Here is a 72,089-nt window from a genome sequence, read left to right on the forward strand (position 1 = left end):
ATAATATATATCCTATTGCTATGAAACTTTGTAAGCAGTCTTGTAATATATTAAGCTTTAGTCATACCAAGTTTTATTAAGATTGGTCAACTTTTTCTATCCTATTAGGTCCGAGTACACAGTTATCGTCCTTTGATTTTCGTTGTCCACGAATATAGTCCTTAGTGTGGACAGTGTGTTACTTGCCAATTTTTGTTATACCCCTTCCAAATTTATTTCTCCATGTTTTATGCCTCATATAGCAAGTTGGGGGGTGAAATGACACTGTAAAAAAAGTTGGGTCATAAATATTAATGCAAAGTAGTGATTAGGTCCAGCTGAAAAAGGTCAAAAATTAGCACTTCGGAAGCTGTCAAAAGATTTCAAGACCCCCTTAACATAAGATTGTTCATATTTTGAGTTAGAGCTGATGAAGTTTTCTATAATTTTGATATAATTTGTCCCAAAAGTAGTACAACACACTGTAAAAATATTATTGAGAAAGCGCAGGTGGGATTTTTTTAATTTTCATTTATTGTCTAAAAGAAATGCACTACGAAATAACTGTGTACTCGGACCAACTGTCTGCAGAAAGACATGAAGCTCTACCCAAACACATTGTTCTGATCTGAGAAGACGAGCTTGACAATGTTCTTGCATCGATTACTTAGATATGTGCATGTCCAGGGTCATATTATCATTGTATAAGTTCAAGGTCATTACAGTACTGCAATGATGTTTTTTGACAATGCATTAGTTTACCTTGTAAGGCATTTGGATACATTGTTGTGCATTTGTTTTTGCTGAATATGAAAATGTTTTTAACACAAGAACATTTATTTCAAAGTTTATTTACATGAACAAATTATCTTTTAAAAAATCAGTGCAACTGAAGCACTTTACTGGATTTACCTTTATCAGGAATTCTTTGCGTAGTCCTAGTAGAAGCTCTTGAGCATTAGTTGATCATCAGAAACTATTTGCAACTTCAACAATGGCCGCTCATCAATATCAAATAATATAATTCATCAATATTTAAGAAAAGAATATATTTTTTGAATACTGTTTATCTCTACAATAGTTTATAATATTAGTTAAAATATAATCATTTATAGGAAATAAGTCATAAAATGACCGAAAGACAATTTTACCTATGTGACTTAATTGTACATCTTGTCGTTCCGATCTTTTTTTTCTGTTTGAACTCTTACTTTTGCTGTACTTAGTTTCTGCAGCAACAAAAAAAAAAAACAAGAGTGCACATGTTGAAATGTCTCACCTTCTTTACTATAATCATTGAAATTATGTTGATAGCCCTAAATATAAAGCTTTATTACAACTGTCACATAAACATAACCAAGAAAACTACACATTGACCAATTAACCATGAAAATGAGGTCAAGGTAAGATGAACCATGCCAGGCAGGCATGTACAGCTAACAATTCTCCCATACAACAATATAGTTGACCTATATAGCTATTGCTTATAGTTTAAGAAAAACAGACCAAAACACAAAAACTTAACACTGAGCAATGAACCTTGAAAATGAGTTCAAGGTCAAATAAAACCTGCACGACTGACAAATAAATCATAAAATATTTCCATACACCAAATATAGTTGACCTATTGCAATAAGAATTAGAAAAAAAGACAAAAACTTGACTATGACCACTGAACCATGAAAATGAGGTCAAGGTCAAATGACACCTGCCAGCTAGACATGTACACCTTACAGTTCCTCCATACACCGAATATACTAGACCTATTGCGTATAGTATCTGAGATATGGACTTGACCACCAAAACTTAACCTTGTTCACTAATCCATAAAAAGAGGTCGAGGTCAAGTGAAAACTGTCTGACGGTAATGAGTACCTTGCAAGGTACGCACATACCAAATATAGTAATCCTATTACTCAGAAATTAACATTGCAAAAAAAAAATGTTCTAAAATTATAAAACAATAAATCAAAATTTTAAGGGAGAAAATACCCAGTATTAATGACCCTATAATAAAAAGGCATGAACACTTTCATTTTCATACATTTCAACGACTTTTCATGACAGTGTTGTCTTTTATTTAATCCTTGATAAAGTTAAGACACGGAATTTATACGTGCATAAATCCGAAACCGATCTAATTTAGTCATTCCTCCTAAACTTCCGGTAAGTTGGAAACTTGTTTGGATAGTTTAGGAACTATACAAATTTTATACTTTAAGGCAACTTTACTTCGTCATCAACCCCCGGTAACTAATTTAAAATAAATAGATCATTGTTTGAATATGCACAACCGTAAATCTACAGTCAGTACTGAGTACTAAACAATGTTACGCATTTTTAAAATAATTTAAAAATCCCTCTTTTTTAATTAAGTTTATCTCTAACTTGTTTTTTGTCCGAATTGAGTAACATTCTACCATTAGTTACAGAAAAAAGTCTGCAAATTCTTACGAAAATTATGAAATGTTTAAAGAGATCACTGCTTAAAAAAAATGAATTTCTGCACATAAACATGGTCATGTAGGCCTCAGAACACAATTATTCTTCCCCTTTGCTACAATGCATTTTTTAGTTAAAGTTAAATTGAATTAAAAAATTTGCACCGCTACAAACATGAAATAAATTTAACTGCTTATAGACCATTATTATTCTAATAAAATATGCTTGTCCCAGGACAATCCATCAGTGCTTTTTCTTTTGAGGGCCCTATTAGCATGCCAATGGTAGGATTTGAATCTTGAATAAATGACGAAGGCTGATTTCTACCCTACTTTCATTTTGGCCAAATCACTACTTTCACTTTCAACAATAATTTTTTTCCACATGTTTTACTTATTTCAATATATATGCAACTGATAGGACCACTTACATAGTAAACATTTCAAAGAAAACAGTAGACAGATTTCTTGGGAAGAAATACCCCATATAATAATTGGGAACTATATTCCTAGACCACGAACAAAGGGAATTAATTGTGATCTGAGGCCTATTAGACCTCAAAAAATTGAAGTATCCATATGAAACTTAACAGTTACTTAGCATTATATCTTAGTAGTATAAATGCCAAATTTTATTACATTCTGACAAATAATAAAAAAGTTTGGAATGTTTTTATATTAGTATATATGTCTGCGGAACATGCTATTTGCAAAGTTTTAAGAATTCAGTCAAAATTTTATTCAGAAAATATTTTTTTGGTATTGTTTTCCCAAAATAAGCCTTGATCCAGTTAACATAACTTGTATTTAGTTGAAATGAGACAACTGCTAAAGCAAACTGCCACTTACTTGTATATGCCATTATTTTTCATATCTATATCTCTATGTGTATTAAATCAGAATTGGTCAGTATGATAAAGGCACAGACATAAAAAGCATAATTGTGGATGAATAAACACTAAAAAATTGATTTATTCCCTTCAATCTATCCCACCTATTGGTTATTTACTTCTAAACAACTAAAAGTAATTTAGACTTGACACTTTTAAATTTTTTAAAACATTTTATTTTTCATTATTTTTAAATGTCTTTGTATGTCATGTTATGTCCCAGGATCAACTCAGTTTTGTAAAACCTTATTAAATTGCATTTATAAGGTACCCTTATGATTTAATGAAGTAATGTGGTACATTCTCACAATTTTATTCCTTTAATTTTCATTAGAAATCATGTAAACTTTAAAAAATGCCAATATCTGCCTCATATGCCCAAATATGGTAAAAATGTCTTATTTTGATAGACTTTGTGTAATTTCTGTTTTCTTTCTGGAAAAGTAATCAGACAAAGATCATGTTGTTACCTGTTAGACCCTTTATTTACAATAATTGTGTTTTGTCCAAACTCATCTCCTAGGCCTCAGAACACAATTATTCTTCCCCTTTGCTACAATGCATTTTTTAGTTAAAGTTAAATTGAATTAAAAAATTTGCACCGCTACAAACATGAAATAAATTTAACTGCTTATAGACCATTATTATTCTAATAAAATATGCTTGTCCTAGGACAATCCATCAGTGCTTTTTCTTTTGAGGGCCCTATTAGCATGCCAATGATAGGATTTGAATCTTGAATAAATGACGAAGGCTGATTTCTACCCTACTTTCATTTTGGCCAAATCACTACTTTCACTTTCAACAATAATTTTTACCACATGTTTTACTTATTTCAATATATATGCAACTGATAGGACCACTTAAATAGTAAACATTTCAAAGAAAACAGTAGACAGATTTCTTGGGAAGAAATACCACATATAATAATTGGGAACTATATTCCTAGACCACGAACAAAGGGAATTAATTGTGATCTGAGGCCTGTAAGTAGGAAATGACACATACATGACATAAATGATATATTGACCTAATTTCAAATTTGACTTATTTGTATAAAATGATGAGTTTACATTAATGCCATTTTATAAAATCAATTCTTAAGGACTATAAAATTCCACAAACATTAAAGAGTTTAACATTTTACACAGACATTAAAAGTTTTCAACAATATTTGAACATAATATTTCATAAAAAAGATTTTATATACACAAATTGACAAATACAACAAAAGTTGTAAACACATAACTATGAAAACTTGTCCTTCAGTTGGACACTTTCATATATTTTGCAATAATATTTTGTCCACCTGAAGGACAACATTTCATGGCAATTGAGATTGTTTACTTTAATACCAATATTCCATGAAAAACTGTCAGGTTGACACAGGACACTATTATGTCTTGAATATCCAAATATAACATAGTTGTAAACACATTATTACCTCTGACTGTACAAACTAGACAAATTATAGTTCATATAGACTCTTATTTCGGTTTCAATAAATGATCCTCCTTAATACACCTTATCGCTAATCCGGGCTGACCCGGCCGCTTGAACTTTTGACGCATACAACAATCACTTTTCCATTGTGGCGTCAGATATTTTGTATTGTGACGTCAAAATTTTACGGGAACCTGTGTGATATCCAGTAATGGCGGACAAATAGCGATAAGGTGTATTTTAACAAGGAGATATAAATTTTAGTGTTGAAAGATACAATTTTGAATTCAAATAAAGAAACATGAATATGATGTATAGTCAATACTTGCATAGAAAATGGCAATATTATTCCATTCCCAGTTTACTTTACTCTTTATACCATTGTAAAATAGTACCACTCATTTTGTTATACTTTTTAATCTGTTAATGATTAATCTTTTTATTGTCAGATACAATAATAATAATATAATAATAATATAATAAGAAGAAGAAATTCTTTATTTAAAGAGGGAGACTTAATTAGAACTAGTCTAATTTTCATAGAGGCACTCAAACAAAATACATGTATACAGTTAACATTCATACATTCATACCAGTTTATACACAATTCAATTATTCAAATATACAAATGGCAATAAATGGCAATATTTGATAGTTTTGTTAAAGGAAAACAAATTATTTGACCTGCATATAATTTTCAAGAAAATGATTATAACAATGTTTCTTGAATAATTCCACATTACAACATTTTTTATTTCGAGTGGTAAATTATTCCATACTTTGGTCATGTTGGTTGCAGAATAATGAAAAGATTTTTTTATAAAAATTGGTGTTTGGCCTTGGAACAAAAAGAGACAGATCGTAAGTTGTGGTGTTGCACATCATCAATATTTAGCATTGCTAAGTAATCAGGTGTTAGTCCATTTACAATTTTATACATTAGAATTGATTGTTGGTAATTTATTCTTTTGGTAAAAGATACATGATGTAGCCATTTTAAAGATGAAAACATGAAATTATATGGAATAGAAATATCGCATTTCAGTATAATTCTTGCTACTCTTTTTTGAAGTTTTATGATTCTATCTGAATCTTTTTGGAATAAATTTCCCCAACTGAACTAAAATAGTCTATATATGGTAGAATATATGCATTATAAAATTATAAAATAGTTGCCTTATGTGTATTGGCAAATATACTTTAATTTTATATAAAAGTGATATTTTAGATGTAGCACTTATTTAAGAGGAAAGAAAATTTATAATTAAGGGACTCAATTTAAATTAAAAATCAATTGTTCAGAGAAAAATTGAAGGTCTTTCCACCCATAAAGATCAATTTTGATATAGAACTATGAAAATTCAAATGATAGCTTCTTGTACACTGATGCCAAAAATTTAAGGTTTCTATTAACCCTATTAATCCAGTCGGTATATTCCGACTCACTATCGATCCTCTCTAGAGGACACTGACCGATAGAGGGCTCTAAATCATTTCAGTTAGGTTTCTAAATAAGGGAGATAAATTTTTACTTCCGGTTTTATTTGATAGTTTACCTGATACTGATTCCAAAATTTATTATTTAATATACTTTTACATTAAATAAGTACAAAAAATAGCTACATCCGGTTTAAACTAGGTCACTTCCGGTTGGCTTTTCCATGGTCAAGCGGCTTGCAACATTATGCAAAAAGTCCCATGGCTTTATCATGTATATGTTGTGTACAAGTTGCGATTTTGTACAGGTTATAACATGTACAAAAATATTGTACATGTTATAACTTGTATAATGCAAAAATACAAGTTATAACATGTACAAAAGTACCTCATACATGTTATAACCTGTACAAAATATTGCTTAAAAATGGTTTTAACTTGTGCAAAATTTAAAATAAATCTTAATGAAGTAAAATATAGATTTAAATTCACCAATGCATAAAGAACAACAATAAATAGGCCAGAACGTGTCTTTTTCTGTAGAGGACAATGCTCACAAAGTTTCAGAAATATATGTTTGCAAAATGTGTTTTCATGTAATTGTATGTTTTATGCAGTCCATCATGGCTTAAATAAGTGTGAAACTGTTTACTAAAAGCTTGCATTCCTCAATGACAATTACATTAGATACTAGTAACTAAATTCTTCAAAAAAAATTAAGAACGATTCCTAATAATTTTGGGAAATACTCCTCCCTCTTGTTTTTATAACATGCAAAGACTAAAACAATATCTTATATGCTTACTCTGTAAAAGCAAGAGAGAGCTGAAATAGTTTTCATTGCACCACGGTTCATTGTTCATTATCAATATCTTTTGATCTACTCTTCAACATTTTTGGCCTTCACCATGACTTATGTAAATTTATAACTCAATTTTTGTTTATAAACTATAAGATCATTGCATGAGGCGAATGTCGTTTTGATGTTTTAAATATATCCTCTTCTTTGAAAACATGTATTTGTGGCCTTTGAATGTTGTCTGCTCCATGGGCGGGTTGTTGTCTTTTAGACACATACCCCATTTCAATTCCCAATTTTATTTGTAGACACATCTATCCTGGCTATCCTCTTATGTCTTTTAGTGTCAACTAGAAAGAAAGTAGTTTACTATTGCCTTTAAAGTGGACACTCACAATTATAATTCATCAAATAAATATATGTCCATAGATAGTCATTTAAGAGGATCATAAGACATGTCCTAAGATATATATCTTATGACAGGTCTTAGGAATGCTTCGTAATACCGACCCCTGGACATTTACTGTATCAAAAAAGGACAAAACACACTAACATGAAGACATAATACAAAATATATGAAAATGTTATTGAGGTCAATATCATCTGCATGCTGCGATAATAGAAAAATATCCTTATTTTTCGATTTTGTACAAGTTAAAACCATTTTTATGCAATATTTTGTACAGGTTATAACATGTATGAGGTACTTTTGTACATGTTATAACTTGTATTTTTGCATTATACAAGTTATACATGTACAATATTTTTGTACATGTTATAACCTGTACAAAATCGCAACTTGTACACGACATATACATATGAGGTAAAAGCAAAGGTCAAAATCTAGAGCCAATTTTACCTTTGATCTTGAGTTCAATTTCAAGGTCATAAACCAAGGGCTTCAAATCAAAAGACCATAGGTCTTTATTATATATGGTTAATGAGTTATATCCCTTATGCCTAATTTTTAATATAAGAGGGGAGAAAACTCAAATTTAATTTTAGCATACCCTTTCAACCAAAACTTATGTGTTACATGTCACAACTTCCATTTTAGTAAAAATATGTAGTCGATATCTTTTACGGTTTTTAAAAGAATTGAAAATAAGCCAAAATCAAAATTTGAAATATGACCTTGACCTCTGACCCTGACCTTGACCTCTGACCTTGACCTAATTTTCTTATTTTTGATCCAGAACCTCAAATCAAAAGATCCTAAGTCTCTATCACTCATGGTTTACAAAATAGAAATGCATATCACTAATATCACATGCATAAGGGGAAATAACTCTCATATGGAGTTTTCATATCGCCTCGGTCAAAAAAGAACATATCATTGGAAGGATATAATGAGCAATTTTATAAAATAAATTTGTCGCTTTCTTTTACGGTTATGGAGATGTAGTCACAAGGAAAAGTGTTTGGGAATATAACTCTTACAAAGAAAATTGTTTGTCTTATTAGGGTGAAATTTAAAAGCATATGAACTATACAATACAATATACAATGTATGAGAAATATTTAAAAAAAAAACTTTCTTTGAAAAAATGAGAATAGTCGCAAAAAAAATTAGGAGCCTGTAATTTGTGGTTGTGGTTTGTTGCTGTGTTATATAAATTTGTTTTTCGTTCATTTTTTTTCTATTTTGTACATACATCATTACATGTATATTGAGCTTTTTATTATTCTTGTTTGTTAGTAAGTTAGTAATTTTGATTTAATTTAACATAATAATTAATTAGTCTTAGTATACAGTCATATTTTTCCTTTGTACACCCAGATAATGTAGGAACATGAGGTCTCTAGTGCTCTTTAGTCATGTTAGTCTACTGAGATATATAAGACACTGTAACAACAAAATCAATCATACAATACAACACATACAAGCAATACAGGGCTGCCTAGCCTCACACAATTAGAGTGAGGCTCGCACATTTTCATGCTTATTTGGCAGCATTTTCTTTGATCTATTATGTTTTTTCTCTTTGATTTTTTCCCAATTTTGGCCAAATCTCACATATTTGCTTCGTGATGGCAAAACAAAGAAGCACATATCGACTTGTTTTACAAACATGATAAAGCACATACACAATCAATATAAAAAAATTGTAAGGGTTCCGCAGAACCCAGTGTCTCGCCTACTTTTTCTGTTAATGGCAGGCTGAACAAAATGAGGAAAAAAATTAATAAAAATATTCCTCTCGATACTATCTTTTGATTGTAAGAAGCTTCTGTTCAAGTTTGGTAAAAATCAAGATTGTTTATAAATCTAATAAATGTTAACTGCAGACTGAATTTAATGTTAACAGGAAGAAAAACTAAGTCCATTTATAAGTAAAATACAGATAAACAGGTACAAAGTTTTAACAAAATTTCCATCTAGATACTAGCTTTTGATCATAAACAAGCTTCTTTCCAAGTTTGGTACAAATCCAGGATAGTTTAAGAAAGTTAAGGGTATTAAAATTTAAAAAACTTTAACCACAGAGTGAATGTTTGTGGACGCCTACAACTACGATGCTGACAAAGGATGGTATGATCGCTATGTCTCGCTTTGTCAACAAAAGTTGAAGGCTCGACAAAATCAAAGCAACATAAAATATTTAAAGCAAAAGATATCAGTACAGACAAAGCACATGCAATATGAGAGGCAAGCAACATTTACAAATAAAACATATACAAACAATAGAAGCAGAAGCTATCAATCACAATAAGGGAAGAGACTGGGTAAGTAGGTAGGCATTTTCCTTCTCTTTTTTTGGCAAGGGGGAAATTGAATTGTCAGATATTTTTTTGATTTCCTGCCTATCTGGTTAAAAAAAACACTTTTTTATATCAGGGCAAGAAAATTTTTTGAGTAGGCAGATATTTTTTAGGTAGGTAGGGTTAGGCAAACTTGCTTTTTTCTTTTTTTTAATATGGCCTGAGTGCAAGCATTTGCAGCACATTTTAAACATTTATAAGTAAAAGGAATAGAGATTATTCCGTAAAATTTTATATAAAAGTTATAGAATTAAAAGTATAAATAAAGCTCAACAATTAACAACAGATTCTTCAGTTTAGAACTTGAACAGCATCAAATGCCAATAATTTCCCTGATAATGTGTTTATTATATATCAATTTAAAATACTCGAAATATTGATTTTTATTGTTAATACACAATTTTTTCTTCTTTTTTTTTCAGAATAACTAAATGGATTTCATGTGAAGGCTTGTGGAGATTTACATAACCATAGATAAAAGTTTTATAAATTAAACTGCTTGATAAAATCATTATACATAAAAATCGTGTCATTTTAAAAATTGGTACATTATATACAAAACAAGCGTAACATCTGTAGAAACATCTGTTCTGTTGTGGTGTATATAGTGATGAGAAAACGGTTGTTGAATGAAGACGATGACAGTGATGATGAAAATAAACCCATAAAGAGAAGAGCAATGAAAGTTATACAACTTAATCCCAAAACCAAAACTGTGCTTGTTATAGTTCTCTTTTTTGCAGCTATCATTTATTTGATGAACTTTCCAATTTTTTCTTCTAATAAAGTAGAAGAATTTGACATTCCTAATGACAATGTTCATGATGTTATCAAAGCTGAAGATGCTTATGTTAGTCCTGGAAGTTTAAAGTTTAAAAAACGACAGTTTTATCTTGATGGGCAGCCATTACGTATTTTGAGTGGTGCTGTACATTACTTTCGTATACCAGAGGACTACTGGGATGATATTTTAAAGAAAGCTAAAGCAGCTGGTCTGAATACAATCGATACGTAAGTTAACTTTTTAATTTTATTTGACAATCCATTTTTAAAGAATTGATGTTATGAAATAAAGGGGAATGAAGGATTATGTCTTAGAAACAGCAGCCCAAATACAAATAGTCAAAGACATCCAAAGGTGAACATATGTAACATCTACATGTATAACTATTGCAGTATACAGGGGGTCTCATTTGGGAGTTCTGATCCCGGATCCCACTTGCTGTTTTGTCAGATTCCCGTATCCTGCTTACACTATGTACGTAAGCGATTCTCATTTTTTGTAAATTCCTGTGTCCCGCTAGACTTCATTTCCTGTTTTCCACTGCACAATAATTTGATTTTCACGTGTCACGCTTACAAAAAGTCGGCAATCCTGCGTCACACTTAGACCCCAATGAGACCCACTATACATGAATGATTGTGGTTTAAAGTTCAGTTGTCATTTTAAATTATTTGCTGCTAAAATTAGCTTTCAACTGTTTGTATTTTTTGGCAAATTTCATTATCATTTCTGTTAAGGTCAAGATTGAAATGTTTATTAATGTGAGACCTAAGCATTAACACTGATTCATAAACTTGCAGTGGGTTATAAGAGATAAACTTCTGCAAATTCTATGTGGTTATCTGTTAAGACTGTAAATCTAAATAAATAATTGACAGCTGTAAATCTCAATAACTTGTGGTAAGTTGTGTATAGATCTTATGGTTAGCTGTTAAGTTGAGTAACGTTATTGAAATCAGACACTTCAGTACCCAGACAAAGCTGCACAGTGGGGGATCCAAGGGGAGGATTCCAGGGTTTTGAAACCCCCCCTTTTTTGGACAATCAATGCATTTGAATGGGAGTATTTAGTTCCCCCCCCCCCTTTACTCTGGTTTGGTTGGGACCCCCATCCCCTCACCCCCTTTTTTTAAATGGCTGGATCTGCCCCTGCTGCATGAGGACATTTTGGTACCTGTTAAAGATACATATATTTTGGCAAATCAAAACAAATGGGCACCTCATACAATGTAATGACAAAAAACTATGGCATTTATTTTCTCTGTTTAATTTTAAAACCTTTATAGTTGTTGCTTATCCCATCTGTGTTTGTGGCCTTTCATTGAAGTTTCTGTATACTGAATATAGAAAACTTGCACATAGTGCATATAGTTAACATGCACATAGCGCAAATAGTTGACTTGCACATAGTGCATATAGTTGACTTGCACATAGTGCATATAGAAAACTTGCACATATTGCATATAGAAAACTTGCACATAGTGCATATAGTTAATTTGCACATAGTGCATATAGTAAACAATTGGAATGTTAATAACGATAAAATCTATTTAAATTACTTTTTAGAATTTTACACGTTAAACCATCACCATTTAAAAACACAAGCTATGCACGCTGGATCTTCATTTCAAAATACTTATTATGATTTCATTAAATATTGATAATCCATAATCCAATATTTTTATAATAAATTATATTATAACTTACATTGGTTTTTTATGCCCTATTTATTGGCATTATGTTTTCTGGTCTGTGCGTCCGCCCCTGAATTTGTCCGTCCGTCCTGCTTCAGGTTAAAGTTTTTGGTTGAGGTAGTTTTTAATGACTTTGAAGTCCTAATATATCTACTTGAGACTTAGTACACAAGTTCCCTATGATATGATCTTTCTAATTTTAATGCCAAATAAGAGTTTTTACCCCATTTTCACAGTTCACTGAACATAGAAAATGATAGTGCAGATGGGGCATCCATGTACTATGGACGCGTTCTTGATTTTAGTAATTTTACATACTTTTGGTATAGTTATAAACATTTTGAATTCCTTCCATACAGTTTATATTAACTTTTGCTTTTTTATTACATTGTAGATATGTACCTTGGAATTTACACGAGGACAGACCTGGAAATTATTACTTTGCACAACATCTTGACATCGAGTAAGTTTTATTGCAAACATATCCAACAAGTTATCGTGGCTATACTTATCATATTTAAAACTAAAAACTAATATATTGAAGATCATTCACCAAAAATTGATTTGTTTGCACTTTTCAGATAAAACCTGTGGTCAGTTTAAACAATATGATAATTTTATAACTTTCTATACTATTACAAGTTGTATCAAACTAATGCATTTTTCAAACATAATTTTCTTTCTTTCAGAAAATTTTTGCGGAAGGCAAATGACCTAGGATTATATGTGATATTTCGTCCTGGACCATATATATGCTCAGAATGGGAATTTGGAGGCTTACCAGGGTTTGTTAAAAAAAAAAAACAAGTTTCTAATAACATGAATAAATTATATTTAATATATTTCAAATTAAGATATTCAGTTTGGGGAAATAATTCAAGTTAAAAAGGATTTCAGTGTTTACCTTTAATCTTGTAAGTTATACGAAATTATCCTATATTATATAGTATTTGGTGAAAAAGGGGGTGGGGGTATTTATAGGGGAGATAACTGCAGGAAATAGTATTATTGTTAAATTAAATGATGGAATTAATTTCAATACTAATCTTAATAACGTATATATAGGGAAATATTATGTCTTTTATTTTGCTATTTTTACAGTTGACATTTTACACCAAAATTTATTGTATTTGAACATCTTATTGATAATTTGATTAAATTCATTGTTCATAACCAAAACACAGGAAAAATGATCACGGAGAAGATTTAAGTGTCCTATCTTAGTCCAAAATCGTGATAATAACCTGATATACTGTATCCAATTACTTTGTGAAGCATTTCTTATGTATGAGATAATTACCACTATCAAGGTATATGTAGAATTTAGCTGAAAATATTGTCATTTATTGTCTTATTATAATCATGTTGTATTTTCCGTTAGCAAACAGACAAATCATCTACCGGTATTTTGTGATAAATGTTAAGACTGTTTGTAATTGAATAAAAAGATATTCCAATATTTTAGATGGCTGTTGAAAGATCCAGACATGGTGATAAGATCTAACTATAAACCATATCAAGATGCAGTGGACAGATGGTTTGGTGCACTTATTCCTAAAATTAAAGATTTTCAGGTAAAATACCAAATCACATGGACCTTTAAGTGACTTTACAGAATATCGGTAAGTTTGGGCATAAAAAATAATGTTGGTCAGCCATAATTAAGTAACAAGATAACAGGATATGTTTGGTTCAGGGATTATTTCGACGATCTACTCTAAAAATTATCAAGTAGCATCACATTTAATATTCTTTTAAATGTTAAGAAATAATAGATTTTGTTTTTATAATAATAAAAGAGGTGTCTGGAATATGTTAGTGAGACAAAAGTCAATAAAATTAAGAATGGAAATGGGGAATGTGTCAAAGAGACAACAACCAGACCAAAGAGCAGACAACAGCAGAAGGTCACCATTGGGTCTACAATGCATCTAGAAAATCCTGTAATTAGATGTGTGCCTAACAAAAATGTATACTAGTTCAGTGATGGACATCATACTAAACTCTGAAATATACACAAGAAACTAAAGGTTTTCAATTGTTAACAAGTCTTTACAATATATGCCAACTTGCCAAGTATAAGTTGATGAAAAATAACTTTTTGAGTGACACAATTATACTTAACGTTATTGGGGCACACATAAATGTTTAGAGTAAAAACTGAGACACATAAATGTTTAGAGTAAAAACTGAGACACATAAATGTTTAGAGTAAAAACTGAGACACATAAATGTTTAGAGTAAAAACTACGACACATAAATGTTTAGAGTAAAAACTGAGACACATAAATGTTTAGAGTAAAAACTGAGACACATGAATGTTTAGAGTAAAAACTGAGACACATAAATGTTTAGAGTAAAAACTGAGACACATGAATGTTTAGAGTAAAAACTGAGACACATAAATGTTTAGAGTAAAAACTACGACACATAAATGTTTAGAGTAAAAACTGAGACACATAAATGTTTAGAGTAAAAACTACGACACATAAATGTTTAGAGTAAAAACTGAGACACATAAATGTTTAGAGTAAAAACTACGACACATAAATGTTTAGAGTAAAAACTGAGACACATAAATGTTTAGAGTAAAAACTGAGACACATAAATGTTTAGAGTAAAAACTGAGACACATAAATGTTTAGAGTAAAAACTACGACACATAAATGTTTAGAGTAAAAACTGAGACACATAAATGTTTAGAGTAAAAACTACGACACATAAATGTTTAGAGTAAAAACTGAGACACATAAATGTTTAGAGTAAAAACTGAGACACATAAATGTTTAGAGTAAAAACTACGACACATAAATGTTTAGAGTAAAAACTGAGACACATAAATGTTTAGAGTAAAAACTGAGACACATAAATGTTTAGAGTAAAAACTGAGACACATAAATGTTTAGAGTAAAAACTGAGACACATAAATGTTTAGAGTAAAAACTGAGACACATAAATGTTTAGAGTAAAAACTGAGACACATAAATGTTTAGAGTAAAAACTGAGACACATAAATGTTTAGAGTAAAAACTACGACACATAAATGTTTAGAGTAAAAACTGAGACACATAAATGTTTAGAGTAAAAACTACGACACATAAATGTTTAGAGTAAAAACTACGACACATAAATGTTTAGAGTAAAAACTGAGACACATAAATGTTTAGAGTAAAAACTGAGACACATAAATGTTTAGAGTAAAAACTGAGACACATAAATGTTTAGAGTAAAAACTACGACACATAAATGTTTAGAGTAAAAACTGAGACACATAAATGTTTAGAGTAAAAACTACGACACATAAATGTTTAGAGTAAAAACTGAGACACATAAATGTTCAGAGTAAAAACTACGACACATAAATGTTTAGAGTAAAAACTGAGACACATAAATGTTTAGAGTAAAAACTGAGACACATAAATGTTTAGAGTAAAAACTGAGACAAATAAATGTTCAGAGTAAAAACTACGACACATAAATGTTTAGAGTAAAAACTGAGACACATAAATGTTTAGAGTAAAAACTGAGACACATTTATTTTGTAAGGAAACTTGGACACAAACTAAAGAACATTTTATTTTTCCCTGAGAAACAAAGGATGATACAATAAGCCACGTTTAATTTCTTTAAAATTCCCTTTTTACAAACACTGAGCCCCACAATTATATATAACATTTATAATGTAACTTATTTTTCCAGAGATCCAAAGGTGGACCTATCATTGCAGTTCAAGTTGAGAATGAGTTTGGTCACTATAGTGATGAAATAGAACATCTTTTGTTTATCAAAAAAGTAAGTTTATTTTACTATGAAGCTGTTTATGGTCCACGACTAAGTTGTAGGGGCATAGAGTTTACTGTAACCAGATTGTTTTGGTCCTATATTAAGGATTGATTGATTGATTGTTGGTTGCTTAACGTCCAGTGGCAAATATTTCATGCATATTCAGGACGAGAACAAGTTCACAATAAATACAATAGGTAGGTTGATACGATAGAGGCCATCTGGGATGATGGTCGGGGAAATTTTGACTGCCACTGGAAAATGAGGGTATCTTGGATAGGGACAGAAATTTTGCCTTGCAACAGGCCACCTACGGACCCCTTAAAAGAGTTGTTGCAAAGGTTCCTAACGTGCAAAGAGCGTGGCACTCTCTTTACATGAGGCATCGGATTTAACTTCCCCTTCTGACTGGACGTGACTGCGAACTTGATACATCCCGCACAGCCAAACGGACGCCCCACTTCGGCAAGCGTTTTACTGCCGGTTGGGAGAAGAGCAAGTGACCATATTTCTATACCCCAGTCACCCTTGGGAGCCTATATTAAGGAAGCTGGCTTGTCATGTTTTGGAATTTTGGTCAGATTTTCGTAATCCTCTGGTTTTATCCATTTTAATGCCTTAACAAATTTTGCCCGGTGACCCCCATTTTTTTATTTATAATTCTCTTACATGTATAATGATAAGCTGTCTGTTAATTTCTTATAGATTTTTAATTATTTTTTAATAGTTTTGGGGGACTTAAACTTGTCAGTGATAAACCTATGAAAAGTCAAGAGAGAACATTTTCCCGCCAAAATTTCAATGGCTAATATATAAAAAACAAGCAGGGTGACCTTTATATTTTTTTTGCTCTTTGGATTCCTTTATTAATCCCCATTTAATATAAACTAGTGTTTTGAAAAGTTAATTTCTTTGAAACTGAGAAGCGAACTCCCTTAAAATAAACACCTGAAGATCAATGTACAATGGATTCTTTTTAGTGTGAAGTAATATATAATATATAAAAACTGTAATCACAGAGATATGTCTCGCTTTTTTGTAATTTCGATAATGCAAATGTTGAAATTAAAATAACAACACTTTAACATGTAAGTTTTGCAAATGTTCAAAGTCAATAAACCATGACTTAAGGTACATGGCTAAACAATGTCCATGAAAATGAGATGTACGAATGCTATTACAACTGCATACCAAATACCATTAACTTATCATAAGTAGTTCCCTATAAACACAAGAGTGCACACGCTGAAATGTCTCGCCTTCTATACTAATCATTGATATTATGTTGATAGTCCTAAGTATAAAGCTTTATTACAACTGTCTCATAAACTTAACATTAACCAAGATAACTAAACAAAGACCAATGAACCATGAAAATGAGGTCAAGGTCAGATGAACCATGCCAGGCAGACATGTACAGCTAACAATGCTTATATACAACATATATAGTTGACCTATTACTTATAGTTTAAGAAAAATAGACCAAAACACAAAAACTTAACACTGTGCAATGAACCATGAAAATGAGGTCAGGGTCAAAAGAAACCTGCGCTACTGACATAAAGATCATAAAATATTTCCATACACTAAATAAAGTTGACCTATGGCATATAGTATTAGATAAAAAGACCAAAACTCAAAAACTTAACTTTGACCACTGAACATGAAAATGAGGTCAAGGTCACATGACATCTGCCCACTAGACATGTACACCTTACAATCATTCCATACAACAAATACAGTAGACCTATTGCATATAGTATGAAAAAAACAGACCAAAACACAAAAATTTAACTATAACCACTGAACCATGAAAATGAGGTCAAGGTCACATGACATCTGCCCGCTAGACATGTACACCTTACAATCATTCCATACAACAAATATAGTAGACCTATTGCATATAGTTTGAAAAAAACAGACCAAAACACAAAAATTAAACTATAACCACTGAACCATGAAAATGAGGTCAAGGTCAGATGACACCTGCCAGTTGGACATGTACACCTTACAGTCCTTCCATACACCAAATGTACTAGCCCTATTGCTTATAGTATCTGAGATATGGACTTGACCACCAAAACTTAACCTTGTTCACTGATCCATGAAATGAGGTCGAGGTCAAGTGAAAACTGTCTGACAGACATGAGGACACATATCAAATATAGTTATCCTATTACTTATAATAAGAGAGAATTCAACATTAAAAAAAATTTGAACTTTTTTTTCAAGTGGTCACTGAACCATGAAAATGAGGTCAAGGACATTGGACATGTGACTGACGGAAACTTCGTAACATGAGGCATCTATATACAAAGTATGAAGCATCCAGGTCTTCCGCCTTCTAAAATATAAAGCTTTTAAGAAGTTAGCTAACACCGCCGCCGCCGCCGCCGGATCACTATCCCTATGTCGAGCTTTCTGCAACAAAAGTTGCAGGCTCGACAAAAACTAAACACAAACTGATACATGTAAACTAAGCAAATATTTCAAAGTCAAACGACCGTAAATGAGGGAGTGGGGCCAAATAATCTCCATGATAATGAGATGTGCCAATACTAATACAACTGCATACCAAATACCATTGACCTATCATAAGTAGTTCCCTTTAAACAAACCTAAACACAAAAGAATACATATAAACTAAGCAAAAGATCAATTCAATAAACCATAACTGAGGGGGCTGGGTAAAATAATCTCCATGGAAATGAGATATTCCAATGCTTATACAACTGCATACCAATTATTATTAACTTACCACTAGTGGTTCCCCATAAACTCACCTAATCACAAACTAATACATGAAAACTAAGCAAATATTTCAAAGTCAATAGACCATAACTGAAGGGGTGGGGCCAAATAATCTCCATGGAAATGAGATATGCCAATGCTTATACAACTGCATACCAATTATCATTAACTTACCACTAGTGGTTCCCCATAAACTCACCTAATCACAAACTAATACATGAAAGCTAAGCAAATATTTCAAAGTCAATAGACCATAACTGAAGGGGTGGGGCCAAATAATCTCCATGGAAATGAGATATGCCAATGCTTATACAACTGCATACCAATTATCATTAACTTACCACTAGTGGTTCCCCATAAACTAACCTAATCACAAACTAATACATGATAACTATGCAAAAGTTTCAAAGTCAATAGACAACAAGCGTTAGCCTTTCAAAAAGGGCTAGTCGACTCTTAGCTGATGAAAATGGAAAGTGCTCTCGCTTTGTAGATTAATTCATTTACTAGAATAGCCACGTGCATCAATCAACAAATTTCACCACACACGTGAGGTCACATGTTATGTAGTAGTATATATCATTTAACGTAGTTGTTTACGAAACTCCAGAAGATTCAACTATTTATAGATAAAAGTTACCTGTGTACCAATATCATGAATATGCATGATTAATGACCAGGCAAAATCTAATTGCTAAAATAGAGAGGACAAATCCAATACTCTACGGGATTGAAGGACATTACTAGGTTTGGATTGTCCTAACCAATCAATAAACTTTGATTATTCACGTCTCGTAATATCTTCCAATCAGGTAGCAAGAAAAATTCACGCACTAACGGTCCATCGTTCAATTCTTAATCTCGACTCCTAGGAGTCGATAATAATTGAGGGGGCAGGGCCAAATAATCTCCATGGTAATCAGATATGCCAATACTAATACAACTACATACCAAATATCTTTGACTTACCACTAGTGGTTCACCATAAACTAGACCTAATCTCAAACTAATACATTGCTGATGCCGACACCGAAAAACAGTATACCTATGTCTTGCTTTTTGATTCCGTCAAGGGAGACAAAAATGACCCTGCAATAAGAATACAAATAATCAGTACAAAGAAAGATAACTCTATTCATTCTGGGTGACAATACCTAAAATACAATACTCAAATATTTCCTACTGGACAACTTTGGTTTTCCATGTAACTGACTTACAACTCTATTAACAGAGAATGTAAACTATGAAAAATATTGTTCTTATCATATATTACACATCTTTAAACCACTTAACATATTGAATTCTACCAAATATTCTTTTGATAGTCATTTACTGGTCATTCCATTCTAATTAATAACAACATCCTTTATTAGTACACAGAAAGCAAAGTGACAGTAACATAACACAATAAGCTATTTAAAACTAATATTATAGCCATGCTCAAGACACACATTCAGCACAAAAACACTCATGTAAACAAAATACAAAACCTACAAGGGTTCTGTATATACAATATGGAATCTTCTACATGATAAACGAACAGAACAGTATGGTTCAAATACCTGTAATAAATATCTTAACTATTTGTGTTTATATTTTACTTATTAAATTTTCAAATCATTCAATAGTTTAAAATATGTCTTAATGTACAAATTACTTATAGTATAACTAATCGCCGTATTTGAATATCAAAAATAAGACAACTCGTGACCGAACGACGCATGGATTAAACGAGTGCGCAGCACGAGTTTAATCCATAGCGGCGTTCGGTCACAAGTTGTCTTATTTTTGATATTCAAATACGGCGATTAGTTATTCTTTTTATTACATTGGCAAATGGCTTTTTTTTTTTATGAAATTAATGTAGAAAATGTAAGGAACTATATCTTTTTCCTACGCATTGACAATTTGTTTTGATCCGACGTTATCGACGTCTTGACAACACCTATTGTTGTATGACGTCAGAGAGTGAAATAACCACGTTTATTTCACATGTGAAATTATCGGTTTTTATCTAACTAGGAAATCAATGTAATTCATTGCAACCAATGTAATAATATTTTATCTCTTTACTTTTACTTCTTTTCACTAAACTGAGTTATTCATATAATTCTTAAATTTTTACAAAATGATTTTATTGACTGTGTCAATTTAGTTTTATCGGCTTTAAACAATATTTGATGAAAACTTTCATATGTTTCAAACTATTTATACATCTTTTACTCTGAAATCATTCATTGTGACCATTCATACAAAATCATCTATACAATCAATTCAATATTAGTATTTTAGCATGAATGTGAAATATTAAGTAGAGAAAACTGACCTGATAAAACAATCAAAGATCCACAAATATGAATATAAATATACCAAAGAAACAGCTCACAACTATTCTATTCAAAGTATAAGTAAATTCTGATCTTGCAATAGAATTTCCCTCCAAAATGACCATATGACTAAATTAGCCAATTATCACAAGGAAGAGAAAGTGTCACAATACAAACTAGTAAAACCCAGAGAGTAAACAAATAACCAATAGATCAAAACTCACTGAGCCATGAAAAGATCATACAATGAACATAACCACTGAAGCATGACTTGAAACTACTCAATAAGTACTTAGAATTAAAAATAATACACTCATCACAATATCAAAGTAAAGTTCAAAATTAAAAATATCCAATTTAACACACTACCACATTCACCATAAACATCATTCCTGTCATGATTTAGAAATTCAAAGGCTGTTTGGGCATACTTGTAGGTATTAAGCATAAACTGTATAATCATGAAATACAGACCAACTGTTTGTTGTTCTATCTAGTCATGTTGCACATTTGTTTGTATATTAGTAGATATTTTGATAAAAGTGTAGACTACTGTAAATTGAGGAATTATTGCGATGTTTTTATTATTGCAGAAAATGCAACAGGATAATAATTGCAATAATTTAAACTTGCATTTTGAAATTTTTTATATGAATTAAACTGGATTTTTCTCAATTTTGCATAAATAAAAATCGGATTTTAGTCTAAAATGACAAAATCGCAATAATGAACGCACACAATAATTTTTCGAATTTACAGTATATAAATGAGTTGCAGATCCAGTTATTTTCTTTTGCAGGTTAACCATTCATTGCAAAATTATTGTCATATTTAGACCAATTTCGTAAAGATTTCATGTTGATGTTAATTTTTGTTCTCTTGATTTTGAGCTTATCTAGTAAAATTATCAATTATATATCAATTTTCAGTAGAATGTATGGGCTGTTGCTTATTTCTCATATACACAGTTTGGGGAAATTTCTACAAATTATTTTAATATAATTTAATTGACAATCCTGACATTGGGGAGAGGATATTAGTTTTACACTTGTCTCTCTGTGTGTCCATACAAACATTCATTTGTGCTTACCTCTCAAAATTATTTTCTGGACTCTTAACTTTAGTTTGCTTCAACCAAATGTTAAACTTATACACATTGCTTATATTAAACTATTGAAAACAGATTAGATTGGAATATGAGTGGCATCATTTTAACTGTTCTTGAGTTATGTCCCTTATAAATAGAAAATATTGAATTTGTCAAATGTTACAAGCCGGGCCTTATTTTACCATGGACACATCCTTACTTTGATTTTGCATAGTCTTAAAAAAATGGATTTAAGGGATTTTACATAAATTGGTGGAAAGATTTGTTTTTTATGGTAATTGTTAGTCCTTTTCAATTAATACTTGGCACATACATACATACATGACATAGCTAGTACATAGCTAGTATACCAACCGGTATCTGTATCATTTTAGTAAAGTGATCTTAACTTACTTTTTCAGGTTCTACTAAAATATGGTATACAGGAGATGTTACTTACCTCAGACAATGGAAGACGTCAATCTTTATTTTACAACCGTAGGTTTTTGTCTTATATGTGTACATATCTTCGTTTGAACATGAGTAATTATCATCGATTTGTTATGGTCAACATGGTAAACCCAATTTATAACTACCAAATTGCAATTGTAATGCATTGTGGGATATGCTGTCAACTAGAGCCTTTTTATACACTGCAAAAATATTTTGCGGTCTTATATTGGTATCACAGCGTTGTTGTGATCTGCGTTGTCTGAATACATTTGGTTTCTGGACAATAACTTTAATTTAAGTGAATGGATCTCTATGAAATTGTACCAAAATGTTCAATACAACTAAAGGAAGGTTTGGGATTGTTTTTGGGGGTGATGGTCCCAACCGTTTAGGAAAAAGGGGCCAAAAAGAATCATTTTTCTAGTTTCAGGACATTAAATTGTGTATTAAAGTATCTTGATTGCTCTGAAATTGTGTCACAAGCTTCAATATCTCAAGTAGAAGATTGAAATTTATGCCAGGGTTTAATTGCCTTAACTGTTATGTAAATTGGGGCCAAAAAGTCTGTAATTTTTATAAAAGTTTGATTCTACCTCAGTTTAGTCATGAAAGATGGTATCCTTATTATTCAGTCAAATTGACGATTCCTTTTGATAGATTTTTTTTAAATATTTTTTTTTTCTGTATTTTCTTATGGAAGGATTTAAGAAAAGATGAAATACCATAGGTTAGTGTTTCAGCTAAGTCTTTCAGCTATGTAATGATGTTAAATTGTCATAATCCAGAAATAGATGTTGATTGAGATGAAACATACATTTGTATGTTCAGCGTTTTACATAAAAAATAAAATGAAATGTTTTCAAAATTTTCTTGTTTCAGAGGCTTTGCCAACAGTTAATTTTCAAAATTTTCAAAATGGAAAAACAGATTTTGAACGTATTAAAGCTCAATCTAAAGATTTTCCATTAATGGTCATGGAGTTTTGGAGTGGCTGGTTTGACCACTGGGGAGAGGAGCATCATGGGAGACCAGAAAATTGTAAGTATATAAAGGTGAATGAGTGGCAGTCTGCATTTATTCAGATGCAGCTCAACAAGTTTTTTTGTACAGAAGTCAAATCTGTAGTTATATATATATATATAAATATCAGCATCTTGGGAAAAAACCCATAATTTAGAAAGTTTTTTAACAATTCTAGAGTGAGTCTAAGGTCCATGTAATAATCTCAACTGAATTTGTTTTCAAACAACATATGTGATAACAAATAACTTTTTCATAAAGGTGGACACATTTGGGCGTTTTAAAATATTGACATGATTGGGCATTCATAAAACATTTAGGTGTCCTTCATTGACTAGTTAAATTTGGGAGTTTAATAGTGTCTTCTAGAGCCGGTAATATGTCTTTATTGTAAAAAGTTTAAATTATTGCATGAAAGTAACTCAGAGAAATATGTGAAATTTTCTTCTATAATTTTTCAGGAAATTAGCGTAATATTAAGAGTTATGAATGAAATTTCAGATATTAAACCAATTGGGCTAGACTATAGCTAGATGCCTAGGATTTGAGCATAATTTTAGCTATATGCTAAAGTTTAATGATTGCAACTAAAAAATGCATGCTCAATTCATCAACATCAGTATTTTATAGATAACTATACTTGTAAATGTATTTTTTTTTCCAGTTATTCTGTCAAATTTTGAGGAGATTTTGAAGAGTGGTGCTTCTGTCAGTATCTACATGTTCCATGGTGGAACAAACTTTGGTTTTATGGCTGGAGCCAATAATGCTGATAGTCCTAAATATGGAGCAGATGTTTCAAGTTATGGTAAGATTACTGTATAAGTGTCTAAATGGCTTGAGTTTTAGAAAGTTTTTGTATAATATTTATGTATATTTCCATAAGTGGCTCAATATTCTTAATTGATTTCACATAGGCGGTTATGGTAACGTTTTTTCCTCTAGCTCAGTCCATATTGTAAACTTGGATATGTATTATAGCTTGTTTCGAAGCTGTGACATTTTCACATATGTGGTTAAGTTCACAGGGTACGAAGTGAGATTCACTGAAAAATTCCTTTTTTAACACAACAAGTTCTTTAAAAATTTAATACTTTGAACACATTTAATAGCCCAATAGTTTTTACATATTTATTCTATGTTGAAACCTTTACTTTACAAATCAACACAAATGGTTAAGCTCAGTCACTTGTTTGTCATAGAAATGTGTCAATCACTACACAAAGATTTTTTGTTAACACACAACTTTTGAGTTCCTCAATTTGAAGCGCATAAGGGATATTGACCCAAGTCTCTAGTTATGATACAAGCAAATGATCTTAAGTAATGTTACAGCTAAATTATCAAAACCTGTTCTGGTACTCAATACAAAAACATTTTAGTGTGTTTGTTTGATGAACCATTATTTCTTCATTAGCTATCGTGAAGATTGAAGCAGCTCTGTCAATAGAATTTACAGTCACACTATTGTTGTTTGTTCTATCAGCTAGTAATGATTTTTTACTCTTTCAACAGAAAGTAAATGAAGAACGGTAATCATTTTAGTAATCCACTTTGTAACCAACCAAACTTTACCTCCTTGGTTTAAGTATACATGGAAACAGATACACATGTACTGTAAATATTCTGCTGAATTTTTGTGACTTAAGGTGGTACCCAACACTTTCACTAAAATTAATTTGGCTTGTTTAATTTTCATAAAATTTTGTTAAAGTATTTACTTTGAGACTTTGATAAAAATATGAAAATTTAAAAAATTTTGAACCAACCGTTTTGTCAGAAAAATTACACTGGTTATATAGCAATTTGACAAACACCAATTTTGATCATTGAGAAGCTTAATCCTTTTACAACCCAACATAATTAAAACCTTTAGCTGACTTTACAGAGTTATCTCCCTGTAGTGTTAGGTATCACCTTAAATATCATGAATAGGGAGATATGAAAATACAGAAACTTGAATAGCTGAGAATTATCGTAAAACAAATGATATTTTTTTTTCAGATTATGGCGCCCCAATTTCAGAGTCAGGGGACACTACCCCACTCTATCACGGAATGAGAGATTTAATAACTAAGTATACATCAGGTAAGGTTTACTTTATTTAAAGACATCTAGATTTTTTAAAATGTAAAACAAATTAGAATAGTATTATCACTTAAATTTAGTTATGGAATTTGTTGCAAAGAATGTTTTCTTACATCAAATATCAATGATGCAAAATGATTGAATATTACATGATTTGTAACCTGCTAGTGCATGATACAAAGTATTGTGTGATTTACACATAAAATATGCCTTCTAATGAAATAGCTCATCAGACACAAAATTTGTAACCGGATTTTCCACGAAATTATTGATTTTGGGATGTACTGCAGGTGTAACAGCTACTATGTTCCGTCAGTTACTTTGTTCCGGCGGAACTTTTCAGCTTGTTATTTTATTCTGAGTGCAGTCGAAAAGTCCCGGGAAAAAGTAGCTAGTTGAAAAGTCCAGGAACAATGTAGCTTGTTGAATAGTTCTGGCGGAACAGAACAACTAGTTAATTCGGTCAGAATGTTGCCTTCATAACGGAATAAGTTATAATTTATTGTTATACATTAATCTGAAATTGACATTTTTAAAAGTATCCACATGAGGAGGAACTTTTGGACTAGTTTGTTAGTTCCGGTTTTGACTAATTTTCCAAAGAGGAACTTTGTGACTAGTTGATAAGTTCCTTTTGACTTTTGTAATCAGTATCTTGGTTCCCCTTTGAAAGGTTCAAATATAATATCATCGGTTGCGCTTTTACTTTGCATCAATTCTCCAAATGGAACTTTGTGACTGGTTGATAAGTTCCGTTTGAACTTTTGGGCTAGTTTGTTAGTTCCGGTTTTGACTAATTTGTCAAAAAGAACTTTCTGACTAGTTGATATGTTCCATTGGAACTTTTCAACTAGTCACTTTGTTCCGGTGGAACTTTTAAACCAGAGGAAGAACAAAGTAACTAGTTAATAAGTTCCTCCGGAACTTTTCCGCTAGTTAGTTCCTTCCGCCAGGAACTTTCCAACATTGGAACAAAAGAGCATTTACACAGGCAGTCGGTTGGTTGGTTGGGCGGTTGTCCATGCATTTATTCATGAACAGTTCAACCAAAGCTTTTAAAATTTTAGTATGTTGTTACTGATGACAAAATGGAGGTCAATTTCGATATTGATGATTTTCATTTTCATCATGCAGAAGTTATGGTTCTTGAAAGATTGAAAAATGGTGTTTCCAGTCATGTCCATACTTTTATAACTCATGAACCTTTCAACTAAAGCTTTTCAAATTTAAATATGTTGTTACTGATGAAAAAATGGAGGTCAAATTCATTAATGACGATTTTCACTTTTCCTGTTCAGGAGTTATGGTTCTTGAAAGATTGCAAATGGTGTTTCCAGTCATGTCAATGCATTTACTCATGAACCATTTAATCAAAGCTTTTCAAATTTTAATATGTTGTTACTGTAACTGATAACAAAATTGAGATCAAGTTTGATATTGACAATTTTCCCTTTCACTGTTCAGGAGTTAGGTTTGTAATATTGAAAAATACCAGGACACAAATAAATGTTAATAAATTCAGTTTGCTGTCGCTCTGACAGCCTCTTATTTATATGGTAACTTAATATAAAGATAGCATTGCAGACAATGCAAAATACAACCAACCAAACAATTCAATTGATTTGTTGGAATAGTACCGTAGCTAGTTTAGGAATTGATTTTTTTAAATTTTCTGTCATCTTTGCAACACCTGTCTTAGCCTTCATTTCACTGAATAACACAACAAATTTTAGGGCATCAATTCTACAAAGGATTGTCTGAAATAAGTATTTCAACATCATCTTGTTAAGTATTGAAGAATGTATTGTTTAAACATGTTTTCTTTTAGTTGCAGTAATAGTACTTTTTGTAAACAGATATGATTTTTTTCATCTATTTTCTCATCTTAGTTCATTATGTACATCAACAACTTTTACTGTTATTTATATTTTTCAGTTAAACCAGGACCTGTACCACCAAACAGGGGAAAAGCTGCATATGGTAAGTTTTAATGGAATTCACAGTTTCACTGTCACATCGCCAAAATGCTTTCATGTTGCCTAGATCTTTAAGCTGCATAATAAAAAAAAAGCTGATACTGTGGATTCATTAATTTTCGTGGGTACCAATTTTTCGTGGATTAAGGAAAACTTGAATATTCATGAATATTTAATTTCGTGATTTAGCTGTATACAAACCTTTAGAAAATTCGTCATTTGTTGAACATTGAATTTCGTGGCCGAAATTACGGGCTATAGACTTTGATAAATTGTTGAAAATCACAGTTATACAGACTTTTTTTCTATACGCCTACAAATTTTGAGCTGATTTTTCATATGTGAGACTACCATCAAGTTTGTGTCCACATGTGTTATTGAAATTATTGCAAACTTTTTGAGACGGGGGCCATTCGTGTCGCTTTGACACATCTATGTCTTTAAAGTTTCCTTTTTAAAAAAAAAGGCATACCTGTATTTTTTAATGACTTAAAAACTAACTTAATAATTGTAGGTTATGTTGAAATGTTGAATTTCATGTCATGGACTGATATGCTTGATGTCATGAAAACAGTCACAAAGGTAACAAAAATTTCTTCTTTTATATATGATGGATAAATCATTTGTAAAAACAAAATGCAATTGTCTTCTGCTATCAATTGCTCAAACTGTAGAAACAATATTTGATTAAAGTTTTTTTACCATGCTGGAGGTGAAACTTGTCAGAATCATTTTAGGGACCAATATAAAAATTTCTTTAGCAGATAGGAGAGAAAATATTAAAATGTTGATTTTTTTACTGTACTACACAGCTGTTTAAACTGTTATGTTGGTGGTTGCTTTTATGTGTTTGGGGTATATGGAGTGAAAATTACTACTTTCTCTAGAAATATTCACCTAAACCTATAGTTAAGAAATAATTGATGCAAGCTATACTTTATTGTAGATTTAACATGGGTAAGCATTATATTTGTAATTATGTTTGCCTGAATGATAGTGAGGGCTAAAATTTCATGAATGTAATGCCTACCAATGTTAAAACTACAATTAAGTATAGCTTGCATCAATTATTTTGATTCTGATAAGGACAAATAAGGTTATTCAATGTCTGATATGTATACGTGTAGGGAGTTTCCGTAGGCTCTTCCATGAACCTTCCTCTTTTATTTGTAAACAATTAGACGACTGGCAATGTGTTTTTTCAGAGGGAGGTGTTTTGAACAGCCAGCATGAACGTTGTTGTATATAGGTCAAATATGTCAATTGCGAATAGTAACACATTGTAGTCATAATATAACAACATGTGCATCATTTAAGAGTTTGAAAGTGTTTTAAATTAAGGAAATACATTAAATGCATGCTAACTTTCTGGGTTCTGTTCACCGTTGCAGCTGGCATATTTTTTTATCTTGTAATGTTCATTTTGAAATTTCAGAAACTGTCAGTTTTCTCCTTAATTGTGAGTCTATTTAAGAATTTATAAAGAATGAATTTTTTGCTAAAATTTCTGTTACTCTTACAGGTATTATACTGACTTTTACTTATTTCTAATACATCATATTTAGTTAGTTCAAGTTTTTTCCTTAAAAGTTTTCTAAATCCAGTTATTTCTTCTCCCTTGTCAGCTCTTTTGTTGCAGGTCTTATTATCGTGATAAAATCTTTATACCTTGACACAATGTTAAACAAACATCAATCAAAGTTGCAGGTGTTGAGTAGAAAATATGTTTTCATGTACTAAGGGGGCTTGAGTGGTCTGTTTTGGTTTTAATACGGCTGCTAAAAAAATTTGCATCCGTATATTGGAAGAACTTCCTGCGGTGTCATCAGCGTCGTCCAAATACACTTAGTTTCTGAATAATAACTTTAGTTTAAGCGAATTGATCTCTATGAAATTGAAACACAAGGTTTGGAACCTCAAAAGGAAGGTTGGGATTGATTTTGGGGGTTATGGTCCCAACAGTTTAGGAACAAGGGGCCCAAAATGGGTCAAAATAAGTATTTTATCTAGTTTCCAGAGAATAACTTTTGTGTAAGTGAATGGATCTTTCTGAAATTTTGCCACAAGGTTCCATACCAGAAAAGGAAGGTTGAGATTGATTTTGGGGGTTATCGCCCCAACTGTTTAGGAATTAGAGGCCAAAACAATACTTTTCTAATACTTTGTACAAATTGCTTATTTCTTGACCAAATTCAATGGGGTTTTATTCTTGAATTATTGGGTTTCTTAATCTTTTAAAATATGCTGAATCTAACCATGAGTTAAGTTTTGGGAATTTGGTCCCTGTTTTTAAATTGGTACACATGAGGTTCAAAGGGTCCAAAACTAAAGTTTGTTTGATGTCATCAAAAATTAAAATATTGGGGTTCTTTGATATTCTGAATCTAACTGTGTTTTTAGATTTAAAATTTTGGTCCCATTTGCAAATTGGTCTACATTAAGGTTGAAAGGGTCCAAAATTAAATTTTGATTATTTAAAAAAAAAAAATGAATTCTTGGGGTTCTTTAATATGCTGAATCTAAACATGTATTTAGATTTTTGATTATGGGCCCAGTTTTCAAGTTGGTCCAAATCAGGGTCCAAAATTTAACTTTGTATGATTTCAACAAAAATTGAATGTATGGGGTTCATTTATATGCTAAATCGAACCATGTATTTAGATTTTTTTATTTTTGGGCCCTGTTATTAAATTGGTCCTCATTGAGGTCAAAAGGGTCCAAAATTAAACTTTGTTTGATTTCATAGAAAATTGAATTCTTGGGATTCTTTGATATGCTGAATCTATCCATGTATTTAGATTTTTTATATTGAACCATAATAGGTAAATTTTACTTTTTTAAGTTTATTTGACCACATTCATTCTGTGTCAGAAACCTATGCTGTGTCAAATATTTAATCACAATCCAAATTCAGAGATGTATCAATCTTGAATGTTGTGTCCATACTGGCCCCAATTGTGCAGAGTTTGACATCTGCGGCTGTATCAAGCTGCACCTTGCGGAGCATTTTGGTTTAGTCAAATGAGAGATTCAACCCCAAAGAACCATAGTTAACCTTCTTTTGACCCAAATACATAAGCTGAAATGGTGGCAAAACAAATATAAAATTCATTTTACATATTATGCTTTTACCAAGTTAAATGAGAAAAGGGCTCTTTCAAACATGGCATAAATAGGAGAAATCATCTGTTTTTTCCCTAAATTGAGGTTCCAAATTGTATGGCTGAAAAGATTTTTATTACTTTAAAATTGAGGCTACAAAAGTGAGAATTCCACTCAAAAAGCTAGGTATATAAAGATAAAGAATTATACAAAATTATAGTTAAAAATGCTATGTAATATTTTGTATTGTTTTATACAGGATATTAATACTTACAAGAAGCCATTACCTATGGAATATTTTGTAATGTTTTATACAGGATATTAACACTTACAAGAAGCCATTACCTATGGAATATTTAACAATGATGGAAAGCAGAGAAGGTTATGGACAGAACTATGGTTACATTGTATACAGACGTACCGTACCAATGTTTACTAAGTTGGAGGTCAAAGGAACAATGAAAGATAGAATGCAGGTATATAAAAGATATTATGAATACATATATATTATTTTAATTTTTGGAGAGGTATGTAACGTTTTGATACCATCACCCTATTAGTGCATAATTGTTATATCTTGTAAAAGTTGTATCATATATAAAATTGAGAATGGAAATGGGGAATATGTCAAAGAGATAATAACCCCACCAAAGGGCAGATAACAGCAGGAGGCCACCATTAGGTCTTCAATGCAACGAGATAATCCTGCACCCCGAGGTGGACCTCAGCTGACCCCTAAATAAAAACTTGTACTAGTTCAGTGAAAATGGATGTCATACTAAACTCCAAAACATATAAATGAACTAAAATTTAAAAAACATGCAAGACTAACAAAGCCAGAGGCTCCTGACTTGGGACAGGCGCAAAATTATGGTGGGGTTAAACATGTTTTGTTGTGAGATCTCACTAATGCTTCTTGAGTGTCTGAAAATATTACTTTGAAAAAACGTATAAACTGATCCCATAATGAGGGTGGTAAAGGGTTATTTTCGTGCAACGTTTTCGGCCTTTTTATTTCCCGTATTTTCGTGTTTTGACGTTTTATTTCTCGTTGTCTCGTGTTTGGCTCGATTTGCGTGCTTCGTGTTTCCCCTTATTTATTTTCCGTGTTTCGTATCTGTGTTCTTTATTTCTCGTGCATGTCCCGCATGTCCCGCGTTTGATTAAAAAAGTCAGTGTTATAATACCTTCTGAAATTTGTGTAATCTAATAGAATTTGACGTATGCTGTTACCATTCTACTTTTGCAATATGTATGGTATCAATGAAGTCCATCAAATAACTATGAATATTTTTTTTCTTTCAAATATTAAAGATGCAAGTAGCGGACGCTAACAGTTGACTGCAAGGTCTCCATGTCCATTAAAAAAGGCTGCATGATCTCCACGAACTACTGAGTAATAACTTCTGGTACTTTTTTCCGGAATAGTTACAATTTTATTTCTCGTGCTTCGTTTTTCCCGATTTTTATTTTTCGTGCAACGTTTTTGCGATTTTTATTTCACGTGTTTCCGTGTTCAGTGCCCCCCTTTACCACCCTCCATAATGATTTTCAAATTTTGATATGTTTCACTGATGAAAAATCAAATTTGACTTTGAAAGATGATAGATAGATAACTGACATATATCAGGAAGACTGCTTTGCTTTCTCTACTAAAAATGCTGAGGGCTATTCCATTAGAATGTATGTGGGAGGGTAGGAAGGGAAGTCTAATTATTGAATGTGGTATGTGTATATTACCATTATGCATAATTATCTTGAAAAATGGTTTTTGGTTGTAGTGATATTTTGAAAGTCACTTCCTACCCTTCCACATAGAATAGCCCTAACAATGACAGATAATAAATGGCATTGTTATTTTACAGATAGTAATTAGTGGAGGAAGAGATAACAAAGTTCTGGACTGGAAATCAAATTACGATTACACTATGGATGTTTCTTCTCATTCTTTGAGAGAGGTAAATTGAAATATATATAACTTAGAATTAGTACTAAACAAGAATGTGTCCCAAGTACACGGATGCCCCATCTGCACTATCATTTTCTATGTTCAGTGGACTATGAAAATGGGATAAAATCTCTAATTTGGCATTAAAATTAGAAAGATCATATCATAGGGAACATGTTTACTAAGTTTCAAATTGATTGGACTTTAAAGGGAAAATTCGCGATTTTTTTCTTATGGTTTAAATATGTTCATAATGACATAATATATATATTCACAAAGTTTTATCGCTAAATGTGCAGTAATAAAGGAGAAATTCAATAATTAATGAAAAAATATTAACTACTTCCTGTAGGTCGTGACGTTTTCTCCTGGTTTTTGCATGCCGGGATTTAAAATACAATCACTAAAAGTCTTGGTTTTTAATCATATTTTAACGTAATCGTAAGCGCGCCGATGACTTATGCTTTATCTAATAACCAGCCGATAATAAGAAGATAAAACGCACAGACGTGCAATTGTACACATTCATGAGATAAATTTTCTATGTTAAATGTATATATTCGAATTATTATTATCGAACACAAAAAGTTATAAAATTATTTTTAATTAATGCATTTTCGGACTGATAAGGTGAACAAATTAAAGTACAATAATATGTAAAGACAATATGTTGATGTACTCTTATTGACCTTTTACTATCTCTGCTATGACTAGGTTTATACGATGTGTGTATTCACGGTTCTGTGGCAATACTCGTAGATGGCTTGTTTAAAGGTAAATTGTTATTTGCACTTCGGTATTTAACCACGCCTCTAGGGCACACCTTGCCAGGTGTGACTGTCTATTCATATCAGTGGATTATAAAACAAGGGAGCATTTAATACACACATTAAAAATACAGGTGACAAATAAAAATAGATCGCCGTGGAATTATTTAATTATATTTGGTGCTATTATTTATTTGAATTCAAATAAATTAATTTACTAAGAAATAAACAGTTTTCGGTTAAAGACGGAAAACTTAATTCATGTGTCAGAATAAAATTATATACACCTCTTGTCCTTAATTTAAGTCTCATAAAAAGGGGGAACTTAGAAATTAGAAATAGCTTTACCAAATCATTTTGATTGTCTTTATTAGGCAAAAACATGTACGAGAACACTTACATTTAGACTTTTGAAACCCATGTATTAATTAATATCTGAAACTATCTGAAGATAACTCTACCGAAGCGGAATATAATTGTACGAATAAAGAAAAAAAATGTTTTTAAATCTTTGCACATTTATGATTAATTATTGTTATCTGTAGTTCATTTAATTATACTTAATTAGTACCTTAAATATGTCTATCGCTCGGCATTAAATCTTGGTGTGGTAGGAAGGGATTATTACATATAGATTATATTTTTTGGATGAGGATTTGAGCTAGCCTATAAAAACACATTAATTAGTTAACATACATTCGAGACCAAAGGATATTAACTTTGCTAATTCAATTAACTTTTATTCACATATATTTCTCTCATGATTTGTGCATGCTTATTTCTATAGGACAGTGTATATATTGTCCCAAAATTAATATTAAAATCGTAACTAAAAATGTCTTGTTCGGAGGTTGATAGTAAAAAAAAAAAGAGGTTGATAGTACTAACAGTGGTTCCAGTCCGGTCAAGAGATGCAGATTTTGACGAGTATGGTCAATTTGGGTACGCACTAGAGCCAGAGTATACCGAAGAAGAGCTCCATAATATGGAACCTGCAGAAAGTTCCCGAAATCAAGATATCCTTAGCAACCCTCGCCAGTTTAACACAGCCGGATTGGTGTTCGTGTACTAAATGCATAGTTATGCCGTTATTGACGGAATGTCTGTGTTGCCCCGAATTTACTCTCTTTGATGGTAATATTGAATTGGGTGAATGCATTAGTGACAATATCGATTTCGGAACAGTTTGTCTGAACCCGGTTGTTCTTGAAACAAGCTGTATAAGTTTTCCGAGGTGCAAGCGCCATAGAGGGAGAGCTCCAGACGTACTAACTCACAGCCATGTTCACATTTAGTTGAATTATACAATATACTTTTACTTTTATTCACTGTTGAAGGCCATACCGTGACTTATATAGCTGCTTAAGTCCACTTCATTTGGGTAAGTGTCTCCCAAGTAAACAAACCACAACTTCTTATTTAAAATCAAATGCCTTATCTTTTTGCGAAAGTTTAATATGCAAAAGTGCAAAGTTATAAATGGGTGTCTTGCAATATTGAAGTGATAATCTATTTGTCAGATCTCTTAATATCTTTTGACGAAATCAAACCATCATGGTATATTCTGCATTTGTATAGACCGAAGTGTACTAAATGATATTCATATTATACATGTTAAATGAATGAACAAATATTAAACCTATCTTTTTATTGTTTTCCGCCCATGTCTGCTCATCGCCAGAAATAGAGTTTGTCGCACGAAAAAATGGTATTAATTCCAGAGTCAAAATTTAAAGAACTTATTTTCCATGTTTTCTGGTATTGTACGAAAGAGAATTGACCTAACAAAAGAATTGCTATCTTAGGCTGTTAGTAACACATGTAGAGCAGTGGGTCGTTGTTGGACATATAAATCTTAGAAAGTGTATCATCTGTTAAATTTGCAGGTCACTGAAAGGGGAAGTCCCATACGGAAGTAGGTGTTGAGGATAATTTTTGGGATACGATTGCTGTCAAGCAATCTGTAGACTTTTACCATTGACCCTATGACACACTCCCTCACGTCATTCGTTTTATTCTAAACATTCGGCAACATCTCAGATTCTTATGATTGTCTTGCTTTAAAAGGTAAAAACAAGCAAAACAATGGAACATAAACAACTTTCTGTAATGTTTTAATCTTGATTGACAACATATTTGTTACGTTCGGAGGACGTGTTTTTCAACAGACTGTCGGCATCCCAATGGGAACAAACTGTGCCCCTCTACTTGCTGACTTGTTTCTTTATTATTATGAGGCTGACTTCATGCAGGAACTTCTTAGGAAGAAAGATAAGAAGTTAGCAATATCCTTTAACTCTACTTTCCGCTATATAGATGACGTTCTTTCACTAAACAATTCAAAATTTGGTGACTATGTGGATCGCATCTATCCCATCGAATTGGAGATAAAGGATACTACAGATACAGTTAAGTCGGCTTCATATCTTGACTTACATCTAGAAATTGACAATGAGGGTCGGTTGAAGACAAAACTTTACGACAAAAGAGATGATTTCAGCTTTCCAATTGTGAACTTTCCATTTCTAAGTAGCAACATTCCAGCAGCACCTGCATACGGGGTATATATCTCCCAATTGATACGATATTCCCGTGCTTGCATTTCCTATCATGATTTTCTTGATAGAGGGTTACTGCTCACAATGAAGCTATTAAACCAAGAGTTCCAAATGGTGAAGTTGAAATCATCCCTTCGTAAATTTTACGGACGCCATCACGAGTTGGTTGACCGTTATGGAATAACCGTTTCACAAATGATATCGGATATGTTCCTTACGTCGTAACTACAATCCCCTTCCCTTTCATGAATTTGACCTACCGAATTAGACTATTTACCGGATTTGTAATCACATAAGCAACACGACGGGTGCCGCATGTGGAGCAGGATCTGCTTACCCTTCCGGAGCACCTGAGATCACCCCTAGTTTTTGGTGGGGTTCGTGTTGTTTATTCTTTAGTTTTCTATGTTGTGTCATGTGTCCTATTGTTTTTCTGTTTGTCTTTTTCATTTTTAGCCATGGCGTTGTCAGTTTGTTTTAGATTTACGAGTTTGACTGTCCCTTAGGTATCTTTCGTCCCTCTTTTACTCATAATCTTCATGTATGATATTTTCCTTGACTTATATGCGTGTTTTTAACAATACGGAAAATCAGAATTAAACAGTATTTATATTTAGTGTTTTTATAAATTTAGAAACACGTCAGAGGGAATTCCCAAATTTTGATAACTTGCGAGAGTTCTCTGAAAGCCGATCGATAATTCTATTTCTGTCACAAGAACTGAAGTGGAGTATTTCTATATTTTACCGTTATGAAACTGATATTTGATACTGTACTCTCATAAAGAAATGGAGAACCATTCATCATATCATTTAATAAACGTTCTTGTTCCAAATCGCAAGTCGCGGTTTGTTTATGTATTAATGTCCATGCGTGGTCTCACTAATTAGAGACAAAAAGAATTGTAGAGACAAAAAGCGCCAAGAAGCGACAAGAAGAATAATATTAGCAACAAGAAACTATTTAGCGACAAGAAAACATTTTTTTATTTATATTACTTATTCGAAATAAATATTAAAAAAATATGCAAAAGAAAACAATTTCAACGACAGGAAAGTTAATTTTGATAGGGAGGGGGGAATGAAACTTGTAAATCTAATTCAGTTGCTACATTTATTTACATGATATTTTATAAGGTATCACAGGAAGTATATTTTGTCTTTTTATTTGTTTTTAAAACCATTTTTGTACAATATATAATTAACTTGCAAAATGCATTATTTGTGCATAATTGTACAGAAAATTCATACACAAATTGTGAAATACAAATTAAGAACTGAAATCAAACAAGAGGAAAACATAATTAAAATGTGAATATTTTTCATCAGTGTTCACTATTCGGTACAATAATTTTATATTCTGGTGTGTGTAATTGATGAAGGTGTTAATGGATGTTATTGTTGCAATAAAACAAACTTTAAGGACACGCACCTAGTTAATCTCATGTGTTGCTCTTAATTGTGTATTACCTTAGAGTGAAGCCACAGCTAATGTTGGTCCTATCAGGAAAAATTAATTGTACAGTTAGGAAGGAAATAATATTTCATGTTTTTGTTTTATTAAATCCTTCAAAAGGAAGGTGACAAATCTTTGTTTTTATTTTCATTTTATAGCGTTTACATTTCCTTTGCTCTTACACATGTTTAATTTCTACATCTATCAATATGATAATAAAAAGTACACAATCTCTTCATCGAATTTTTTTTTATTTCTTCATCTTTCAATATAATCCTAAAAAATATTTTAATGTATGTGATAACAAAATGTATTCTTGTCGCTAAATAGCTTCTTGTTGCTTTTTGTCACTTATTATTTTTCTTCTTGTCGCTTCTTGACGCTTTTTGTCGCTAATTAGTGAGACCCCACATGCGTGTAGTTTTCCTGATTTCAAGGGGTATCAGATTGAGTGATTCCCCGCTTCATTGATTAATTTGAAACTCATGGGATTCTTTCTATGTCTGTCTGCATATGGAGGGCTATTGTTGTTGCATAATTTTAAATCACATGCATAATTTAAATTAAAATAAATGTTTCATCGTAAAAATTACCTATAACACCCCTTCAGCAGAAATGGAATCTTCCATGTTATCGTTTCGAGTTGTCTCCCTTTTCGAAGTATTCGTCAAGAAGAATTAACTCGTTAATGCCGGTAAACGTCGTATTATATTAAGAACGATCTCAAAGTAAACAGAGGAGTGTGTACGGAAAGGAGTCATGCCCTCTGACCCAAAGGAACTTCAATAATGAAAGAGTAAGAAATGGGGTTCCTCCTAAACTGGTCCGCCGTTCTATATATAGCTTCGCACCGAAGGTCAGTGTAGCGATAAGTGAACACAATATGATAGGGGTCCAGTTTAGGGTTCCTCCTAGAATTACGGTGATAAGATACGGAAGCAAGTTAACTCGTACCACGGCAAAAGTTAACTTGTACTACTGGGAAGTCGTAACATTCAGAAAAATATATAAAAAATATGATGTTTTATGGGTTTCTGTTTGTAAACTTAATAGAAATAAAGTTGAATTACTTGAATTTTACACAGGAGTTAAATGAAAACTTAGACAAAAATAAAGAATGTTTTAAAGCATTAATGTTTTAACTGATCTTTCAAACTAGAACATAGGCGGATCCAGCCCCCCCCCCCTTTTTTTGTGGAAAAAATTTGGTTGATAATAAAGGGAATCATTGAAGCATGACTGGAGCGGGCCCCCTCTTAGGTCAGTCAGCGGGCTCCCCCTTAGGAAAAGTTCTGGATCCGCCACTGTAGAACTTAATCCAGAGGAAAGTTAAAACATTGCTTTAACTGTACCTTATTAAAATTGAACATGTTGAATATGTATATATCCAATTTAAGTTAATTAAAGCTGTAATCCATGATCACAAATTGAATGCTATGTTTACAATTGTTGAAAGCCATGTGCTTTTTTTGCGGGGAAAATGCGGACCCCCTTAACAGGAATCAGTTAAATTTCATTGTTACATTTATTTATAGACAGTAAAAATAATTTTGGCAATCATTTTGACTAACTGCTAAGATTTTATTATTCATGAAAAATTTTCTTCGGGTGAAACCATACATGTCAACCTCTGACAATAGGAAATCATGTCATGACATGACATGATTTGTCAAAAAGCGTGTAAAAACGCGTGACGTAGATGCGGACTTGTTAATATGAATGTGGTAATGTTCATAATTTCATACAAATTTGTGAATATAAAAAAACAATATATATTCTACTGTGAACTTTTATTGTATTAAACAGTGGTCTGTATGTTGCTTTTAAAGCACCACCACTAGGCACATATTCAAAACAACTGCCAGTTTCAAGTTTAGTTACATTTATTTGATCACAGTACACAATACAAATGTAACATAGTCAAGTTCTGATCAGAATTCAGTGTCAATTTCTTTATAATTGAAAAGGCTCTCCCACAGTAGGAATTGATATTTGACTGAATTAGCTTCATCAAGATTTGAAAGAATGTCATAATGGTTTTTTTTTTGGCATTAATGTGAAATGTCATCTATTATCTCTGCCATTGCTCCCATTGATATTGACTGGATAAAACTGGGTAGTTCATCAGAAGAAAGCTGGTACTATGAGAGCTGATCCAACAGTTCTGTGATATGTTTATCCCCATGGCCTGTAGAAATCTGTTGCCGTGTTGGCTGGATTTGAAACTGAAATTGAAAAAGAACAATGTTTAATAAATTTGATTTCCATTAGATAAACATGTAAATGCTTATTCAAATAGCTGCATTGTATTTCTCCTCTCACATGTATTGTTTTTTATCATTGCAACATAGAATGCACAAATTATGCGGTACTTGTCACAAAATATAATTTATAAACCTTGAATCTTGCCGTACACATCGTTTTGGCTTAACAATCGGCACTTTAGACGACGGTACAGGCCCTGAAAGTGACCTCTTTCTGTGCACATTTCCCCTATAAAGTGAATTTGAAAGAAAGTCACAAAATAGTTAAAACTAATCACAAACTACTTACCTTTTACTGTTTGTCCATATAGAAAAATAAACAATGTGGCAGCCAAACAATTACTTCGAATTTTTCGGTATTTATCGCCCAAAAAGGAAAAAACCCGAGAATAGCGATATCACTAACGACCAAAAAATGAAAAGAACGAAAAAGCGTGTAATTGCGTGTAAAGTGGTGAAAAGCGTGTACACGCCATGTGACAAAATCCTCGCGTGTAAACCGTTGAAAAAGCGTGTATTACACGCGAATATCATGTCACTTGACATGTATGGGTGAAACTGTATATACCTTAATTATCTACATCTGCCACAGTATTTTCTATCCAATATACAAGGAACATAAGCTACAAATTGGTCATTGTACTATCAAATTATATACATTTTACAGACTTTTTTGAGGTATTGGGTGAAAGTAACGTATATCATGTATATTCATCATTTAACACCATTTGAATGCATTTAAATAAGTTGGTACGAGTAAGCAATGGTTCGAGTTTTTTTTTTTTTTAATGGTACGAGTTTACAATGATACAGGATAACTATAATTCGATAAAACACAATAAGTACATGGCTCATACACTTGTAACGGGGATTGGCTATTCTTTAAGTTGAGTGACTATTCAGATTGTTACATTTTGCATGTGCAGTTGAATTAGTTTAGAGAATAATACTATCCAGCTGTACCAGGGTTACTGGCCAAAAATGCTTGAGACTCGCGCATGTTCATGCTTTTTTTGCAACAGTATTCTTGGATCTATTTCTTTCCTTTTTGATCTTTTGAATTTTGGCCAAATCTCATGCATTTGTTTAATGAAAATTTGGCAGAACTGCTATACATGTGTCAATGAAAACTATGGCAATCGTATCCCTCAGAGCATTCTGCTCTTTGATTTTTTATCCAGTGACACATATTACATGCGTATTCTTGAACGTTTGATACATCATTTACCCTCAAATTTCAAAAACGAAAACTTCCAATTGTATTTATAGTATTTGTATTTTTATCCATCTGATGAGTTAAGCCTTTTTCAACTGATTTGTATAGTTCGTTCTTCTTCTTCTTTTGGTATACAATAGTCTATCGAATTCGTTGATTACATACTGTTGGCATACGTGGACTAGTCTATTTACAAAACTTTTACCCCAATTTACACAAAATGTATGTTTCTTTGTTATGTTTAATGTATACATGTATATAATTTAAATTGCGCTATAGTTCCGTAACTTTCTATCCAGGCGTATAAACGAATCGTCGGCAAATGCGTACATTTTTTTAAATCAATATTTCTGGTATGTTCCAATCTGTCCTTTACTATTGACAACGAGTTTATATTACATTTTCCTAAATTAACCCTTGGAAAAAATATGTAAATAGATTTTTATTTCTTCAAATCTTTTTTTTATGTATAATATTATTTATATTTTTATAAATAATATTCTTTACACCAGAAATGTTATTTATAAACAAGCGTATGAGTTAAGTAAAGACTAGTATATTATATCACTTTCGGACACGCAAGACAGAGATGTATATTATAAACCTGATAGTTCAAAATGAAAAGTTATAAGTTATCGGCCGTGTACACCGATCAATACCTACAGAAGTGAAACGATGCATGAACTTGCAAGCCCGACAGGAAATCGCTTGAATACCTGGACGTGTCACCTCACACCCCTCACAATACCTTTGGGAGTAATACCTTAAGCCATGCTGGTGATCAGATGAGGGAAGATCCGAATTTATTTGAATAAAGTTTATTACTTTAAAGAATTATGATCGAATTACATTTTCGAAAACAATTTTCACGGAACACTTATTTATGATTTGAACTTTGACTTTTTAATTAATTCCAATATTAACAGTTTAAAAATAACAGACTATGGTTATTTAAAAAAAAAAAAGAACATTTTCCGTATCAAGTTAGTTAGTCAGATAAAACAACCGTACGATTGACAAGATATCGACAAGCAATTACGACTACATCAATTACTGTAGTTTTGGTCCTTTGTGGTTTATAGACATATCGTGATTTTTGATCGTAGAAGATGACAAAATGGCGGAACGCACAGAATTGATACTCAAAATTTAAAATCAATGGTGATCTCTTATCTAGCGGAATAAAACTTTAATATCTATAAATTTGAGAATTTTTATACAGAATGGACATAATATCAATTTTTGATTTTTTTGCGAAGTTTCCCTTTAACTTCATCAAAAACTACCTCGACCAAAAACTTTAACCTGAAGTGGGACGAACGGACGGATGGACGGACGAACGGAAGGAAGAACGCATAGACCAGAAAACATAATTCCTATAAATGGGGCATAAAAAGAAGATAAATGGTGTTTTTTCTTTCAAATTTTTACTCATTAAAGATCATAATGTTGGACCAAGAGCTATCATTGCTTAATATTGGACCCAGAGCTATCATTGCTTAATATTGGACCCAAAGCTATCATTGCTTAATATTGGACCCAGAGCTATCATTGCTTAATATTGGACTCAGAGCTATTATTGCTTAATGTTGGACCCAGAGCTATCATTGCTTAGTTTTGGACCCAGAGCTATCATTGCTTAATGTTGTACCCAGAGCTATCATTGCTTAATGTTGGACCCAGAGCTATTATTGCTTAATGTTGGACCCAGAGCTATCAGTGCTTAGTTTTGGACCCAGAGCTATCATTGCTTAATGTTGTATCCAGAGCTATCATTGCTTAATGTTGGACCCAGAGCTATCATTGGTTAATGTTGGAACCAGATCTATCATTGCTTAATGTTGGACCCAGAGCTATCATTGCTTAATGTTGGACCCAGAGCTATCATTGCTTAATGTTGGACCCAGAGCTATCATTGCTTAATGTTGGACCCAGAGCTATCATTGCTTAATGTTGGACTCAGAGCTATCATTGCTTAATGTTGGACCCAGAGCTATCATTGCTTAATGTTGGACCCAGAGCTATCACTGCTGAATGCTAAAATGGGTATTAAGGCTGAATTGTGAATGTAATAACAGATAAAATCTTTAACAATGCATTTTTGGTTGGCATCAATTTCTTATATTACGGGGTTTATTAAGCTTGTCACAATCAGCACTAAAAATTAGGTATGGCAACGAGTACTCAAGTACTTGGGTACTCGCTCGGAAGGCAGAGTACTCGAGTACAGATTTAGTTCTCGGATACTGGTTTGCCTGTTATACCTATTGAGATATTTCTCTTCACATTTTCACTCACTTTTCCATTGAAATATCCCCTTCGTAATACTAAATAAAATCAATTAATAACATAAATATGGTTAAATATCCTGAGGATACTATTTGTTATAGAAGTACCAGCAACCTCCTTTCTTTCCGAAAGAATATTTTCTGTGCACTACTTGTAACAAAAAATAGAAAGTCATACAGTCTTTCGTCTGAAATTGTTGACCATATCATATTTCTAAACAAGAACAAAATCAAAGTGACCTGCAGTGAACCCTACGCAGCTGATTAAAAACATTTGTTAACTGTGTTTTTACAGGGATCAACACTTTCATGGATTCAAACCCAAAAGTCTGAAATAAGCTGACAACGTCATGGCTAAAATTTAAAAAAAATCAGACAACAGATAGTGCAAAAAAAAAACACAGAAAAAGTAAGACTGAGCAACGGGAAAAAGCCCAATAGTGTTGTTGACAAATTAATGGACAAGTTGTATTATAAAAAATACCAACTCCTCAGGAACAGATGATACATATATTGTCTACTTTGTCAAACTTTATATGCAAATATTTATAATTTTATTGAAATTTGGTTCATGAACATGTGCACAAACAATAATTGCTATTATGGTAGGTTATTTGAAGAAACGGCAGTAGGTAATTCATTGTTTAATTAATACAAAAAAACAGAGGATCAAGCTATTTTTGTAGTACTTTGTCTTTACTAAATATGTTTATGAAAGGTAATAACAAAAACACTGCATTCCATCAAAATGTCTAAACTCGAGTATTATGACCGAGTATCCAAGTATTAATTTTAGAGGCTAGTTTTCAGAATTCAAGGCTAGTTTGCAGAATCCAAGGCTAGTTGGATGCTCATAATTAGTTATAGACTTTACTGCTTATTTGCTTTAACAAACTGTTGTGTGATATATATGATGCAACAAGGCAATGGCGGATCCAGGGGGGGGGGGGGGGGGGGGTTCTGGGTGTTGGAACCCCCCTTTTTTTGGGCCGATAAATGCATTTGAATGGGGATCTATGGTTGGAACCCCCCCCCCCCCCCTTTTCTCCTGGGTTGGGAACCCCCCTCTTTTTCAAATGGCTGGATCCGCCCCTGCAAAGAAAGTTAAGTCCCTTTTCTATGCTTCTTGACAATTTTCCATGATTATAAAGAGATATGCGGTATTCTCCTTATCTTTGTTATGCATTATACTGTGGATCCATTATTATTTTTTGGATACCAATTTTCTTGGATTTTGTGGGTACAGGTGAACATAGGATTGTATGCAGACTTTGTCATCACCACGCAATTAAATATCCAAGAACATGCAAGTTTTCGTAAATCCATAAAAATTGATACCCATGAAAATAAATTAATCTGAACATGACAACTCATTAAAAAGTGAAACATACTTAAAGACCTAATTTTACATTATATCAATAGGGTATAAACTATACACTGGACATCATCGTGGAAAATTTAGGACGAGCTAATTATGCTAACAAGGGATCTAAAGTGATGAACAAAGAAAGAAAAGGTATTTACATTTTTACCTTAGAAACTGTCCATAACATAATTCAATATGACAAAATAAAAAAAAGTTTTGACAATTTTTTAATTGAAATTTTCTCTTGGCCAAAAAAAGTGAGTGTTGGTTGTAATACAAATTAAGCAGTACACATTTTTTTATGGAGTCTTTCAGACATTTTTCAGTTCCTGATTCAAACTTTAAATTGTAATCTTTTGAGTCATAAAAGGCTCAATGCCAAAGATAAATCATGCTTTGACATGTTTTTTTTTTCATTGAAAAGGGCACACTTATTTAGTGAAATAGTCTTCTAAAATTTTAAAGGGAAAAAAATGGCTTTAGTTCAGAAATTTTTGGAAATAATCACTTTAATTATATTTTTGAATACTCAACTGAAGTTCTAATTTAAAATTCAATTTTTGAAAACTTACCTAAAGTTCTAATTTAAAATTCAATTATGCAGGAATAACTGGAGAGATCTTACTAGACGATAAACCAGTAGAGAATTGGACTGTTTATCCATTGACATTCAATAGAAATTTCATTCACAAGTAAGTCCAGTGGAGAAAGGACAATATCCATTCACATTTGACAGGAATTTTATATGCAAGCTTGCTGAACAAATGCTGCCATGCTAAAAAAAAGTGTTTGTTTGACATGATCAGGACTGTGCATGGAAGATACCTGCCAATAATGAGAAACAGTAGCTAATAAAAAGCTATCAAATTTTGGAATTTTGAGCTTGCAAAGATTTTTATTCAAATTGCCACTGTCTTATTATAATAAGTTCATGATGAAATATCTGCACTTTGCAGAATAAATGATTTCCACTATGAAGAAAACTAATTTGTATTGGATGTTAAAATTGATATAATTGGTAATGGTAGTTTAAAGGCTCTTGACAAGATTAATTGAAAGGATAGACAAAACTGATGCAAAGAAGTTTATGCTTTATTCAATGGTGTAATGACAAAAGAACCTTTTTGGCTCAGAGTTTTTTACGGAGTGAGATGAGACCTTCCAATCATTCAATATTCTCTCAGAACTCTCATACCAAACACCCTTATAATTGATTTTATATGTCCATTTTCTTTCTTTCAATAGTTTGATTTAAATGTAGAGGTATGCTTAAATAATATGACAATGAATGCTTTCTTGTTATTTGTTACTATAAATGTGTCTATTGTCTTGTTTCTTTCTTACAGAATATATACAAATGACAAATATTTTCCATTATCATCATTAACCAAACCACCATGCTTGTTCAGAACTAATTTGAAGATAGAGGGACCAGTACCTAAGGACACATTTCTTCAAATGGAGGTAGGGTGTTTAGTTTCTTTATCAATTTACAATAATTTTTGGATCAGTGATTTTTATGCCCCATTTATGGGCATTATGTTTTCTGGTCTGTGTGTCCTTTCGTCTGTCCGTCTGTTCGTCCCATTTCAGGTTAAAGTTTTGGTCGAGGTCGTTTTTGATGAAGTTGAAGTCCGATCAACTTTAAACTTAGTAAAAATGTTCCCTATGATATGATCTTTGTAATTTTAATGCCAAATTAGAGATTTTATTCCATTTTCACGGTCCACTGAACATAGAAAATGATAATGCGGATGGGGCATCCGTGTACTTGGGACACATTCTTGTTTTTAATATAAATTGGGGGGAAAATGGATTTAGACATTGTATTTGAACAAACAGAACTAAATTTTTTCCTGAAAGAGAGGCAAAAGATACCACATTTAAATTCATAAGTCCAAAATAAACTTACTGGCCATCTCAGTTGCTCAGGAAAGGTGAGCGAATCATGCTCAATGAAAAGAGAGCAGACCCTGCTCAACATGTTGCACCAGCGTTTTGCGCATAAATTCATATATAAAATACTTGAAATTATTTTGTGTTTTCTACATTGTGTTTAGAATTCTTAGTGATATAAAATATTTGTTGATTGAGAGATATTTTTGATTATTGCAGGGCTGGGGTAAAGGAATAGTATTTGTTAATGAACATCATTTAGGAAGATACTGGAGCATTGGGCCACAGAAAACATTGTTTGTACCAGCGCCTTACTTAAAGGCAGGATATAATTCGGTAAACATAACTTCAAAAATTATTGCCATTTTGGCATATAATGATGCATGCTTTTTGAAGAAGCAGCAGATATAGTTGACTCAACCATGGTAGAAATCAAGTTCAAGCTTTTAAAGGTTCAGCTGATCTTGGTTTAACAGTCACTCTCTCATGAATGTTAAAAAACTGAAGTTTAAGGAAGTTTACTGCTCAGTTTCAATATAAATAGCTTTCCATAACACTACCGGTAGTATATATTGATAGGGGATTAATTGAGGAATCTAAAAAGCAAAAAAAATATAGGGGTCAATGTGCTTGTTTCCGAGATATAAGCCATTGGAATTTTGGCAGGAAAATGTTCTCTCTTGATTTATCTTTATCATTGACCAGTTAAAGTTTTCAAAAACTATTAAAAAATAAATAAGATTTTATAAGGGTTTTACAAATGGCTTATAATTATATATGTAGATTTATGAAAAGAAAAATGGGGGTCCATGAGCAAGTTTTTTTTTAAGGCATTATCTAATGGATAAAACCAGAGGATTTTGAAAATCTGACAAAAATTCAAAAACATGGCAGGCAACAGTTTAGTATGACGTCCATTATCACTGTACTAGTATACATATTTTTAAGGGGCCAGCGGAAGGACGCCTACGGGTGCGGGAGTTTCTCGCTTCATTGAAGACCCATTGGTGGCCTTCGGCTATTGTCTGCTCTATGGTCGGGTTGTTGTCGCTTTGACACATTCCCCATTTCCTTTCTCAATTTTATAAACATCCTTTAGTTAGGGTCATTTAGTTTGTTTTCTCTGAAAAGTTAAACTGCATAATATGGTTTCGTTGTTATTCAATTGGCATGCCAAATTCCCCCCAAAAATATGATATTTTAAAGGCATTTCAAATTAAGATCTTCAATGTAGATTATAAAAATTTCATAGTTCCTTAATAGTACAGGCAAAGCTGCCTCACTGAGCAATTATATTCTGTTTTCTATTATCACTATTTTTAGCTCACCTGGCCCGAAGGGCCAAGTGAGCTTTTCCCATCACTTTGCGTCCGTCGTCCGTCGTCCGGCGTCGTTAACTTTTACAAAAATCTTCTCCTCTGAAACTACTGGGCCAAATTGAACCAAACTTGGCCACAATCATCATTGGGGTATCTAGTTTAAAAAATGTGTGGCGTGACCCGTTCAACCAACCAAGATGGCCGCCATGGCTAAAAATAGAACATAGGGGTAAAATGCAGTTTTTGGCTTATAACTCAAAAACCAAAGCATTTAGAGGAAATCTGACGTCGGGTTAATATGTTTATCAGGTCAAGATCTATCTGCCCTGAAATTTTCAGATGAATCGGTCAACATGTTGTTGGGTTGCTGCCCCTGAATTGGTCATTTTGAGGAAATTTTGCTGTTTTTGGTTATTATCTTGAATATTATTATAGATAGAGATAAATTGTAAACAGCAATAATGTTCGGCAAAGTTAGATTTACAAATAAGTCAACTTGACCGAAATGGTCAGTTGACCCCTTTAGGAGTTATTGCCCTTTATAGTCAATATTTAACCATTTTTCATAAATATAAGTAATCTTTTAGAAAAATCTTCTCCTCTGAAACTACTGGGCCAAATTAATCCAAACTTGGCCACAATCATCTTTGGGGTATCTAGTTTTGAAAATGTGTGGCGTGACCCGGTCAACCAACCAAGATGGCCGCCATGGCTAAAAATAGAACATAGAGGTAAAATGCAGTTTTTGGCTTATAACTCAAAAACCAAAGCATTAAGAGGAAATCTGAAATGGGGTAAATATGTTTATCAGGTCAAGATCTATCTGCCCTGAAATTTTCAGATGAATCGGTCAACCCGTTGTTGGGTTGCTGCCCCTGAATTGGTCATTTTGAGGAAATTTTGCTGTTTTTGGTTATTATCTTGAATATTACTATAGATAGAGATAAACTGTAAACAGCAATAATGTTCAGCAAAAAAAGATTTACAAATAAGTCAACATGACCGAAATGGTCAGTTGACCCCTTTAGGAGTTATTGCCCTTTATAGTCAATTTTTAACCATTTTTCATAAATATAAGTAATCTTTTAGAAAAATCTTCTCCTCTGAAACTACTGGGCCAAATTAATCCAAACTTGGCCACAATCATCTTTGGGGTATCTAGTTTTGAAAATGTGTGGCGTGACCCGGTCAACCAACCAAGATGGCCGCCACGGCTAAAAATAGAACATAGGGGTAAAATGCAGTTTTTGGCTTATAACTCAAAAACCAAAACATTTAGAGGAAATCTGACATGGAGTAAAAATGTTTATCAGGTCAAGATCTATCTGCCCTGAAATTTTCAGATGAATCGGTCAACCTGTTGTTGGGTTGCTGCCCCTGAATTGGTAATTTTGAGGAAATTTTGCTGTTTTTGGTTATTATCTTGAATATTATTATAGATAGAGATAAACTGTAAACAGCAATAATGTTCATCAAAGTAAGATTTACAAATAAGTCAACATGACCGAAATGGTCAGTTGACCCCTTTAGGAGTTATTGCCCTTTATAGTCAATTTTTAACCATTTTTCGTAAATCTTAGTTATCTTTTACAAAAATCTTCTCCTCTGAAACTACTGGGCCAAATTAATTCAAACTTGGCCACAATCATCTTTGAGGTACCTTGTTTGAAAAATGTGTCCGATGACCTGGCCATCCAACCAAGATGGCCACCACGGCTAAAAATAGAACAGGGGTAACATGTAGTTTTTTGCTTATAACTCTGAAACCCAAATCATTTAGAGGAAATCTGACAAGGAGTTAAATTGTTAATCAAGTCAATATATATCTGCCCTGAAATATTCAAATGAATTGGACAACAGGTTGTTGGGTTGCTGCCCTCCAATTGGAAATTTTTAAAGAAATTTTGCTGTTTTTGGTTATTATCTTGAATACTATTATAGATAGCGATAAACTGTAAACAGCGATAATGTTCATCAAAGTAAGATCTACAAATAAGTCCACATGACCTAAATGGTCAATTGACCCTTTAAGGAGTTATTGCCCTTTATAGTCAATTTTTAACAATTTTCATTAATTTGGTAAATTTATGTAAATTTTTACCAAATATTTTTCTCTGTTACTAATGGGCAAAGTTCATTATAGATATAATTGTAAGAAGCAAGAATGTTCAGTAAAGTAAGAACTTCAAACACATCACCATCACCAAAATACAATTTTGTCATGAATCCATTTGTGTCCTTTGTTTAATATGCACATAGACCAAGGTGAGCGACACAGGCTCTTTAGAGCCTCTAGTTAATAAAAATCAACATGATAGTTCTTAATATTCTTATATTTCAATGTAGGAAATTTTGCTTCTCTTTAGGCAGTTAACATAAGACTGATGACAAGTTTATATATTTTCAGATCATTGTATTTGAAGAAGAAAAAGTAGGAAAATATGTAAGTTTTCTTGACCATCCATTGCTGACCTAAAAGTATTGTTGTATGGATAGAGAGACTCAGGAGAAAGACTTAGAACCAGGGGAGATTGAAGGGAACAAGATTCAAGAAGACCTTTTGTAATTTTCAAACTATTGCTTACTGCTGTGTTGTATCTAGAAAGTGCTAATTGTCTATGTACCCTAAACCAGAAAAAGGACCCTACATTAGAAAAAGAATAGTTAAACTGTATTTGGCAAAACTTATAGGAATTTTGGTCCATAATGCTCTTCAACTTCATACTTTATTTGGCCTTTTTAACTTTTTTCGATTCGAGCGTCACTGATGAGTCTTTTGTAGACAAAACGCGTGTCTGGCGTATATATAGTCCTGGTATCTATGATGAGTTTATTCACATTAAAAACTTTTTTTAGCACATATTTTGGAGCACTATTTGACTCAAAAAAATAGTAAATATTTCAAATTCTGAGATGCAACATTTTGTTGTCAAATATTATATTGTAGAAAGCAGAATTTGAAAAAAAAAAATACCTCACTGTCAAAGCTTTTTCTAATTGATATTTGAATTTGTCACCTTTCAAATTGTCAAATTTTTTATATATTTTCCTGTTCTGCAAAGATTTTCATTTCTTTACTATTTTTATCAAAATGTAAGTCCACTTATATTTGTGGAATCCTATTATTTTCGTTTATCTCTTTCTTGCCAATTTTTTGACAATCTAATTCAAATTTTCTATAACCTGCATTGATTTATTAAAAGCAGAAAAGATTTGCATTTTGCTACTTTCTTGTATTGTTTTTTTTAAAGTACAATCAAGTAAACTAATAGCTTACCAAGATTTGTTTGTTTATCTATTATAAAGCAAAACATTGTTATGTTATACAGAAAAACACCAAATTTTATTTTTTTTAATTTAACTTTTCTTATCAGGACTAAATTCACCCATCAACAACAATTCATGCCTCTTATCAATATTTTTCCCCTCTAAATATAACTCTCTTCATAGGAGTAACTTGTTAAAAACTGTATGAAAAAGATATACTATGCCTATACTGATAAATACTGGATCACAGGATGGAATTGTTTTTATGTACATGCTTAATATAAAGACTTTTACCTGCTTATTTCATACAAATTGTAAAGTTTGTATTTGAGGGTTGCAAATGTGTTATATATTTGCCTGATATTATATACTCATATACTGTAAATTCAGAAATTATTGCATGCATTTATTATTGTGATTTATTTTATGACTTAAATGTGATTTGAATTTTTACGATTTTGAAAAAAATCCTGTTTAATTCATATAAAATATTTAAAAATGCAAGTTTAAATACTGCGTTTACAACTCTGTCACATTTTTGGCAATAATAAAAACCTCACAATAATTTCTGAGTTTACAGTAAGCAAGAATTTATATATGCTTATTGATTACAAATTACAAATATTTATTTTTGTCAGAAGTTTGGCATTGATAAGAGTCTTCTTTTTGTTAATTTTTTTTTATATTTAATAGAAACTGTATATGCTTATATGAAAGAGACTTGACATTTGTGTTGATAAGTAATAGTTTATCATAACTAGACAGACATTTAAAAAAATGTTTATTTAACAGAGGAGAAACTTGCATATAAGCTAGATATTATACAGATTTTATTATACTAGAATTTATACACACCAAGACATAAAGCAAATTTGAAAAAAAGGTTTGGAGTCTTTCCTTTTTCCAGTGCAGATTAAAAATTGAATGTATTTGACTATGCATTTTTGTGCCATATATATAAATACGATTATTTTTATATTCGCTTTCATAAATGGATGCTATTATTTTTTTTCATTTATCATTACTATTGTTAAGATATACTAAACCTGTATACATACTAGTTGTTTTTGGTACTCATTTTTACTATTTTTTTAATGTCTGGAAAATTCTCTCTTTTTTTATGTGCATCATATGGTTGTTATTTCAATTAAATATACCACATATACTGTAAACCAACTTATTTTCGCGGATACTTTATTTCGCGTATTGCCATTTAAAGTCCACTTCGCGGCTACTTAATTTCGCGAATTTCTAATTTATATGATATAGTTCAGTAAGGAAAGATCCAAGTGTTACATATTCGCGACGATTTATATTCGCATTATTTTGCTACTCGCGAAAGTCGCGAAAATAAATCGCTCGCGAAAATAAGTTGGTTTACAGTATACTAATTCATATTAATTAGCTATAATTGCAATTTTTCATTAGATGATATTTGCCATGCATGATTTCATATTTTTTCTATCAGAAGACCACTTATTGTATGCAATATTCAATTTAAATTGCATTGAGCATTGTAAATATAATCATTTTAAAATGTTGCTTTAGTCACCTGCTAAGCAGGATTAGTGCTTCATAATCATTACTCTTATTCACTGTTTCAGAATCTTATGCATTCTGGGTAATATTTTCAAAAGCATACACCAAACATTGTTATTGGTTAACATTGATTTAAACAATGGAAAATTAACCCATAATGTTACCTTGTTTTCACTTGGGTGTAAAAGCAATAAAATAGCATAGTTCCTTTGATTCTGAAAGAGCAAATAAGAATACATGTTATTTGTTAATACATGTAACTGTTGACATTAACAATCATAATAATTTCAGTTGAATGTTTGTCTCCCTTTGATAAAATCAGTGTCCACAATACTTTTATTTTCGTTACAGTTATATAATTTGTTTGTTTTTGATAAAATAATTTCCTTTGTGTTCTGTACACTTTGCAGTCATTGTGTTATAATTATATATTGCAGATCAGACTTAAAATATATTTCAAGGAAAGACCTTAACAGTACATGTATTTGGTAGATATTTATTACATTTATACATGCAGTCAAGTAATACATAATAATATGTACATATATTTTGTATTGGACATATATTTTTTTTTATACATGGCTTTTCCAAGATTTTTTTTTTTAGAATAATGTATTTTTTTCACAGTTTATGTGTGATAACAATTTTGACATATCATTGTAATTTTCTTTATGACATTATGCATTATACATGTCTTTGGTTGTGATTAACAAAGATAAAATAGATTTAGATAAACATTCCATATACATTTATATATACAATATGATATTATTCCTTGAACACCAACATATAGAACATGGTTGCTGACTCCTCATATCTTTTTTTTGTAATATTTAAAATTTTTGAACTCGATTTTATGTAAGGAAAGTGTAATTTAAAAGTTCTTAAAGTTTTACCTTTTTTTAACACAAATATTTTCATCAAAAAGATTCATTTATCCTTTGATTCAAAGTGATCTCATGAAATCCAAATAATGAACAATGAAATGGGTAAATCATCAAATAGCTTCAGCAATGAACAGTCACCCTCATTTCTCGACAACATCTATTTTGGTCAGAATAAACAAATGTTGTCAATTCAACAAATATTTGACACAAACATCCACCAAATAAACTAAAAATACAAATATACGGTGACAACTACTGACAATTTATTTTCCAGTTCAGGCCCACTCTGTTCAGAGTCTATATTAGTTTTGATGCTCTTAAACATTTCAATGTTTGACCTTCTTAAGTTTTGGTCTCAAGCCTACCTTATTCAGGTTATTCAAAAAATATAATGCTGTGCATACTTATATTGGTTAGGTTAAGTAAAATGTGTAAACCCAATCTTCCCCCTTTTTAACCTAGTCAGCAGAAAACCAATTTTTAAGCTCACCTGGCCCAAATGGCCAAGTGAGCTTTTCTCATCACCTGGCATCTGCGTCCGGCGTCGTCTTAACTTTTTACAAAAATCTTCCCCTCTGAAACTACTTGGCCGAATTTAACCAAACTTGGCCATAGTTATCATTGGGGTATCTAGTTTAAAAAATGTGTCCGATGACCCGGCCAGCCAACCAAGATGGCCGCCATGGCTAAAAATAGAACATAGGGGTAAAATGTAGATTTTGGCTTATAACTCTGAAACCAAAGCATTTAGAGCAAACCTGACACGGGTAATATTGTTTATCAAGTCAAGATCTATCTGCCCTGAAATTTTCAGATGAATCGGACAACCAGTTGATGGGTTGCTGCCCCTGAATTGGAAATTTTAAGGAAATGTTGCAGCTTTTGGTTATTATCTTGAATATTATTATAGATAGAGATGAACTGTAAGTAGCAATAATGGTCAGCAAAGTAAGATCTACAAATAAGTTAACATGACCAAAATGTTCAGTTGACCCCTTAAAAGAAGTTATTGCCTTTTATAGTCAATTTTAACAATTTTTTTGAAATTTTTGTCATCTTTTACAAAAATCTTCTCCTCTTAAACTACTGGGCCAAATTTAACCAAACTTGGCCACAATCATCATTGGGGTATCTAGTTCAAAAAATGTGTCCGATTACCCGGCTAGCCAACCTAGATAGCTGCCATGGCTAAAAATAGAATATAGGGGTAAAATGTAGATTTTGGTTTATAACTCTGAAACCAAAGCATTTAGAGCAAATTTTACAAGAAGTAAAATTGTTTATCAAGTCAAGATCTATCTGCCCGGAAATTTTCAGATGAATAGGACAAATGATTGTTGGGTTGCCACCCCTGAATTGGTAATTTTATGGAAATTTGCCGTTTTTGGTTATTATCTTGAATATTATTATAGATAGAGATAAACTTAAAACAGCAATAATGTTCAGCAAAGTAAGATCTACAAATAAGTCAACATGAGAAAAATGGTCAATTGACCCCTAAAGGAGTTATTGCCATATAGTTTTGTTTAATGGAAAAAAATGTTTAGGGGAAAATGTTGTTTATGTTTACATGTGGGTTACTTTCAAATTGTTAAATTTACATTCTACTATTGCTTATCATTAATGAAGGAACTGATTTAGATGTATAATATAAGCAGCTCCTATATTTTTTTTATTAAAGATTTCTGATATAAGTTGTATGTGTTGTTATTTTTACTTACCTTGCACATATACCAGTATTGTGGTGTCGTCATTCTGTGTCCATCTTTGTTCTCAGTCAATGTGTCTTTTCTAAATGAAATCAATTTGTAACATGACTGAGCATGTTGATGGAGTTTACAGAATGAACAATAATGGCTCAAAGGTGCATAATAAAGGGAGCAAATTATAAAAGAATAGAGAAAAAATGGCAAAAAATGCAGAATACAGAAATAAAGAGCACCCCTCCAGACCCTCAGAAATGGAACCAATTGGGTTCTTGATTCAGTGAATTAGCCTTTGTAGATTTTAGTAAGCATATACACATAATTTACTCTTCACATACATGTATATAGTTTTCTATATCATACAGCCTCCAGTTTTTGTACAACTATGATGTCAGAAAATATTTCACATACAGCAATAAGATAAGATAATACAGCAATATGATTTGATCTGTGATGTGCTTTAGAAACCTATATTTTAAAATGTATTGGTTTAATTATCCACTGGTACTGCACTAACAATATGAGAGTTTTTTAATGTAGTTTGTTTGCCTTGTAACCACTCTGGCAAATTTATTTCCATCAGATCTTTTAAAAAAGTACTCTTTAAAATATATAAATATGAGGAGAATTTGGTATTTTTGCATAAATGAAAGTTCAAACAATTATCCGTTAAAGACCAAAGCACTATTAGTCAATTAACTCCAGCAGTATTTTCAAAATCCTCCAATCCCATAGCTGCATTTGAAATTCCACGAAATATTATGATGCCTGCAGTCAAATAGTTTCATCAAGGTCCAATAGTCCAATGCTTGCGATTCGAAAAAGTAGTGAAAATATTGTGTACTTATTTTATATAGAAAATGATAACTGAGGTATGATTAATAAATTATACATGGCACTGTGATAACAGAATGTGAAAAAAAATCAAAACAGAAAACTAACAATCTGAATCATACTCAACCAATAAAAGAAAAGCAATCATAACAGAGATCCAAGGACAACCACTTGAGTACAGCATCTTGGTGTGAGACCGACACATAAGGAATAAGGTTGTGAGCCTTCAACCCATTCCATAAAATGGGAAAACCGGTTAATATCAGTTAGAAAAGTCATGTATTGCAGGAGAAATCCCCTTTGAAATTTTGCACCCCACATTTGTCATTTATAGGACATCAATAAAAATCTAACATAAGTACAATATCAATCGAGATTGAAAAATATTTAAGAGGGGGGGGCAATAGGGGGTCCGTTAACATGTTAACAACACCTTGATTTTGGCAAAAACAGTTAACAAAAAATGCAAAAATTCTGATACATGTAACAGTTAACAAAGTGGGTTAACAGTTAACAGCTTAAATTGATCTCAGATAACAGTTAACAACACCTTGAAAAGGGCCATAACAGGTTAACACAAAAAGGTATTGCCCCCCCCCCCCCCCCTCATTTAACATTTAACAAGTTAGGACCTTAAACAATGTACTATTATGTAGAATTTGAAAACGTTTGTATTTACTGTATGTTGGTCATGAGGCAGGGTTACACATGTTTGTGAGCTTTCAATCCTGTTCATCACCGGGGGAAATCTGTAAAAATCAGTTAAAAAAGTTGTGAAAAACTTTTTTGGTAGGAGGAATCCCCATGGAAATTTTGCACCCCATTTTGATTACAATGCAGGTAAACTGGATTATAATACATAGTTAAAGAATACGATACACAGTTTTTAATTTCAATTCACAGTTCAATTGCATTACAATGCTGGTAAACTAGAATACAATACACAGTTCAATTTGATTACAATAGGTAAAGTCCGTACAATATACAGTTAAATTTGATTACAATGTCGGTGAATTTGATTACAATGTCGGTGAATTTGATAACAATGTCGGTGAATTTGATTACAATACAAAGTTGAATTTGATTTCAATGCAAAGTTGAATTTGATTTCAATGCATGTAAACTTGATGTCAATACACAGTTGAATTTGATTACAATGCAGGTAAACTTGATTATAATACACAGTTGAATTTGATTACAATGCAGGTAAACTTGATTATAATACACAGTTGGATTTGATTACAATGCAGGTAAACTTGATTATGATACACAGTTGAATTTGATTACAATGCAGGTAAACATGATTATAATACACAGTTGAATTTGATTACAATGCAGGTAAACTTGATTATAATACACAGTTGAATTTGATTACAATGCAGGTAAACTCGATTATAATACACAGTTGAATTTGATTACAATGCAGGTAAACTTGATTATAATACACAGTTGAATTTGATTACAATGCAGGTAAACTTGATTATAATACACAGTTGAATTTGATTACAATGCAGGTAAACTTGACCATAATGTGGGTAACCTTGACTACAGTGTAGATAAACTTGATTACAATACACAAGAAAATTTGTTTACAATGCAAGTAAACTTGATTACAAAACACAGGAATACAATGAATACACTGTTATTTTTTTTAAACAAAACTGGTAAACATACTAAATCCACACAGTTAAATTGGAATACAATACACGGTTCAATTTGATAACAATGCAGATAAACTGGATTACAATACACAGTTAAATTTGAATTAAATACTGGTAAACAGGATAACGATACATAGTTCAATTTGATTACAATACAGGTAAAGTCCGTTAAAGTATACAGTTAAATTTGATAACATACATGTAAACTCCGTTAAAATACACAGTTACATTTGATTACAATAGTTAAAGTTGATTACAATACAGGTAAAGTTGATTACAATACAGGTAAACTTGATTACAATACAGATTACAATAAAGTTTAACTTGATTACAATACAGGTAAACTTGATTACAATATAGGTAAACTTGATTACAATATAGGTAAACTTGATTACAATATAGGTAAACTTTTGATTACAATAAAGTTAATTTTGATTACAATATGGGTAAACTTGATTACAATGTACGTAAAATTAAAAACTAGATGCAGGTATCTTTTATAATATTCTAGTAATCTCGAGTTCTGCAAAAAAAATTATCTAGAGCATATACACAATTTTTAAAAGATGCCATACAAATTTTTAATGTATGGTCTATATTCTATATGATCTAAAATTCAAGACTTGGTTTTGATATTTGTACTTAATGAATGGCTATTATTTATTTTGAATTTATTGACCCATAAAATTAATTTTTGACTCTTCACATTGAATAATCCGCGAATTTATGGGTCAATAAATTCAAAATAAATTATTGCCATTCATTATAAATAAATTTCTATCAAAAATAAGGCTCAAAGAACTTTTTATATTCCTTATATTAACAATAACAACGTACACACATGTTGGCGTATGAATACACAACGTCAGAGTTGGCGTGTCGCCATAAAAATTGACAACATTGAAAATAAAACTAATACTTTTAACCAATCAGAAGACAGTAAATACACCAACTTTATTTATTTGTTCATGTCATTTGTGTTCGTAGATCTTCTTTCTTTAATGTTTCATATTTTGTTGTTGAAAGGTTATTCATTATTGAATTGGCCATGTGTATCATACATTTGTTTTTTGCAAAATTTGATCAGTAAAGATACAAGCAGAAAATGTATTTTTAGATTAAATCAAAATAAAATCATATACTATTAAAGCATCATTGTATTAATAATGGAAGTTGGCATACACCGTGAGGTGACTTATAATTGTTAATTTCTGTGTCACTTTGGTCTCTTGTGGAGAGTTGTCTCATTGGCAATCATACCACATCTTCTTTTTTATAAATACACGTTATACAAATAGCACATCAAAATCTGTGGTGATCCTCAGAGCGTTGGAGACTAACGCTATTAACACAAGCGAAAGAGACGCTGTGGTTGAAGCTGGTTTTTCTTTGTCCTAATGCTTTATTGAAGACGTAAAGTTGGTTAACCTATCTTGTATGTGTTATACTAATTGCTTTAATATTGATATTACACAGTCTCTGTATGTGTCTAGCTCAATTCTATTATGCTAGTCTTAGATCGTTTAATTTCTATATCATATGTCTGTGATTTTTATAAGACAAAGACAGTGCGCGAGTTTAAAAGCGAACAATCACTTGGAATAGCATTCAATGCTCTACCGCGAATTTAAACAAATAGAAATTTACTGTTTGTTCTAATTCTCATGCAGTGATTCAAAAATGCTTTTGCATAAAAACCCAATAACACTCAGTGAATAAATACAGCTCAGATATTTTTTTTAAATTAATTACAGAATGCTTTTGGTATATTAAAACCAAAAGGCTCCTTCGCATGTATTTTGAGGTCACGGCAAAAAGTAATATACATAATTATGAACAAGAATATAAAGATAACAGAAAATGTGTTAATGATTTTCTATGAGACAGTCATCCATCGGCGGACGAGCATCAGATAGTTTTTAAACTTATTTTGGTTAGATTTGCTTTATATGTAGGTTTTGGTGCTAATAAACTTACCAAAAACATCTTGAATTTGTAACAGGTTATCGTTAAACAGAAATAACCTTTTATTTATTTCACCAATCTAAACTGCTTTGTCTTTTTTAGCTCACCTGGCCTAAAAGGCCATGTGAGCTTTTCTCATCACTTGGCGTCCGTCGTCGTCGTCGTCGTCGACGTCGTCGTCGTCGTTAACAATTTTTCAAACATCTTCTCCTCTGAAACTACTGAATGGATTTTTTATGAAACTTAGCATGATTGTTCCTTAGATTATCCTGCACAAAGTGTGTGCTTCGATTTTTGATCCGTCAAAAAACATGGCCGCCGTTACTTAAAATAGAACATAGGGGTCAAATGCAGTTTTTGGCTTATATCTCAAAAACGAAAGCATTTAGAGCAAATCTGACGGGGTAAAAATGTTCATTAGGTCAAGATCTATCAGCCCTGAAATTTTCAGATGAATCAAACAAACCACTGTTGGGTTGCTGCCACTTAATTGGTAATTTTAAGGAAATTTTGCAGTTTTTGGTCATTATCTTGAATATTATTATAGATAAAGATAAACTGTAAACAGCAAAAATGATCAGCAAAGTAAGATCTACAAATAAGTTATTATGACCAAAATTGTCAATTGACCCCTTAAGGGGTTATTGTCCTTTAATGACAATTTTTCACAATTTGTTCATCACATTTGCTAACTTTAAAAAATCTTCTCCTCTGAAACTACTGAATGGATTTAGATGAAACTTAGCATGATTGTTCCTTAGATTATCCTGCACAAAGTGTGTGCTTCGATTTTTGATCCGTCAAAAAACATGGCCGCTGTTACTTAAAATAGAACATAGGGGTCAAATGCAGTTTTTGGCTTATATCTCAAAAACGAAAGCATTTAGAGCAAATCTGACATGGGGTAAAAATGTTCATTAGGTCAAGATCTATCAGCCCTGAAATTTTCAGATGAATCAAACAAACCATTGTTGGGTTGCTGCCACTTAATTGGTAATTTTAAGGAAATTTTGCAGTTTTTGGTCATTATCTTGAATATTATTATAGATAAAGATAAACTGTAAACAGCAAAAATGATCAGCAAAGTAAGATCTACAAATAAGTTAATATGACCAAAATTGTCAATTGACCCCTTAAGGGGTTATTGTCCTTTAATGACAATTTTTCACAATTTGTTCATCATATTTGCTAACTTTAAAAAATCTTCTCCTCTAAAACTACTTAACCAAATTCAACCAAACTTCAACTGAATGATCAGTAGGGTGTATAAAATAAAGTTTGTGCTTTATTTTTTATTTCGTCAAAAAACATGGCCGTCATGGCTAAAAATAGAACACAGGGTAAAATGCAGTTTTTGGCTTATATCTCAAAAACTCCAGCATTTAGAGCAAATAAGACAAGAAGTTAAAGTATTTATTAGGTCAAGGTCTACCTGTCCTGAAATTTTCAGCCGAATTGGGTAACTGGTTTTTCAGGTATAATGCCCCTGAATTGATGATTTTAAAGAAATTTTGCAGTTTTTGGTTATTATCTTGAATATTATTATAGATACAGATAAACTGTTAATAGCAAAAATGTTAAGCAAAGTAAGATCTACAAATAAGTCAATTTGACCAAAATTGTCAATTGACCCCTTAAGGAGTTATTGCCCTTTAAAGACTTTTTTCACAATTTGTTCATCATGTTGACTTACTTTAAAAAATCTTCTCCTTTGAAACTGCTGTATCAATTTCAGCCAAACTTAGGCTAAATGAGTTTCAGAGTATCTAGTATAAATTTTATATTTCATTTCCTTGTATGTCAGAAACATAGCTCCTATGGCTAAAATAGAACATAGGAGAAAATGATTTTTTTTTTGCTTTTGAAGAAAATAGGACGATTCAAAGAACATTTAAATAAATTGAAAAGCCAAAATAATCATTGATGAGAGATTTAACCAAAAAAATTAAGGTGAGCGATTCAGGCTCTTGAGAGCCTCTTGTTTTCTAGGGCTGTCGACAAGTCATATAGCAATGTTTTTACAAAAGCAGTATATAACCTTTACCAAAACATCTATTATAATGAACAACACGTCGGATTTCACAAGTGGAGCAGGATCTGTTTTCCCTCCCGCAGCACATCAGATCACACATCCTTAGTTTTGGGTAGGGTTCGTGTTTTGTTCAGTCCTTAGCTTTCTATGGTATAATTTGTAGAATGCTATTCGTCTTTTTGTGATGGTTTTGTCAGTTTGTCTTCGATTTATGAGTTTGAATATCCGTTTGGTATCTTTAGCCTCTCTTAATTAAGTCTCACACACACAAACCTCTTTTTTCGAAATATTTGTATTTGAATTATTATTTTTTGTTAATTTTCTATCATCTTGCTCTTGTCAACACGGTAATATAAAAACAGCATAAAATTGAGAATGGAAAAGGGGAATGTTTCAAAGAAACAACAACCCGACCATAGAACAGACAACAGCAGAAATCATTTTATATTTGATGCCCCACTATATTTTCCGTGGCTCTAAAAAAGAAAAAAAGAAAAAAAAAGAATTACAGCGAACATTTGTCCCATGCAAATCTTATATTAAGATAAAACAATAGAATATTTTTTTACGCTATGGTATAGTAGTCTAAATTCATGCTACCTAAAAAAATCATTGGTATATATTCAATCTGTAATAACTTGGTAATAGTGTTGATGTTTCGTGGTCTTTACGGTATGGAGATGTACAATTAAAACTTTTTCTTGGGACAAGTTTTCCTTGGGACAACTTTTTTGGTAATTTTGAAAAGAAACATTTCTGTTTAAGATTTATCTGACGAACAAAAACTGATTTAAATTGTATTGTTATAGGATTACTCGTGAAATTTGGGGCTGGTATAGTAGGAATAATTTTCCTCATTGAAATAATAACAAGTTATGGACGAATTCGTCCACTTAGTTTATCATGCAATATCAAACCATCATCTGAAAAAGGATTTAAATAATACAAACTAAAGTGATTGTAATCAAAATATGAAAACAAACAACTTCAATGCGAAATGCCTACAGGTTTTATTTTGTTTGCGTTACATTTTTCTATATAAAACAGAATTTACAACTGAACAGAGAGACGCAACATGATATTTAAACCAGCGTTTTCTTGAATAACAGATAAGAATAAATTAGTCAGATGTTTAACATTACTTAAAAGATTAAAAGTGCAACATCTTCAACATATTTAATTTCCACATACTAGTATTATTATTAAGCCTATTGAACATTCCTTTGAAACGGTTATTTTTTCATGAACATAGGATTTCCGAATAACATATATTTTAAAAGATACATAAGTACATAAGTATTATAAGCGACATAAAAGTAATTGAACTTTAAAACGAGAACGAATTGCTGTTATGCTTATGTATACTTAAGATTTACGTATTATTTCACTCTTTGTTTGTATGTTGTTTTGTGTTTACGATACCAGAATAGGAGAATACGTATGATTATCAACGAAATGGGTTAAACCTTTTTGTTTTATATTTTAAAACTTGATATAAAGAGGCGGATCCAGACATTTCCATAAGAGACTGCCATTAGAAAGGGGCGCTCCAGTCATGCTTCAGTGATTCCCAATATATAATCAAACATTGTTTTCCCACAAAAAGGGGGAGGGGGTCCCCGGGTCCCTCAGGATCCACCTATTGTGTACAATAAGAGAGTTTTGATGGTAAAAAGGGGGTCTTTAAAATCCTTTAAATCTTTGAATTTATAAAACAAACAACTGAATAAAGTTATAAAGCAACAACCAAAATTCCAGATTTCTATAGTAATTTCATAAAAATATATATGACATATCAAATCTATTTAAAATTTTGAATAGTCTTAATTTATAATTATAATGTTAGAACTGTTTTCACTACACCCATAAGATATTTTGCACCGTATGTTTTATGCAACATATAAGAAAGATCCGGGCCGGCCAACTATATGCATTTTTGTTACAATAATGTATTACCAGAGACATATAATACAATATATTTTAATATATGTCTCTGGTATTACACAAAATAAAACGGCCTTGACCACGGTACCCTCTTTACGACATACGCTGAAACTGGACAAGATTCTTCAGTTGCGAAGACTTGTTCTTTTTAAGCCCCAAAAAGTAAAACAATATAAAAATAAGAAATACACAAAAAAAAACAATTATTAAAACAAAACTGAACTTGAAACGCACACAAAAACAAAAGAAAAATCACGGAAATAACTTTCAATTTCGGTATGATTTTGTGATTATAGTTGAACTGGGACTACTTCCGGGTGAGAAATTGACGTCAACAAACTGACATCATCAGCCAATATCGACAGAAAAAAGAACGATCAAAATGTCTTATGCCTACTTATTTAAGTACATTATCATAGGAGATACAGGTAATTTATATATGTCTTGGTTTAAGAATTGTTTCGAGTTACTAAAGATGCAAAATCAAATTGCTTTTCATGTTATGCGTAGGAGAAAAATACATATTGATTCAAAATGGCTGACAAAACAATTATTTAGCATCAATTTCACACGTTTTATTTACACGATTTGTTAATCAAATAGATGATTTTTTTCAGATTGTTTTAAATACTTGGTAATAGCTATTTTTTTTAATATTCCACACTTAAACATGCACTGTACAGCTGTAAAGATAGTTTAAATAATGCTTCACATTATCACCAAAATTATCTCTTGGACAAAATTTTATTACTCATTTGCATCACTTAGAAATGCTAATGGATTGGTTTTGCATTATTTTTCTTCTTTGTTTTGGCTTATAGATTAATTTTTTTTTCATTTAATTTTTACATTTGAAATAGACTTCAGTAGCCACTGTACTGTTTACAAATGTATTGATTGGTATGCCTCATTGATTATTTATTGACCAGGTGTTAGGTCAGTTGTTAGTGGCAGTTCAAAGTCACAACAATAGAAATATTTGTAAACATCTGTTGTTACTTTCAACTTCTATGAACTACCATTGTGTGCCATAATTTCCTGTAAACACTGGGTTCATTTTTGAATTGAACAGGTTGGGGACAACCTGCCAAATGGGGGACTATTCTCCATATGAGTAAAAATCCCTCATTTATAGTAATCATTTGATGATGCTAAAAACTAAATTTTCTTAAAATTTATATTTTAACTTAAAATGGCATAAATTTATAGAAAATGGAACACACTTTCAATAAAAATAACACGGAATTAAATCTTCTGAAGAAAAATTGATAGTTTTTTAAGCGATGGTTGCTTTGATACAAAATAAAATGTAAAGTGTACATTAAGACCTAATAGGTGATTGAGACTAATTCTGTGGTTCAACTGAAAAGCAATGCTGAGATGAATTCATTAGATGAAATGATGCAGTTGCACTGTCAATATTCTATGAGCCAATTATTTTTTTACTCCAAAAAAGTGTTGCTTTTCACTTAAAGAGTGTCATCCTTGGTGAAAATTTTCATTGTTCTATTGGAAGCTGCAGGAAACTCTGCTGTCTACCTGACAGTTACACTAGCATGTTTTGGTCAGTGAGTGTGTGTTAGATTTTTTACCATTAAGTTATAAATGTTATAATGGTGTACTAAACATCTTTTTGTTTGTTTTAGGTGTTGGAAAATCCTGTCTCTTATTACAGTTTACAGATAAGAGATTTCAACCTGTGCATGATCTCACCATAGGTAAGCAAAATAAAAAAATTTAAGCTCCAAAGATAGATCAATAAATTAAGAATATATAATATTGAATTGAAAGATATAATGTATAATATATAGGAATAATTCTAAAAAAACACTTACTATATCATGTCACATGTGTATCAAGGAAGGCACAAATATTATCTAAAGAATGAATGTAAGCTTACTAAGCTGCCTTCTATAAAATTAAGAAATGCACTTCTTCCATATAACTCATACAGATAATGTAATAATCACAATATTAGTAATAGTTTGTGTAATCAAATAAATGTAATAATAAATACAAATTTTATTCATATGATATCTATTTTGTCAGTTCTTGTTCTATCACTGGGACACCAATGGAAGATATGTCTTTAACACTCTGTAAGCACACATTGTAGCTGTATGAAGTATAATTGTGTAGTCTGCAAAATAAGAACAGGGACATCTGTGTATGTCTATAGAGTAGTGAAAAGCAATTCTTGCATAAATTACACTTCACTCAACTATGCAATTGAAAAGTATCTTCAAGCTTCTTTTTTAAATTTCAGGTGTAGAGTTTGGTGCTCGTATGATAACTATTGATGGTAAACAAATTAAACTGCAGATCTGGGATACAGTAAGTTACAACAGAATTATTCTCATTTAACAGAAGAAGAAAAGGGACAATCTATTACATGATCTTTAGCTTTGGTTTAAAAAATATTACAACATACATGTATGTCATAGCCACAGTCGTGTTCTTGTTTTATTTTGATTTTATCATTGATACATGTAGGTCCATCTAGAAATTGGCAGGTGCAGGGTGTTAATGGGGGACAGGGCACTTTTTGGTGTTTGGGAGGGAAAGGGCAATTTTTTTTTTCTTCAGTCTTTTAAGTTTTTTCCCAGATGCTCCCAATATACTTCAGTATTGATGATTTGATTCAAGGATAATTGAGAAAAATTAATGTTATCAATGAGTCATCAATAAATCTTAAGTTCTTCCCTGTTGTGTTTGACACATATACTTTAATGATGATTGAAGTCTTTGATAGTGTTAATATTGATTTGTGTTATAAAATGAGAAGACCCTTGACTCGTCTGATAAATTTCTTTCTGAGATTACAGAGGAAGGTCAAGATCTTATCTTCCAAGTAAATGTATATATATAACAAGATCTTACTTTTTGTGTGAATGATAATTTTAGTTCATATTTATAGCATTTAACGTTGAAGGTTCCATTAACTTAACAATTTATTTATATTTATATTTTTAAGGCAGGTCAGGAATCATTCCGATCTATAACAAGATCTTATTACAGAGGTGCAGCCGGGGCTTTACTAGTATATGATATTACAAGGTAACAACAAATATAAAAACAAAAAGATGTGATAGGATTGCCATCTAATTGTATAACAAAACAATGTATCAAAAACACATAAACTACAGGCTCCTTGATTGGTACCAACACATAAAGGGTAGAACATGTTTGAGTTGAGGTGCTTAAGTATCCTCCCCTATCTTGGGACATAAGTGTAATGGTACAACACTCAAACAAACATTAAACTCAATCTGTCTACTGGTGTTAATTGACGGTTGTACTTGATATCACAATATTAATGAATATTATGAAATGCCATCCAAAACGATGAAAATTGTGCAAAAATTTAGAGAAAGAAATGAGAAAACAGTTCGGTTAATAAAATATGTATACTAATACTATCATTTTAAAAAACATTTTAATTTATAATTTTTATGCCCCACCTACCACCTACGATAGTAGAGGGGCATTATTTTTTCTGGTGCGTCCATCTGTCCTTCAGTCCGTTTGTCACGCTTCATGTTAAAGTTTTGGTCGAGGTAGTTTTTGATGAAGTTGAAGTCCAATCAACTTGAAACTTAGTACACATGTTCCCTTTGATATGATGTTTCTAATTTTAATGCCAAATTAGAATTTTTACCCCAATTTCACGGTCCACTAAGCATAGAAAATGATAGTGCGTGTGGGGCATCCGTGTACTATGGACACATTCTTGTTATACATGATATATTTAGTATCCAAATTTGTTTACTTAAAAAATTCTAATGTTGAAGTGTCAATGAAAAATCTTCATGTTACATGTATATATGTTTCTATTTTTAGGAGAGACACATTTAACCATTTAACAACCTGGTTAGAAGATGCCAGGCAACATTCCAATTCTAATATGGTTATTATGTTAATTGGAAATAAAAGGTAGGTAGGGTTGAGAGCTATGGTTGAATCTATCTGTTTTAGCAAATAAGAGAAATGGCAGTCTGGGGCCTCAGCAGAATTCTTTTAAATATACATAATGACATGATTTAACGCATGGAACAGTGTCTTCTAAGTTTACTGGAAAAAAAACATGAGTTTTAGATTTCTTTACATTTGTAAACCACAGATAAACACTAATGCTTGTGACATAATACGAAAGGAAATAACCGACCACTGCAATCTTATTGCTCAGCATCTTCATTTTGAAAATCATCATAAAGTTTCAGTGATTAAACATTAAAAGAAATTCAAGGCATGCGTCACATTCCTTTAAATAGGTTACAATTTGAATACAATCTTGTAATATTATCATGATTATATAGATATGAAATATATGTTTTTTTCCAGTAATTATGTGATTTTCGTAAAACTGTTTGTTTGTTTATTTTAGTGATTTAGAAGCCAGAAGAGATGTAAAGAAAGAAGAAGGAGAAGCTTTTGCTAGAGAACATGGTTTAATATTCATGGAAACATCAGCTAAAACAGCTGCTAATGTAGAGGAGGTAAGGTCTTCACAAATCAGGGATAAGTATGTCAACATTTTGCAAAGCAAGGATACTATTTTTACCTCTGTTAGTCCCATGAGATTTTTGCCATATTCTTATGAACTACAAAGAGAGCTTCCAGAATCAAGATTCTTAATCAGAGCATGCGATATAGTTGGATGTGCCTTCAAATCCGTTACTCAACTTTCTATATACTGTATATTTATAGCAAACATACTCACAGTGTAACTTGTTTTTGATATTTTCACAATACTTATAAAGTCATGAAGATCATTCCCTAAGAGATTTTGGTAGTATAAATATATGATGATAATGTAAAATCTTTAAAATCAACATACCGTAACAGTAAATTTTTTGTGGGAAATTTGAAGGTATAGACATTCTGTTTTTTTTTACCTTTCATATTTAAGAATGATTTAAAGTTACTCTTACCCTTATGTTTTAAGACCCTATTGGGGTTGAACCAAAAACAATTCAGAAAAACAATCAAATTTCAAAGCTCACCTATTAACATATTACATTATATTAAATAGCATAGCTCTAAAAATATTATCAGATTATTGCATGGCATTTTTCATATCGCATGTATTATCAGCCCTAGGTTCAATATCAGCCCAAGAGCTGCATGGCTCGAGGGCTGATAATACATGCGATATGAAAAATGACATGCTATGATCTTTTTATCATATGCTTCAACAATGGAGAAAGATAACAGATTAATATAGAAATAGAAAAAAAAGAAGTTCAAAGGGTGAAAAGTTTACAGACGTCGGACCCCAAAGGTAGTACATCCAAAATGAAATTTTTCTATCAAATGCCTCAACAGAGAAGAAAAACAACAGTATAATCTATTCTTATAAGAATGATTAAAAGAATTATTCAATAATATACATAATGAATACTGTTTGGAAAAGTCAACTTTCTAAAATAAGTTGGATTTTTTTTAATATGTTTATTTCATCATTTGTTAGCTCGTTTGTTTGTTTGTAATGTTTGTTAATTTTTAATTAATTTTACACAATATACTTTCCTGTATCCAAATAATTTTTTTGCACCCTACTTTGTAATGTTTTTCACTGAAAAGTACCATTGGTGTGTATTTTCCGGAATTTACCGTATATCACGGGAATGCTATGCGATAATGTTACGGAAAGGCATGTGATAAATATTTCATATCAGGCCGCTAAGCACCAATTCGAAAAATATGGAATTTAAATTAATTTTATGCTATTATCACAAGGTAAAAATCATGTGATATTTAGTCTAAGTAAATGATATTTTAAATATATTTCAGGCTTTTATAAACACTGCTAAAGAGATTTATCAAAAAATACAAGATGGTGTATTTGATATTAATAACGAGGTAAGTTCATCTTTTTTATTTACAACAAAATGCCTTGAAAGTGTAGGTAAAGGTAATATGTTCAGTTAGCTTGCTTGATAGCTTAACCGTGAAATCATTATTAAGTTGGGTATACTACCTACCCCCTTTAGGAGTAAACCAGATCGACAGATAACCACTCTATCTATCTAGACTAGACTACCACAATAGGAGGGTAGTGTACCTAACCTAATAATGACTTCATGGTTCAGCTAGTCGGCAAGCAAACAAAAGATATCACCCTTACCATTGAAGCATTTTGCTGTAATATTATTGTCTTTGTATGGAAAATGTGTTTTTGGTCATCTCATTCAGATATTGAGAGGGAAAAAAATGAAATACATTTATCATGGTTTTGAAAATTGTCTTAAAATTAGATATTGCTGAAATTCCATTTGTTTATGCCCTGCCTTCATTAAAATGGTGAATATTGTTTTCCAGTCTGTATCATTTTGATTGACTTTATGTCCATCTATCCCATACAGAGTTAAAATTTGGTTAAAGGTAGTCTACCATGAAGTTTTCACCATTTTGGACAGTAAAAAGTGGATTTTCTTTTTTGACTAAATTGAAACATGATGTACAAACTGATAAAGGATCTTTACTAAAAATGTAGGCATAAATCAATCAAAGCTTAAAGAAATTAAAATTGTTTATAAAACATTTTTTCCGAAATGCAAGCTTTAAGCAGTCAGTATAAGGAGTTCAATTTGGTTGATTTATGGAATTTGTGCACATAGACCTCCAACAGTGTGACCAAAGGAAAGTAACTTGTGCTCAAATTATCTTTTTGATGATTTTCTTTTTAGAAAATATACCTTTTTATTAATTTTATTGCTTGTGAAAAAAGTCTTGTTTTGTCTAAAAATTTGGAAGATGAGACTGCAGAAATTTAAAAATCAATGAAAAATTACATTCAAATTACTGTAAACCAACTTATTTTCGCGGATACTTTATTTCGCGTTTTACCCTTTCTAGACCACTTCGCGGGTATTTAATTTCGCAATTTTCTGATGTACTTGATGAAGTTTAATAAGGAATATTGGTAATTTTACATATTCGCGACGATTTAAATTCGCGTTATTTTTCTACTCGTGAAAGTCGCGAAAATAAATCGCTCGCGAAAATAAGTTGGTTTACAGTATATTTTGTGTAACATGGCTGATTATTTTTGTAGGCTAATGGTATTAAGATTGGACCACAACATTCACCTAACAATCCCAACATGCCATCAGGAGGAGGCGGGGCTAACCAAGGAGGTGGATGTTGCTAAATATAGGACTGACATTGTTGTGATCATAAAGAGAAAGTGAAAGTATGCAAGGGATGTTTGTAGAAGACTATAAATGTCTTGAGTGTATAAATTATATTATGAAGCTACTTACAAAGTTCATATGGTCAGAATTTCTAGATTACTATGCATTTGAATGCTAAAGAGCCAATGTATTTTTAGAAAACTTCTCGAAACGATATATATCATTTATTATGAATATCTAAATTTTGAAATTTGCAAAAGATCTTTTACTTGGTAACACTACTCATCTTTCTGATATACAATATATAAGAAGAGATTTAGATAATAAAGTCACAAGTAGTTTTATAATATTTTTTAGTATGATCTGTGGAAGACTTAGGATGTGATAGGTGAATAATTTTCATTTATAGCTTTTCATTTCTGAATACATTTGCATATTTAAATTTTGCAATGGTTGAAAGCACCAAAGGGAAAAATACATCATGTGTTTATAAGACAAAACTCAAGTATGTTCATTCTTTCATTGTAATTAAAAACCTACTATAGCACATTTGGGTGGGGGAATAATGCTGTGATTGTATGTCCATGTTGCATAAATGTGTTATGATTTTATGTCTGAATTATTTCTTGTTTTTGTCTTTTTTTTTTAATCATGATATTGTTTAAAAAAAATATGATTTTACATATTTTACATTCCAAATATTTTTCAGAATTATAACTAGCTTAAGGATTTTGATCAGTGCAAATAACACAACAACAGTTTAATTTGTAGAACAAGTTGTGTTAATATATATTTTGTGTATAGACACATGTTAAAAGTCATCATTGATGTAGAAAAAAACTCATATCATTCTTAAGATATAAAAATTTACAACTAACAGTTATAAGTCATAATTGCAACTTGCGTTTTTTGCAAGACTTTCTTTTGAGCAAAAAATGCAAGTATTGGATGCAATTTTAGGGCATTAGAATTTAGAATGTGATTATATAATGTTCATTGACTATTCTATTTCCTGTATAACATCTGTTAAATATATAAGTCACTAGCCCTTTGCACATGTTGAACCACATCTTGTTCTATAAATGAAAATTGCATAAAATTTGTCAAGACATCAAACTTTTCATCTTTTTGGTTTATTTGATTAGCAGCTTGTAAAATTCTTATTTTTAAAACGGGTCACACATGAAATTTTTTGTTGTAACAACATATTATAACTGATTTTAT

The 72,089-nt window shown here is 31.6% G+C and overlaps 2 protein-coding genes across 2 annotated transcripts; both read left to right on the forward strand.

The window, feature by feature from the left end:
• The first annotated feature begins 2,127 nt into the window (after positions 1-2,127).
• On the forward strand, positions 2,128-52,019 carry LOC139523367 (beta-galactosidase-1-like protein 2). Its single transcript, XM_071317285.1, has 20 exons — positions 2,128-2,228; positions 10,175-10,763; positions 12,625-12,693; positions 12,920-13,015; positions 13,696-13,804; positions 15,930-16,022; positions 22,601-22,676; positions 23,511-23,669; positions 24,316-24,459; positions 25,656-25,739; positions 27,675-27,719; positions 28,230-28,297; positions 31,135-31,293; positions 32,683-32,775; positions 44,736-44,829; positions 45,284-45,371; positions 46,026-46,143; positions 46,795-46,911; positions 50,302-50,557; positions 50,724-52,019. Exons 2-19 carry the CDS (start codon positions 10,363-10,365, stop codon positions 50,368-50,370), a joined length of 2,082 nt encoding a protein of 693 aa, XP_071173386.1. The 5' UTR covers positions 2,128-2,228; positions 10,175-10,362; the 3' UTR covers positions 50,371-50,557; positions 50,724-52,019.
• A 12,008-nt stretch (positions 52,020-64,027) lies between these two features.
• On the forward strand, positions 64,028-71,948 carry LOC139523379 (ras-related protein Rab-2). The gene is made up of 8 exons (XM_071317347.1): positions 64,028-64,157; positions 65,376-65,447; positions 65,996-66,063; positions 66,704-66,786; positions 67,570-67,662; positions 68,114-68,225; positions 69,523-69,591; positions 70,787-71,948. The coding sequence occupies exons 1-8, from the start codon at positions 64,112-64,114 to the stop codon at positions 70,880-70,882; spliced, it is 639 nt and encodes a 212-aa protein (XP_071173448.1). The 5' UTR covers positions 64,028-64,111; the 3' UTR covers positions 70,883-71,948.
• Positions 71,949-72,089: the final 141 nt, after the last annotated feature.

This window comes from Mytilus edulis, chromosome 5 (assembly GCF_963676685.1).
Source record: "Mytilus edulis chromosome 5, xbMytEdul2.2, whole genome shotgun sequence".
Lineage (NCBI taxonomy): Eukaryota > Metazoa > Mollusca > Bivalvia > Mytilida > Mytilidae > Mytilus > Mytilus edulis.

Excerpts from the sequence above, each read along its gene's own strand:
- LOC139523367 (XM_071317285.1), top strand. The coding sequence starts at position 10,363 with ATGAGAAAACGGTTGTTGAATGAAGACGATGACAGTGATGATGAAAAT. Across the intron at positions 12,694-12,919 it reads GCACAACATCTTGACATCGA|AAAATTTTTGCGGAAGGCAA; the intron begins GTAAGTTTTATT and ends TCTTTCTTTCAG. Across the intron at positions 46,912-50,301 it reads TAAAGGCAGGATATAATTCG|ATCATTGTATTTGAAGAAGA; the intron begins GTAAACATAACT and ends ATATATTTTCAG.
- LOC139523379 (XM_071317347.1), top strand. The coding sequence starts at position 64,112 with ATGTCTTATGCCTACTTATTTAAGTACATTATCATAGGAGATACAG. Across the intron at positions 64,158-65,375 it reads CATTATCATAGGAGATACAG|GTGTTGGAAAATCCTGTCTC; the intron begins GTAATTTATATA and ends TGTTTGTTTTAG. Across the intron at positions 68,226-69,522 it reads CAGCTGCTAATGTAGAGGAG|GCTTTTATAAACACTGCTAA; the intron begins GTAAGGTCTTCA and ends AATATATTTCAG.